Genomic DNA, 69,956 nt, shown 5'->3' with positions numbered 1-69,956 from the left:
ACGAGGTGCACTGTTCAGTGCCCTACTACGTGTCTCGGTTTCTCTCCTCTTCCTTTCCCTCGCTGGGGCCGAAGATCCCTACAAGTTCTTCAACTGGAACATCACTTACGGTTACATTTACCCACTCGGCGTTCGCCAACAGGTTTGTGGCTCAGATCTGCTGGATTCTTGGTGGTATTTTGTGATCTTGGTTTGTTTGATTTAATGGACAAATGACACCCAACGCGCGCGCGCCTTGTAGGGAATTCTCATCAATGGACAATTCCCAGGCCCTGATATTCACTCCGTCACCAATGACAACCTCATTATCAACGTGTTCAACAACTTGAACGAATCCTTCCTCCTCTCCTGGTACACACTCTCTCTCTCTCTCTCTCTCTCCCCCCCCCCCCCCCCCCCCGGCGAAAAAAAAACAAAGATCATGTGCAGTGATTAGCGCGCCCTTCGATAAACGACAGATTCGGTGTGTTACATGTTCTTCTTGTACGACACCGCCAATGTTAAGGGCATATTTGTATTTACATTGGTTTGCACCGGACAAGGCCCAACTCTGATCGTACATTTTCTTAGATTATGGTCAAGAGAATGTCTAATGTGCCCACAAAAATACATAAAAAGGTTGTCTAATGCTTTGGGGTTAGTTTCACATGCATTACCTTTTTTTAACTTTCTCTTTGTTCTTTGGCCCCCATATTTAACGTAAATCCCAAGAGAAAACTTGTGTACTGGACATTGATCTGATTAAGATCTAACTTTGCGGGTCGGACTCAGTAAATACAGTCACGGGTATAGAGAGCAGAGATTTAAAACATAAGAAGAGAGTAGACCGTGAGGAGTTCAGTTCGTTATTGGAATTCATAAATGCAGTCACTGTTATGATTCATTCATTTCATTGCATTAGAATTGGAGTAATTTCCCCTTATAAACAGAAAGCGACTCTTCTATGATTCAGTGACAGTCACAGAAATAGATGGGCGGGGCGGATTAGTGGGAAACTTTTTAAATATTTCTTAACTTATTTTCTTTTAGAGATTTAGCTGTCTTCCACTCTCTTTCAGGGATTGGTCAAACCGAGGATGGTGACCTTTGTCTATGGTTCAAACTAAACATCTGCACAATTTTATCATCAAAATATGTTTACAGTTTAAAGAAAGAACAGTAATGTTAAATATAGTATTATGATGTGAAAGTCTAGGGCAATTATTTTGAAAAAAAAGTTTTTTTAATATGGGTTTCAAATTTACTTACTTTTTTCTAAAACTAAAAGAGTGAGCGGAATTTGGCACCATGTACAAAAAGAAAAATAGGTATAATATGTAGGTTTTATTATAATCAATATTGAAATTTATATTTATATCGTCTCTGGGCAGCATATAATTCTTCGGAGTTCGCATGTAATATTAGTGACTGCAAGCTGCTAACAATTAGGCAGCTGAGATCGCAATCTCATTCATTATCATGCCCTCGGAAACTCAGTGCTTATTGAACATGGGCATGTGCAAAACTTACAATACATTATAGATGGTCTGTAAATGTAAGCAATGAATAAAAGATGTTAATTCTGTTTTCGTTTCTGGTATCTATAGGAATGGAATTCAGAACAGGAGGAATTCGTTTGAGGATGGTGTATACGGAACAACATGCCCAATACCCCCGGGGAAGAACTTCACCTATATTCTCCAAGTCAAGGATCAGATTGGGAGTTATTACTACTTCCCTTCCCTCGCATTCCACAAGGCTGCCGGTGGGTTTGGAGGGATCAGAATCCTTAGCAGGCCACGAATCCCTGTCCCCTTCCCTGACCCCGCCGGCGATTACACTGTTCTTATCGGAGATTGGTACAAGTCCAATTACACGGTAATTTCACTTTTTCTCTTTCAGCATTCGCTGGTAATGGAATCATCTTCAACTCGAGGATTTTAATGTTTTGATTCTCTGGGATTGTCACCTTGCGTTTGTGTCGGTGGCACATGGGGGTTCTTTGCTGTGAATATTAAAACATTTAACTTTTTAATGATGCTTCCTGTCTTCCGCCAGTTGTTTTCCTGACTACCTTTGTTGTTGGAACTTGGAGGAAGAGCACATTCTAAAACAATCCTACTACTGATTTTTTTGGTTCATAAATACCACAATTTTTACAGGGAGACTAGTTGAAAAACGCCAACATGCTTCTTTTTTCTTTTCTTTTTAATTATTTATTTATTTCTGTCCTTTTATACTGGTTGTCCCTTGTTCTGGATGCATCTTGTTAAACTTTGTCAGCAAATCTACCTGTTTCTTTGGCCCTTTTGGCACCTGCTGACTATGCAGATGATCATATTTTAGAACACAATTAATGCATGTTACTTTCCATAAATGTCTAGCACATGGTGACATGGATTGTTTCAGATCACAGACCATGTCCTGGTTTGTAGGTCGCACATGTTTTCCCTAGTTTCATCCTCGATAATTCGGATCGGTGAATCCCAGTGGATAAATGGTGTTCAACTTATTCGCAGTGATGGAGTATGACTTTGTTTCTGGGCATAAAAATTCTTCAAATAAACAAGTAAAAATATAAATTGATATTATACTTATTATTTTAATAATTTTTAAAAAAAATAATTCAATTTTAATTTATGTGAAAAAAATTCCGTTTATTTAAATTTTAGAAAAAATATTATCATTTATGTGACAGGCCACCACCTACTGTCCACATTCAGGACCATAACATGTTGGTTTTAAAGTTCATGAATGCAGTTTTCAAGCTTGTACATGGTGTGTAATGAATTTATGTATGTCTGTGCAGGCCTTGAAGGCTATTCTGGATCGCGGTAAGAAGCTGCCTTTTCCTGATGGAATCCTTATCAACGGTCGCGGACCCGGTGGTGTTTCTTTCAATGTAGAACAAGGTACGATCTCCTTCAAAATCTGCCAAGATTTTCTCGTATATAGTTAATTCTCCTTGGTAATGCTATCTTTGTCATGAACTTTTGGATGGGGAAGTAAAAAAAACTCATGGAAGCCCCCATTTTTGCGACATGCTAGTTAGACTCTTTACACTGGGAAGGTGTGAGGATCAGATAATAAATTGGATCAATATCTTTTTAATTTTTAATTTAAAATTGAATGCTTCAAACGAAACGAAAGATAGATACATGAAAATGAGTCCTACAACATTAATTAAGCATTTAATGCCGGTCAAAAAATTTACTCGGTCAAAACTAAAGGTTATAGAGTATATTTCATGCATATATCTGTATCCCACTTGAAATGTTTTAAGTTCAAAAACTATCTTTTCCTCAGAATCTCCCTTGATGGCATTGTGTTTTCATTGTTTTAAAGTCCATTAGAAGCCAATTGTATATATGGATTATTCTATATGTAATGTTGAAGAACTTTATGAGCACCTCATTATATCCATATGTTAATGTGAGAATTAACCATAATTATTTTGCTGTCGATTCCCATTCGTGGCCTAACATTGTAGTCTGTCATTATTAATTTACAGGAAAAACCTATAGGCTTAGAATATCAAATGTTGGGTTGCAAAACTCCCTCAACTTCCGCATTCAGGGCCACAAGATGAAGTTGGTGGAAGTAGAAGGAACTCACACTCTTCAAGTTACCTACTCCTCGCTTGATGTTCATGTTGGTCAATCTTACTCTGTTCTAGTCACAGCGGATCAGCCCGCACAAGACTATTACATTGTGGTTTCCTCTCGGTTCACCTCTACTGTCCTCACAACCACCGGGATTCTTCGTTACAGCAACTCCGCCGGCAAAGTCTCAGGTCCGCCCCCTGGTGGACCTACCATTCAAATTGACTGGTCTCTGAACCAGGCCCGCACTATCAGGTACATAAGACCCATGTCATTCCTCTCTTTTTAATCCAGGCCTGTACTTTGTACAATAACACTTTTGCCTTGTTAGTTTTTATTTGTGTCAATCATGTCAGAAAAATATTATTCCAAACTCACTTTGATATTCATACATATGGAACTAATCATCATGTCCATTACAGGACTAATCTGACTGCAAGCGGACCAAGGCCAAACCCACAAGGCTCGTATCACTATGGTCTAATTAACACAACCAAGACCATCAGGCTACAAAGCTCCGCTGCTCAAGTCAACGGCAAACAAAGATATGCAGTAAACAGTGTATCATTTGTCCCAGCAGACACTCCCTTGAAGCTTGCTGATTACTTCCAACTTGGAGTTTTCCGGGTTGGGAGTATATCCAGCAACCCTACAGGCGGTGGAATGTACCTTGACACATCAGTGATGGGTGTTGACTACAGAGCATTTATCGAGATTATATTTGAAAACACTGAGGATATAATTCAGAGCTGGCACCTTAATGGCTATTCTTTCTGGGTGGTTGGGTAAGTCACCATATTAACATTGCATAATATGTGGAATCCATGCCCGAGTTTGTTTCTGAACCATTTCTTGCCTTTTTTTCCTTTTTGGGGTCTGGTTTTTCTTGCTCTGACTAATATCTAAAAACTCTGCAATTAACGCAGTATGGATGGAGGGCAGTGGACTCCAGCTAGTAGAAACCAATACAATCTCCGAGATGCAGTTGCACGTTGCACCACTCAGGTGAGTTTCAACACTATTTCGTTTTCTCCAACTCAGAAATTCAAGCAAAATAGCATTAACATGATGGTTTGTTATTCTTGGTGAGAGTGCAGGTATATCCCAAGTCATGGACTGCTATATATGTGGCGCTTGATAATGTAGGAATGTGGAACTTGAGATCCGAGTTCTGGGCACGACAATATCTCGGACAACAGCTTTATTTGCGGGTTTATACTCCATCAACTTCACTCAGAGATGAATTCCCCATTCCAAAGAATGCACTTCTTTGTGGAAAAGCCGCAGGCCGACACACGCGGCCTCTCTAAGAATCCGCAGTTGGGTAGGGGGAAAGCCTGTCTAGCTTAGAGGGATTTTGTGTTGCTTCTTGATATTAGTATTGAGTGATTTAATGTGAGAAATGCTAATGTATCAATAGGACTCTAAATGACCTTAGCTCGAGGTCGCATTCTTTTCTAGAAAGACTCTATCCCCCTTTGTTATTCTTAAAAGTTTTCATACCTGTATTAGAACTATATATATATATATATATATATATATATATATATGAATTAAGGTGATGTTCTTCATTATCAATTCTTGTTGGGTTTCTTATACTGAGATACCCATTTTATTTGATGATTTTTTTAAACCATAATTATTGTGTTCGAGCTTAAAAATATGAATATTTAGTAATTATTCGATATTTTTAAAGTACGAGCACATGATAATCTTGTTTTATCACAGGATTTCATATCGTTATAGATTTTTTTTTTTTTATTTATTTATCATATGAGTAATTTTCATGTAATTTTTATGATAATTAACGTTGGAATGTAATGTCATTGACAATTCAAGTACTTTGTAATTTTATTTGCATAATATTTTTAAATTAAAATATTTATAATCTTGATATTTATTTTTTAAATCAATGTTCCAATTAACAATAACATGTATACCTCATGCCAATTAAAATAAAGGACTTTACCCTTCAATTATATAGCATGTACTTAGTGTAAGACTGTAAGTGTTTTTTCAAGGATATATATCTATAGTGCAAAATTAAGAGAAGTGATATGGATATAAATGGATTATACAAAAGTTACAAATTGATGTATTTTCATGTGATCTGTTAGATCTACTTTACAATAAAAACTTTACTTAAAATGAAAAGTAGTTATGTAATATTAAAATTATTTTGTAATGAAATGGCACAATTATATTTATCAAAGGAGTGCACTATGCTTGCATGTCTTAAAATTATATATTACATTACTCAATTTAAAACAAGTTATAACATAATTGTAAAGATAAGTGTATTATTATCAATTTAACTTTTATATGATATTTTTGTTGTTAAAATATTTATCTAAAATTAAGCGGGACTTTAATCTGAATAGATTAAAAAATAAAAAATAAATGCAGCAACGCGCACTCATTTCATCAAGTGTCTGTAGCATTTAAGTACAGGTATAACCGATTTGGTTTTGGACAAATTTTAGAAACTAACTGATATATACTGATTTTGCATTTTCAAGAATCAATATTATACTAATTAGCTTCCTAAGCCAATAGTTCCGATTTTACTGATCCGGTTCGGTCCAATTTTGTTCAATTTTTTTTTTTTTTGATCAAAACGCATATTGCATTCATTTAAATTGGGCATTACAAACTGGACTTATAATTCTCATTACAAGCCAACTTAAACCTCTGAAAGATCCCCAGTACACAAATGTAACTGACATGGCCTAGCCCTTGCTGCATCCTCACCAAACAATACTATTGTTTGTGAGACGAACAACACACTGTTTTGGACAGTGTGTAAGCAGCCTCTACCCGTTCAACAAACAAGTAGAATAACCACCCTAGACTAACAGTCCAAGGAAAATCAACTCTTCAGACCTAATGTCCAAGAGACTTGTAATTTTATTATACTAAGAAACATTAACCAAACAGAGATTAAAAAAACTAAAACCAAAATCGGATCCAAAGCACCGACAGGGGCTGTAAAAAGAGCGTGCACTCCACGCGCTGCCATCGGAGCATGAGACGACAGTCAGCTCCTAAGAAAACAGACGCCCCGGTCCTAGATAAGCCGCGCGTGGCGGCAGAAAAGTATCATAGGCAGTGGCGTTTGAACTTCAATCACCCCACTACGGACCGCGCGTGCTATCCACTCGCCGCTGCGTTCGGCGAACTTCCTCTTCCTTCCGACAGATTAGCACCTTTGAAGGTCCGCTGTGATGCGCGTGGAAGCCGTCGAACACCGGAGGCCAACATATCGAAACATCTCCACCAAAAAACGCCGGAATCAAAACGAAAAGAAAACGGAAGAAAAAACTCAAGAAAAACAAAGAGAAAAAGGATGAAGAGGAATAGAGGGGAAGAGGGAAAGGAAATGGAAGGGAGGAGCCAAGCTCCTCCCCCCTAGATCGGCAACACTAGGGTTTGGAAAACTTTTTTAATTTTGTTCAATTTTAAGTAAGTGTCAATGTGTCATAAAAAATGATTTATACATTTATTTAAATATAGACTTAAAGTTGATTACTAATAATATTAATATTAAGTCATAGAATATAATTAATATACTAATATATATTAGTATACAAATGTATACTAAATAATTAAAATGAAATGTAATTAATATACTAATATATATTAGTATTGCTAATGTATTATATATTTATCAAAATAAATATATTAAGAAATATATTAAGAATTTTGTAGAAATATATATAATTAATATATATTTTATATTAATAAGATCAAACAAATGTTTATATTTAAGATTAAAATTTTATATTATAAATTATAATATAAAATTATTTCATATATAATTTTTATATAATATTAAAAATTAATTATATATATAAACAGGTTAGGTCCGGTCCGGTTTAGTCTGTTTTGGTGTCAAAAAAATTAAAATATGTTATAAAATTATGAAAATAGATAGAGAAATTCAAAGATAGATAGAGAGCTCAGAGAGGTTGAGAGAGAATGAGAGATGTTCTCTTATTTATCTGTATATCAAACTTATGAATTTCTTAAAGAATTCAACGAAATATATAGGCGTACAAAGGGGACTATGCTAGCTCACTATGCTAGCACTATGCATTATGCATTTGACGACTAGATAAATATGGTCATACAATTCAAGATAGTTTATAACACTTTCCCTTTGGATGACCATATTTAAAGAATATGCCTCGTTAAAATCTTGCCAAGGAAAAACCCTGTGGGAAAAAAAACCAATGGCGAAGGAAAAAGAGTACAGTATTCATATGTATCGCCGAGTGCTTTAGGATTGCCTCATTAAAACCTTGCAAAGGAAAATCTAGTGGAATAAAACCTTAGCGAAGGAAAAAGAGTACAATCAGCACAAGTCTTCAAGACATTACTTCCCCTGAAAAGTGCATGATAACAGGTCTTCAAATCTCCACATTCCAATGTTCTGCATAATCTTCTTAAATGTTGCAGTTGGTAATGCTTTAGTGAATAAATCTGCCAGATTTTTACTTGACCGTACTTTCTTGATATCAATTTCAACTTTCTTCTCATGAATTGCAATGATCTTCTTGTGTGTATCTGAAAGATAACTCGCATTTGTACATCCAACTAACTGTGGACTTGATCCATGTTGATAAAATAATCACAACTGGATCTTTCTGTTGATCACTACTCTTCTGGAGTTGTACTCTTCTGGAGTTCTTGTAAATAACACAGTTAGTGGAGAATTCATCAACATTAAACTGCTAACCTCATTTTTAATAAAAACGGTGGCCAGCCTTTTAAGATCAGACAAGCACCGCAGATTTTCAACTCCTCTGTAGGTGTCAGTCGTGCTGTCAGGTGCTGCAACTGTCAGGCGTGCTGTTAGGTGCTGCAGCTGTCAGGCGCCGCTGAGCTATGAAGCTATATTTCGTCTCTTTTCTCTTGCTTCACGAGAGATGTTGTATCATAATTTTCTCTATAAAAGAGATATTCAGCGCATCTCATCTTCTTCACTTTTCTGTAATCATACTTCATTTTACTCTGCAATCTCTTTCTGCATTTTTACTCTGCAATGGCTCAGCGATCTTCTCATCAGCTGTTCCTGTTTCTACCACAGGTGCTATCATGCAATGTAATGATCTGACTCATAGGTCAGATAATGAAGCTATCTATGAGCTTGTGAGTCTCGGTACCCGATACTCATCATCCATTGTCGCATTTTCTCAGCGACTGCAATCCAGAACTTGTGGAGTTGACAATCTCCACGAGAATATTGCTATACTTCAGCGACTTTTTCTGGAGTCCAACATGAAGATAGAATCAATAAAGCAAGAGAATAGGAATTTAAAATCCTTGCTTAAATCTTCTTTTCGATTGCCCATCGCTTTAGATAGGGATGCCATGCAGATTCTTGAAGAACAAGAGCATTTGAAGAATGAGGCAAAGTGCCTTAAATTTCTGTAATTCTTGTTTCAAGATAATAAAATAATATTTCACAAATATTCATATTTGTGTTTCTATCTTTTGGTAGATATTCTGTGTGCTCCCTTTTCTTCTTTCATATCAAACCCATAATATGAATCTGAAATATTAATTGTATTAAAAGATGGTATTTTATGACTAATAACATCATCCATCTTCCCCTTGAAGCCGCAAGGGTTTCAGATTTATATTTCAAATATGTGCAGTTTTCATGAACTATTCTGGAGCCTCAATGACATTTAAATCATATATATAAATTGTAATAATAGCTTGTTTTCATTTGCGTTTGGATTGCTTTAGATCATATAAGGATCTTTGAAACTTGATATAATACATATTTACAGATGTATTCATATTAGAAGTTTCAGACATTTTCTATCCTTCAGGGATTTTCATATATATATCATGATCCAATGATCCATATAAATATGCAGTTAATCATGCATATCCAAATTTTCGGTAACTTTCAAGCTAAAAATCTCAATATCAACCACTTTAAAATCATATCAATATTGTTTCTTCGAGAAACTAACTTGTGATTTCTATATCACATTTTCATATTAAAAGCTTCAGACTTTTTATATCATGTATATAAATATCCACAAAAATCACCTCTTTAGGTGTTTGGATTTCAGGTCCATATTTATCACATTTTACTTAGTGATATCAATTCTGCAGGAATTGAGAAACTGACTCGTGATTTATATATCACATTTTTATTTCCTTTTTATAAATACCCACTGACATTCAACAAGCATCACCTCTTTAGGTATTTGGACTATAAGTCCCGATGTATCATATTTTACTAGTGAATCAATTCTGCAGGAATTGTTTCTTTCAAATATTGGCCAATATTTTACGTCGGTATTCTTTGACGGTTCTTGATTCACTTGCTACATTAGTTCTGGTAATGTCAATTGCCATCTCATATGAAAATACGTTGTCGACAACGATTTTATTTCTATCCATAATTTCTCCATTATTCATGAAATGTAACGAGATCTCGTTATTTTCAGATACCTGTCCCTCTTCAAGGGAAGACATTTTCATGAAATTCAAAGATCATGAAAATAGATAGAGAAATTCAAAGATAGATAGAGCTCAGAGAGGTTGAGAGAGAATGAGAGATGTTCTCTTATTTATTTGTATATCAAACTTATGAATTTTTTAAAAAATTCAACGAAATATATAGGCGTACAAAGGGGACTATGCTAGCTCACTATGCTAGCACTATGCACTATGCATTTGACGACTAGATAAATATGGTCATACAATTCAAGATAGTTTATAATAAAATACTGATTTTAACCGAATAGAAAAATCGGTTTCAGACCGAATCGGTTCAGAACAGGACCAACCGGTACGGTTCGGTCCCGTCCTCCATATTAAATTTTCAGCTCCGTTACATCAAGTGAGAAAAAAAGCCAAACCTTGTGTGTCGCCTTTACGCTCGTTTCGGCGGGATCCAGTGTCTCAAAATCTCCATCCAACCTCTCCGTCTTCACGATTCTTCGAGACCGGGTAATGGAGTAACTATACTTTAGGGTTTCGTTGTGTTTTCTTGAATTTTTGGGGTTTTATTCCACTTTTATGCTTTCTTTTGCAGTATAGAGAACAAGCTCACAGTTCTATCTCACTCTTGAATCTTTAATATAGTATGTTATGCGTAGTATTTTCTTTGTTCCTTGCTTGTTCGTTTGGTTTTTGAGAAAATGATTAAGGGGAGGAAAATGCTGTAAATATCACCTATATTTGTCTCATAAAATTTAGGGTGATTTACGAAGGGTTTAAGTTTCGGTTTCTTGTGTTAATACTGTTTCAGATAAATAACCTGAGCATCTTGGTTTCAGCTAGCCTCACTTCATCACTTTTCATGGCGGTATGTTAGATGCTGTTAATTTGTTGTTTTGTTTTGTTTCTTTAATAATTCCTTCAATATATTTTCTCTTGCTTGAGAATGTTTGTAGGTCGATAGAATTTTTAAAGATGAAGCTAATGAAGAAAAGGGGGAGCGTGCAAGAATGGTGAGTCTTATGTCAAGTGACCGATATACATATTTTTTATGCTATAATATTGATGTAGTAAGTTACCGATAAAAAAATATTGATGTACCAAGTTATAAAATTCATTAATGAAAATCAAATTAGTTGCTTAAACTTTTTTTGATAGGTATTAGTTAGTTGCTTAAATTGGGGTGTTGGCACTTATAATAAAGGGTATTGGTACTGCTGACTGGCTTCATGATTCTAAATTTATAATATTTTGAACTTGGTGCATCTTTCATATATTTTATGTTCAATATGAGCAGAATGGCTAAATCGCTTTTTTTTTTTCTTTTATTAGGCATCGTTTATTGGTGCAATGGCAATTGCTGACCTGGTCAAGACAACCTTGGGGCCAAAGGGGATGGTAAATTTCTTAATAATCGAGGGTGTTGTCAAATGTGATGATGCCGTTCTTTTAGGCCATTGGCCTCCATTGTGAACATAATTTATGGCCTGACTGTTGATTTGTATTTATCAGGATAAAATTTTACAGTCGACAGGTAGGGGACGTGCAGTCACGGTCACAAACGATGGTGCCACCATCTTAAAGTCCCTTCATATTGATAATCCAGCTGCTAAAGTTCTTGTTGGTATCCTTGCAATTTTTCTTTGCTTGATGATCATGGTTTTGAGATTTTTTTTTTTCAATTGATTAGTAGTGTTTTTTGTGGTTGACAAAGATATTTCTTTTAGCAAATGGCTTGGTTCATGCAAGTATATGTCAATGGAACTTATGCTAGTGTAAGTTTTTTTTTTTTTTTTTAATAAGTAACTTATGCTAGTGTAAGTTACCAAGCCAGTATTGAACACTGTGACCACTAGGAATTTATTGAATAAAATATCATATCATTTATCATCCTTAATTCAAGCATCAGACATTTCAAAAGTTCAAGATGATGAAGTTGGTGACGGGACAACTTCTGTTGTTGTCTTGGCTGGGGAACTTCTAAGGGAGGCAGAAAAGCTTGTTGCAGCAAAGATACACCCAATGACCATTATATCAGGTCTGGATGCTTAAGAATTATATGTGATCTTCCATTATTTTGCTTTCTTTATGAAGCATTATTTTTATATAGGTTTCTTAATTGCTAAACTAGTAGCGGGATATCGTGAGTTTTATTTATTCTTATCGTATGCATAATGTCCACGGAGGATGATTATCGTTTCAGTCAACTGATTGCTTCTTGAAATACTTTAGAAACTTATTCCTACAAAGGATGAAATTCGTTTCCTTTGCTTTGGTAGTGTGTGTGTGAGTCGGCGTGCATGTATTCATTTGTTTGGCATATGTGAAATACTTTGCAATTGTTTATTAGTTATAAAGACAATAAGTTTGCCATTTGTGGTTACCTTCTCTGGCATGTGCAGTACCAGGTTTTCTAATGGATTATTTGGTTGTTTAGGTTATCGAATGGCAGCAGAATGTGCACGAAATGCTTTGTTGCATAAAGTCATGGATAATAAAGAGGACGCTGGTATTGTTTAGTGTTCTATATTAACTTTATCATCCTTTGTTTTTTGCTTCAGTGCTTTCTTGATTGTGGGAACTGCTGCTTTATTTCTTCTTGAAAGATTTTGTTTTCATTGAGATCGTTTTGATGTGATAATGGTGATTACTTATGGAATAAGCTGATGTACAAGTGTGGTGCTTTAAACAGGGTTGGCGACTTCTAATTTGTGTGACCAGGCTTTGAGTTTCTTTAGCCTTCCTTTATAATTTTATGTTTAATGCATATCATCATTGTATTATGCAGAGAAATTCAAGTCAGACTTGATGAAGATTGCGATGACTACTTTGAGTTCCAAGATACTCTCACAGGATAAAGAACATTTTGCAGAACTGGCTGTGGATGCTGTTTTAAGGCTCAAGGTAATTGTGGGACCTTTTTTCCAGGAAATTTTTTCAGCAATAAAACCCTAGTAGTTGGGTTTGAACCCTCAACTGGGGACGCATGGTCCTTTCGGCCTGAAGGCCATTGGCAATCTTGTGGCTCATGTAGTAGAGAAAATATCTGATTTGCCATGCAAGGCATCTGTTTTATTGAACTTTTAGCCATGTAGTTGATGCCAGTTGTGTGGATTAAGGTCAGTTGACTGAAGTCGTGTTTTTAGCCATCCTTCATGCTCGTTTTAAGAATTTATTCTTAATGCTGGGATTATGTTTTACATAGTTCTTTTGACTATCTTGTCACATCATGGCTTTTGTATTTATAATTTTTTTCATTGATAATGCTGTTGGAAATGGCAGGGAAGCACGAACTTAGAGTCTATACAAATCATTAAGAAGCCCGGCGGATCTCTAAAGGACTCCTTTTTAGATGAAGGGTGGGGCCTCTAAACTTGCGAGCTCCTTATTAGCTACTTCTCTGTACCTTTCTTCATGATGACATTTTGTATGTTTTCCGTGAGATGCTTGTTCTTATGGGAGTTGCATTCTTGTTCAGATTTATTCTTGACAAGAAAATTGGTATTGGACAACCAAAACGCATAGAAAATGCGAAGATTTTGGTGGCAAACACCGCGATGGACACAGATAAAGTGAAGATATATGGGGCACGAGTCCGTGTTGATTCAATGTCCAGGGTTGCTGAGATTGAAACAGCTGAGAAGGAAAAGATGAAAGAAAAAGTGCAAAAGATCATAGCTCATGGCGTCAACTGCTTTGTCAACAGACAGTTAATTTACAATTTTCCTGAAGAACTCTTTGCTGATGCGGGCATACTCGCGATTGAGCATGCAGATTTTGATGGGATTGAGCGCCTTGCTCTAGTTACCGGTGGTGAAATTGCATCAACATTTGACAATCCAGAATCAGTTAAGCTTGGACACTGCAAGCTCATTGAGGAAATCATGATTGGCGAGGACAAGTTGATCCACTTTTCTGGTGTCGAACTGGGTCAGGCTTGCACAATTGTACTGAGAGGTGCAAGGTGTGTAGCCTGAATTTTCTTTCTTAATTTTTCTCTCCTGTAAATAAGGTAGTCTGCATTCAAATCATACGGTTATGTTTTCCAAAGTGGTTTCAGTGTATGTGCACGTGTCCGTGATAAGACACATAATAGGGAATGCAATACTGGGTCATTGGTTTGCATTATTGCTCCAATCTTGAGGCATTGTCCACCTATCTTGTTCTTGAAGTCTGGGACTTTTGTTATCAAAGTTCAAACCATAAAAGTTATAACATACCTTCATTAAAATTGTCTGTAGTAAATTCAATTTTGGCAGAGAAACTGGGAAATGGGTCTTCTATTGGGGTGATTTAATCTGCAACATTTTCACTGAAGGGATGGATATGTTTTCCCACAACTTCATGAAGCTAATAGAATACATGCCTATTGTTTATTCATTTTACTGGTTTTGGGAATATAAAAGTTGCTTTTCTACGGAGAATTTTTCCTTTATCCTGGCCAGTTACTAGACTTGGTATAGATAGTCTAACTGTCACATGTTTGTTTTCTCCTACTTCTTGATTATGTTTGCTTTGGGGTATTATAGATTAGCTTTTCTGTAGCATTGTTGCTTTGATTGCCGGTCATTTGATTTATTTCTGAGGAACGTATCTTGTTTTGTTGTAAACTCTTTACAGCCACCATGTGCTTGACGAGGCTGAAAGGTCTCTGCATGATGCCTTGTGCGTGCTGTCGCAGACTGTCAATGACAGTAGGGTTTTGCTTGGAGGTGGGTGGCCTGAGATGGTGATGGCAAAGGATGTGGATGAGCTGGCACGGAAGACTCCTGGGAAGAAGTCTCATGCTATTGAAGCTTTTTCACGGGCACTTGTGGCCATTCCAACAATCATCGCTGACAATGCTGGTTTGGACAGTGCTGAGTTGGTTGCTCAGCTCCGTGCTGAGCACCAGAAGGAGGGATGCACTGCAGGGATTGATGTCATCTCTGGATCTGTGAGTATATGAAAGGAATATTTACATTGCGATTACACGTGTGCATCAATTTTGATATGGTCAATATTGATTCACTGGTCTACCTTTGGAATTAACAGATCCAGTATTTATTAATTTTGAGATGAACATCAATTTTGATTGGCCTGATTCATTTTCTCATATGATTAGTACACCCTAGTTCCGGCCAATGTTTTTTGTTTCTATCTGGTTGGTAAGAGCCTTTGATAAGTGTGTTCGCTTAGAGCGTTATGGATTGTTGGTTGCTTGTATGAACTCACATCTTAAATTTCAAGTCTTGATGGAACCTAATGTCGTGGCAGGTAGGAGATGTGGCACAGCTGGGAATCTCAGAATCATTCAAAGTAAAGCAGGCCGTATTGCTCTCTGCCACAGAGGCTGCCGAGATGATTCTCCGAGTTGACGAAATCATCACATGTGCTCCACGGAAGAGAGAGAATAGAATGTGAAGATGCATTTTAGATCATTGGCTAATTGAGGACCTCTTTTTGTCATCGAGTCATATTGTATTGCCGTGTTGGATGGGAAACATGGCAATTACTAACGTGAGATTTTGAAGCAATTATTTTTCCCATTTTGAGAAGAGCTGTTGTTGAGACGGGGCTTCTGAGAAGTCCTGTGAATGTGAATCCGTCATCTCTTAAATGCATTTTAGCAGTCTTTTGAGTAAATGAGCACCAACTTTCGCTGTTCAGATACGCTTATAACGAGCTGAGTCTCTATTCAATGCCTTTCCTACTCATTTCCACTTGAACTAATGGTCCAGGTTACGGGGATTCAATATTGGTATCTAAGAAGTTCAATGTGAAGGAAACTTGCCGGGCGTCATTCTAATAAGAGTAATAATACAAGAATAATGTTATATACAGTCGTGAAGTGAGTAAACGTCATTTAGAAAAAAAGTGTAATCTATTATTAAAAAATTAAATTTCTATTATTATATTTATTCACATTTTATAAAATAATTATATGATATTTGTACACTTACAACTATAAATATCATATTTCTTCTAATAAATCAGGGGTTCCACTTTTGCAGTTTAAGAAGTTCAACTCATTCGAAATTTTTCAGTTTTGTGGAGAGACGTCCGGATCTTCTATCCAAATCCGATTACACGGCCCGGGGCTAAAATACTGAGTTCGGCCTTTGGTTCATAACCATTGATCAGGTCAAGTAGTACTTGTGGCCCATCAAATTGAAAGAGCAAAAATATAAGAAGAAAGAAAATGATTTGTAGAAGAGAATTATTAAAATTATACAAAAGATATTATAAAAGTAAATTTACATAATAATGTAGTTTGTTGTACTAATTAATAATTTTACATATCATATTGAAATATGTCAATTTATAAAAAATAATATTAAATTCAATTATTAGTATGTGCAAATCTTATATATTTACTTTTAAAATAAGATCTATTTTTATGTAGATTTTAAATTTATCTATTGAGAATATCATGTCGCTTCCATATCTTAAGACAACGAATATATTTATAGTAAAATATTTTCCTATACAGAAAATCCGACTTAAAAGTTTTCATGTAATGCTTTTATTTATCAAAAAAGAAAAAAGTTTTCAAGTAATGTTTTTCAAAAAATTTATATAGAACATGGACACCGTATATTTATATTTAATATAATTATATACCGATTGGGAGGAAGATTTTAGTACATATCGTAGTATTGTTGGTCTTTAAAACAAAAAAATTGAGAAAATATCTAATAGATCTAGTGTCATTTCCTTCGTTCTGTTATATTTTATTGTCTCTTACAATCTTTTTTTTTTACTTTAATAATTTATCTTGGAAGAAAAGAAAAATAAATTATAATTATAATTGTGAGTGTATAAATATTATGTAATTATTTTAAAAAATAAATAAATATAAAATTTATAAAAATTAACTTTTTAATAATAAATTTTAATATTTTTTAAAAGGATTCAGATTATTTATTTAAATATAAAAAAAATTAAAATTAATTTCTGATTCAATAATAGAGTACACCTCGATAGTCGTTCCGTTCACCGATGTTAGAATTTTTTTCTTTCTTTCTCCTACTCGTCGACTCCAAAACGATGAAATTGTGAGTGCTTCCTTCTTTTGTATGGGGAAATACAAAACCGGATAATCAAGCTATTTGCTATTTATATCCTCTCCCTTCCCTTCCGGAGTCTCAAATCTTGAGCTTTAGTTACTGATTAAGCAGCGATGGCGGACTCTTCAGAGTTTGATCCTCAATCTATTCTTTCTCACAAATACCCTGATGTACCCTTTCTCTTTCTCAATCCCTTTTCAAATTGGTTTCGTTCTCTTCGAGATTTACAATTTCTTTGTTTTGATATTTCTTTCTTTTTTTTGAATTTTGGTTCATGTGTGGAACGGGCTTCAGACCACATACAACTATACCGAAAGGTGAGTTTTTATTTATTTATTTATCTGGTTACTGCAATTGGTTGTGGCCAGTGGCGGAGCCACGTTGGGGCAGGGGGTGCCATGGCACCCTACAAATTTGAAAAAAAAAAATATATATGTTAATTTTTTGATTTAATAAAATAATATTAATTTATCATGTATTGGCGTTCCTCTAAAATTATTTTGACTTCTCCATAAAATTTAATCTGATATAAAAATGAAATAAATAAAACACATCTCCTATAAAATAAAATACATAATTTTTATTATAAATAAAAAAATTTTAACTATAACTAGTAGTATTTCTAATATCTTTTTATTGTCTATATTGAAAGATAAATAATTGAGAATTTTGATTTAGATCAATACTTGATGATTTTGTTTGTTTAAAAGAATGCAAGTTATAATTTTAGATACTCCGTATTTTTTTTATTTAATATATTTATATGAATGTCTTTATATTATCTAAATGATATATTGTTCTTGATATATCAAATATTTTTTTAATACATAAGTTGTATTAAACATATTTTATTTTTATTATAAATATTCCTATCAGATTATTATATATCGTAAAATTTTTTTTATAAAAGTAGAACAAAAAGCATTTTATGTATATTATTTTAGTTTTATTTGACCCCTGGAATAAATTCCTGGCTCCGCCACTGGTTGCGGCCTAGTTGCTTCAACCTAACAATTGAATAATCACTCTCCTTGTGAACAGAGATGTTGTGCTCTATGCGTTGGGCGTCGGAGCTTGCGGACAGGATGCCGTGGATGGGGACGAACTTAAATATATTTACCATGAAAATGGGCAACAATTTGTCCAGGTACTGTTAATTTATCGGTGGAGCGATTGTTGAAGTAAGCGAGTGCTTTCTGTTCATTTGTGTATTCAATTCGTTAACTATTAGTTTTTTACCCTTTGTTTGTTCTTAGAAAATGGTGATAATCACAATCTCTATAATTAACTGATTTGGTTGGTAAGTTAATTTTGGTTTGCTTGTGCATATAGAGTTATGATATGTATTCGTCTCTGAAATTGCAGGTCTTGCCAACATTTGCTGCTCTATTTTCGCTTGCATCCGCGCTAAATGGTTTCAATCTGCCTGGGTTGCAGTAAGAACTTGATCTGATGGGTTTTATTTATGCGTTTCTTATCTGACTGCTCTTTTGAATGATTCATCATTCTAGAATCCATTCTGTTTCACTGGGTCATAAGCTCTTCTTATATTGTGTTTAGCGCTTTCGGTGCATGGAAGAAAAACTAATGGACTTCTGTGGTTTTCGCTGCTACCAGATATGACCCACGTCTTCTGCTGCACGGACAACAATACATAGAATTATACAGGCCGTTTCCATCAAGTGGTTGTGTACGATTTCTGACTCTAAGCTTTTGATAATGCTTCATAATATGCCTGAATGCGTAATACTTTTGGCTTCCTTCTGCCGGGTTTTATTTGATCCAAGTCTCGAATTTCTTTTGAGAAAAAATCAAACTCCTTCATTCGGATTTGGTCCAAATAGTGTAGACAATGTTGATGAACGTGCTAAGTTTATTGTTTCTCGTCTTCTTTTGGTACCATTTCTACTATAAGATCATCTTTAGTTTATTTTCCGTAATATTTGTTTTCTAGTTGTTTCCAAAAGATTACACTAACCAAATGTCCTATGTTACTGTATTGTTGATTCAGATACACAATAAAGTCAGTCTTGCAGGATTGCATGATAAAGGTTTGTATTTGTTGCCAAAAAGGAAATATGCTCTCATTTTGTTAATCGAATGTAAGACTGTCTTATGAGTCAAAACACTGCCTCTCTTTGATGGGTAGATATTGCTTTTGAAGTTCACATCTTTTACATGAAGTGAGAAATAAAGGCATGCTTGAGGGAATAGCTGATGCTTTTCATAACTTCCTAGTTTTGTTAGCAGCCTCCTGAGAAGCGCTGTGGCATGATAAGTGCTTATTGAGATACTTCTTCATTATTTTGATTTTATCTTCAGGCAAAGCAGCTATCATTGAGATCGAGACAAAAAGCTATGAGAAAGATTCTGGTGAATTATTATGCATAAACCGGTAAGTTCTCTTTAAACATCTGATTAATCCTTGTTTGCAAGTGACTCAGCTATAATATTACTTTGCAGAATGACAGGCTTTCTGCGGGGTGCTGGTGGCTTCTCAAAATCATCTCAGCCATATTCCTACTCAAGCTATTCATCCAACAAGGTTTCGAGTTTGAAAATCCCAAAAAGTCAACCATTTGCAGTGTTTGAGGATTGTACCCAACCATCTCAGGTATGTATTATTTATTTCATTCTTACTGGGACTGGAGCTACATAATGGGTGACTGTTGATAGCACCATATATTTAGTTTTTATGCTATAAATTTTGTAAATATTTATCTATCAAAAAAATAAATTTTGTAAATATAGTATTTTGAACTCTCATAACATGGAATGAAAAAGATTCTGATAGTAATACTGTTTTAGTGTTGTTCTGCAGGCATTGCTATATAGGCTCTCTGGTGATTATAATCCTTTGCATTCAGATCCTATGGTTGCAAAAGTTGCAGGGTTTGTACTCCCCAATTCCACTTGGTTGTATAACTGCTATTCTACCATACTGAACTTTTTCTTTTAAATCGGAACTCATTTATGTGTTCACTGTAATGCTATTTGCCTTTGATTTTCTTTTCTGTGTTTGGACATTGAAGGAAACAAATTAAAAAGAAAATATCAGTTACGCAGCCTTCTGGGCTTGAATCTTCGTGTCATGATCAAACATTTGAAGTAGATCTCAACCATTCTGTATACCATATTTCACTCCCACCTATACTTATAAGTGAAAACAGAATAGGTGTATCCCGTAGGATCTATGTTCATTCTTTGCTTGTTCTCAATTTCGATTGATTTTCTTCATGTACATCAAAGCATGATTGGCGAAATGTTTATATAGTATTTAAATCAAACTTACATGATTATTCAATCTTAAATAAGTCCATTTCTGTCGTGCGCTTGGTGTTTTTCTTGGGACGCATGAATTGACTTGCTATAAAGGTTCCCTTTGATATAGAGTTGACTTTATCATAGTGGGAAATCTGAATGCAACCTAAAGTTGTGTTTATCTAACTATTTTCACTCTCTTAACAATTTGTCAAGATTCTCGCGACCAATATTGCATGGGTTGTGCACACTTGGGTTTTCAGTTCGGGCAATCATTAAGTGTATCTGCCGAGGAGATCCAAACTTGGTCAGAAGCATATCAGCACGGTTCCTTTTACATGTGTACCCCGGTGAAACTTTGATCACTGAAATGTGGCTCGAAGGCTTAAGGTAGAACCTTTTTTGTGCCATTCATGAGATCATGAAAATTTCCCCCCTCTTTTGGTACCCATAGCATATGCTCAATCTTAAGTTCAACATTAACTTCTAGCGTTGTTCCATCTAAATGCTTGGGGCATTAAGATCTTTGTTGAAACGTGCAGGGTTATATATCAGGCGAAGGTGAAAGAACGAAACCGGACAGTGCTATCTGGCTATGTGGATATCCATCGTTTAAGTTCATCTTTATGAATTAATTGGGTGCAGAATAAACATATAGCATTCTGGTTGTAGTTTAGTGTGTTATCTTCTTAGTTTGCTCTTGGAGAGAGCGTATTCAATAAGAGGCTTTTAAAAGCCTAATGTTGCTCTTCATGATAACATAAGAAAAGAGAGCCTTTAGTGATCTGTGGGCACTCATTTGACGCAGGTTTGTCCTCCTATTAAAATGAGTTATTCTATTCTCAAATTAGTGTTTAGATCATATCATCTATATCACTTAAATGGTAAAATCTTATTTGGAATATTCAAATTTTAAAATTTTCATTTCAAATCAAATTATATCGTATAAGCATTTTGTTAGATGTATTTGTTCAACCGACTTATAAATAAAATTTTTCTATTAAAATTACCTTATACAATTAAATTCTGACATATTTTAATATTGTTTTTTTATTGGTTGGGGATGCTTCAAGCCTTCAAACCATCTCCGACAAGTTCTGTTATATATAATTACTTTTACAAGCCAAATCATAGCAAAAATGACAACATATATAAAGTTTTTATAATCAAATCATGCATATCTGTAAATCCACATACACCAGCCTTAATGCCTTATGGCCATCATTGGGTGCCTTTTTCTTCCTCTTCGGCCGAATCATACTAGTCGTTAGCGGGTAGCTAACACAGAAGTGGCCATAGACTATCTGGAAATGGGTGATCGAACCGTTCTTTATAGGGGGACAGTCAGTCACCCTGTTCTTTTTTGTTTTTTAAGGGAATTCAATCAGTATTGGTGTGTATTCTGGAACGCCAGAACAGCTCCTGCAAACCCTGTTGCCTCAGATCCTCGGATGAGTTGCAGAGTAGCATGAAAGTAGTTCTTTTTTCCAAGTAATTGACTAAATTAGCGGTGCGAGTACACACATTGCTTTCACATGTGAAGCATTAACATGAGCCAGCCTCCTTCATTCTACGTGTTCTAATTAATGGACCGTCTAATTGCAATGACAGTGTGTTTATCGAAAATCATTTTATATCACTCTGTCACTTACCATCTAATCAATAATATTTGTAGTTTATATTATGTACTCGATATTAAATAATTAAGAACTGGAAAGAACTTCTGATAATCATGGCCAAAAGCAAGTACAGACAGCTGCTGATAATCATAATTGGAACTTTCAAACAAGATGGGAGGGAGTGTATTTTTCTTTGTTCAGGTTGTAATTCTTTCAAAAAAAGGGGGGGAAAATATGTTTTTTATCCAACCTCCCATTAAATCATCCAAATGCATGATGCATTCGGTCAACAATCCATACATTCACCTAGTCAATCCAAGTAGCATCCAACATCTTGGCCATAAAACCATACTGATCAGCAGCTTCATCGATCTGAGTAAGAGAGCCAATGGCCAATAAACAATCAGAGAATAAAATAGAACTATTTTAGAAAAGAGAATATATATATGTATGTATGTATGTATATAGTTAAAAAAAATGATTACCAATTTCTGTGTAGGACGTCCAGCTCCATGCCCTGCCTTGCACTCAATGCGACCAATAATAGGATTGGTCTGGGGGCTGTTCTCCAAGCTCGTGCAAAGAACGTATTGCATGGTCTGATAATGAACAGAAAGGACTTTCTAAAGTGGAAAAGAAGGAAATACAGGGTGCGCATATGCAATGACTAATAACTTCAATGAGTGCTAAAGATAAAAAGACTAACCGCCAATAACTTCAATGAGTGCAATGGCACGACCCTATCATCATGATCAGCAGTCAATAACATTGTGGATGGGTACTGGCAGGGTTGATCTGGATGCTCTTCCCAATGTCTCCTCACATTATGCAGTGGAGAATACCTAAAAACAATAAAATCACCTGTGAGCAACGTGCAAAGAATCCCATAAAAAAACTCTTTAGCAGGGAAAAAAAAGGTCAAATACACCCCCCCCCCAAAAAAAATAAATAAATAAATAAATAATTGAAACGAAAAATCCCTTATCCCTTGCTCCCTTATAAACTTGCCCGCCCACCCCCTCAAAAAAAAGTTAAAATAACCACCTCAATAACTCAAAAACTTGTAATACCCATATTTTTAAATATAAAAATCAAAATGATTACATTTAGCTTCATGTTAAAGTTCATAACCTAACCCCAAATCTTAATAAATAAATAAATAAATGAAATTTTCTTAAAAACTAAAAAGTTTGGCTTAAAGAGCTCTCTTTTTTTCTTGATAAGTAGCCCAAAAAATTATGTAGAGGCCAAATATTACACACGCAGGCGTGAACACACCCTCAAAAATAGGATTCAATGCATGTAATATTTGTATACTCTCCTTTATTTCTCCTTCAATCTCTTCTTTATTCTCTTCTACTTTATCTTTTATAAGCAAGACTTTTCTTCATTTTCCTTGGAATTTTCTTTAACATTTTTCCTTGTTAAGGTTCAATACATTATTTTAATTTTTAAACAGTGAGTATTCTTATCTCTAACTAGTTACCATTTTTTACATACACCATGTATGCTTAAATTGGTACTTGGGCTATGTCTTCTACTATCAAAAAAGTTCTACTTTTACTTATCAAAAAAATATTATCTGAGCTTCAGCGAACATAAATATTCATGGCAAATAAAATCTGAACAAGGTAAATCAGATATCGGGCCATTGAATTGGGAAAGAAAAATCAATACGGATAATGCTAGAACTATGAGGTTAAAACAAGCAAAAATATCACAAATACAAAATAGGATGAATAAATAAATCTCAAGTCCAAACCACAATATAGAGAAAATTCAAAAGTTTTTTAGTTTCTTAGAATCTTATGTAATGTAGCATAAATTACAAATGAAAGATGAGAAGATTGGTATCAGATACTTGATATAAGATAAACTTTACTCACTTGAGTAGCCAATGGAACTCTTCCTCCTTGTCTGAACAACCATAATCAGAAGTCCATGTGTGGCCTAGAAAGCAATCTAATTCAATACATTGACTCAAAAATTTTAATTAGTGGATGCACGAATTTAGACCAACCTATGGTAAACTTATGGAATCGCAGCATGTCCATAACACCAACATGAGCCAAAGCACAACCAAAAAGATCCGGTCTCTGCCAAAACCCACAAAAGTAATTATTCTAAGCACTCAAAACGATTATAATGGAGATAGAACCTAGAATACAATCAAGAAAATGGCCCTCTAATACAGCAATACCTGATTTATGGAAGCCCCAATAAGAAGTCCACCATTGCTTCGACCTTCAATACACAACTTCTTGGGCTGGGTATAACCAGCAGATGTAAGGTATTCGGCAGCAGAAATGAAATCATCAAAGCAATTCTGCTTTCTTGCAAGTGCGCCTGCTTTATGCCATTCCTCTCCATATTCTCCACCACCACGAATGTTTGCTATGCAAAAAACAACTCCTAGATGCCTTAAGAGCATAATTCGTCCAACATTGAATAATGGTGTGAGACTAATGTTAAATCCACCATAACCATATAACAAACATGGGTGTGATCCATCCAAAAGAATATTCTCTCTTGCCACAATGAACATCGGTATCTTGGTACCATCCTTACTGGGCACAAAAACCTGGATATGAGAAAACCCAATCATGTAAGATGAACATCCAAATGGGGCCCAAACACACCCCCCCAGGGAATTGAGAGACAGAGAAACAGCTACCCCTAATGATCCAAGCAAATACAGCTTGGCCAGGTGGAAAAAGAAGCAGCAAATTAGAGTATCTAGCATATCAACAAGGTAACAAGATACCTGATTAACATGGAACTCTGAGCCATCAAACCCAGGAACAACAATTTCACGAAATATCTTCTTCTCAGGAACCTCAGTTCCTAGATTATACTGATAAATAATACCAGGTGTAAGAAAGCTAGTGAACCAAATAAAAACAATATTGTCTTCACGCCTCGCAGAAATTCCTAAAACTGTCCCAATATCAATGGATAATTGATGTAGCAAGGAACCTGATTTCAAGTCCCTTATCTGCAGAACATACTTGACATCACTTAGGTAACTCACAATCATCTGGTTACCATTAACAGCACGAGCTGATTTAAGTACATCATTTTTGGCCTCTTGGATAACATCAGTCCAAACAGTTGGTTCCTTAAGATCAACTCGGACTAACTTATACTTTGGAGCATCTTTATTTGTATGAAAGGTAAATAAAGTGTCATCATTGGCAATGGCAATATACTGTGCATCGAATTCATCAATAAGCTTAATAAATGGGAGTAGATCATTTTTCCCCTTCATCCCAGCAAGCCCATTAGGAAGTGCAGACAAGTCACAGTAATAAAACTTGTTGACAGGGTCACAACCCTCCCCAATGTTCAAAAGAACATACTGCACAATAACATCAAAGTGGAGTCAGTTAGATGGAAACCCATTTTTAAACAAAACAAAACAAAAAAAAACAAAAAAAACAAAAAATCATTTTCATTCTTATCTAAACAATATTGTTCAGGAAAAATTCTACTCTACATCCCTACACCACACATCTGCTTTTATTTTTTATCTTTTTATTTTTTTCCCTCAACAGGTATGTAGTGTAGGGCTGCTAAGTAGAATAGCTCATCGTTTAGGTACTCAAGCTCGTGAATGCACACAACACCATATAAGCATAATATACATGGATCTTAATTTTACTCATCTGAAGAGAATGTTTTAAGTAGAAAGATTATAAAGAATAAAATCATTGAAAACAAGCTGGATTCATTAAAAAAGAGCGTTAAGAATCATGCACTTAGATTAACAACAGCACAAGACAGTGGCCACTAATGTGGTATAACTAAAAATAACATGAAAAGAGAGATGAATCACCTTCCCATCATCTGTAACATCAGCTCCAAACGAATATTTAGGGTTTTCAGAATCTCTCCAGCATAAAATATCTTCAGATTGATCCGTACCCAAGAAATGATAGTATAGCTCATGGTAAAGGTTAGAATTGGTCTCCGTTCCAGCATCTATACCTTCTCCCTCTCTACAGAGAAACACTACTTATTTTGGATTAAACATAACAAGCTATGAGATCACAAAAATAATGTACTAAATCCAATTAGTCCTTCCCAAACTTATTTTGCAATACCATAATTGTTTTTATACGTATTCTATACAATAATTCTGGTTCAGAAATGATAATATTCTATTTATTGCTTCTTTTGTGCGCGAAAATTCTGGTAAAACTGGATTTTTAGCAGTTTCAATATCCACTTTAACTTCCCCAAGTATTTCTCTCCAGATTCTTGCCAAATTCTTTTATTCCCTAAGAATCAGTGCATGCAATTTTTAACACCCACGATCATCCGAGGGGCACATTTGATACTTTGCTGAAACGTAAGAATCCGATGATGATCGCTTACTTGGGAGCAGGATATCGACTGTAGAAAAACCCTTTACTGTCATGAGTCCAACTAATAGACGAAAACTTAACCTGGATTACAACATATATAACGTCTTTCATCAGTCTTACTAAAAAATGCATTTTCTGCACCTTTTTTCTTTCTTTTTTTTTTTTGTTGATGAATAAGATACAATAAGATACTCACCCATGATAAAGTATCAGCTTCAACCTTTTTATCCTCCACCCGCGTTACTTTGATCGTCACCCAATCGCTACCACTAGTGCTAAGCCCGAAAGCCAAGTACTTGGCGTCTTCACTGACTGAAAGCGTGTTCAAAGAGACAGTACCATCTTCACTAAGCGTATTTGGATCCAGCAAAACCTCAGGTTTTCCATCCAAGCTATCCTGAATAGGACGAGAGGGGGAGGGGGGGGATTGTCAATATTCATAGACAAAACCAAGCGAATAGAGTTCTCATAATTCAAATTACAGGTCACGAACCTGCACGTAGAGGACGTTTTGGGCTTGAAGCCCGGTGTTGTGGAAGTAAAAGTATTTGTCCCCTCGCCTGAAAGGCGCTTCGTAACGCGGGTGATCGAAGAGCTTCGTGATGCTCTCTCGGAGCTTCTCTCTCGCCTCGCATTTCTCAAGCAGCGACTCAGTCAATTTCACCTGCTTCTGCACAAATTCTTTCACTTCCTCGGCGTCCGGATCCTCAAGCCTAAAGATTGAAATTTTAAAATAAAATTAAAAATATATATATTAAAAAAAATAATAATGAAAAATAAACAACAACTTCTCGTCAAATTTCCTTTTGAATAGTTCGTCGACTAAACCGGAATCGAGAAGCGAAAACTTGTTACTCATGAACGGTATTCCAGTGAGAACCCGTTTTGTTTAATTACCATCTATAGGGGTCGGAGACCTTAACGCCGTGGTAGTCGTCGACAACGGACTGGTCTCTGCGAGCAATCGGGTACTGCAAATGCTCTTCTAGAGCACCAATCGAACCCATTGTGGGGCTTGAGCACAAAGAAGAGGAAGGAGAAGATTGGATTATAGTTTATACTTGGTCTCTCGTCTTTGCGTGGAATAATTAGAGAGTGACTAAGCAGTTAGGAACGCTAAAATATGTAGAATATGTGTTGTGACTGTTGTCTAATGAGAGTGGCAATTCGAGGAGCCACAGCCTCCACACTTCACTTGTAAATCTAGATAAACTTCTGAGGATTTTTCATTACTGAAGATGTGCAAATAAATACATAAAAAAAATGCTAGTACTACCGAGATATGGCCCCCGATTGGATTCTCGTGCCGTGCACGGCTCAATACATAAACATAAACTGACAAACAGGGACGATCTGCTAATGGCCCACACCTGGCCCAATCGCCCTTAAATTTCCACGCGTTCTGATGTACAGACTGGCCCACGACCTAACAAAAGTTAAAGACTCGGACTACTTTAGCAACTGTGACTGTGACTAAGCAATATAGCCAAGGGCCAGAACATCCAAAATAAGACATGGCCCACGTAGCTTTTTTCCGTACATACATATAACCAATAATTTGCAATATTTCCTATTCTTGTTATGTTTTTCCTTTCTGTAAAGAAAAGTAAACATATATACAGGCTAAAGGACGTCCTTGTTAAAAAGTTTAACTTTTAATAGGATCAAAATCTTCAAAAGATACTAGGAAGAGTGCTGAGATTTCTCTGAAAATGAGTGCAGTTGTCGTGTAGGGAACCAAACCGTGCATGTGATGCTCTCCAGTCTCCTCCACTCAAAAGCTGGATGCATTGCATTAATAGAAAACGTACAACCCTTTTGACTGCAGGTAACTAAACAGAGAATGCTCACCTGGGGACTCTCATCCCCATGAACATACAACATCTGCAAATAACAATTCATCATAAAATGTATTCCTCCGACATTTGACCTCTTCCATTATACGTAATTTGTCTTTTATCTTTTATTTGTTACGATGATAGAAATGCGAGAGCCATCAATTATTAATTCAGAAAGTCGCAGAGCAGTATAAAGATGTTGGCCATGTTTGCCAACCTTGTTAATGCGTAAATTTGTACAAGGAGTCGGAATGGAGGAAATAATTATCCCCGACCCACGAGGTACGGATGTTGATATCAAGCGCTTTGAGTTTATTTATAAAATAAATAATAAATAAATAAATAAAAATAAATAAAAAAGAGATACATAAATTTACGTAATGTGACATAAAAGCTTACATCTATAGATTATTTGGAGGTAAAATCTATTATGATTAGTGATTTTATAATATCTCATGACCTCACATGTCACTCAATACAATAGAGAAATTTAGATCATTGGCTAATTGAGGACCTCTTTTTATCATCATGTCATATTATATTGCCGTGTTGGATGGGAAACATGGCAATTACTAACGTGAGATTTTGAAGCAATTATTTTTCCCATTTTGACGAGCTGTTGTTGAGACGGGGCGTCTGGGAAGTCCTGTGAATGTGAATCCGTCATCTCCTAAATGCATTTTAGCAGTCTTTTGAGTAAATGAGCACCAACTTTCGCTGTTCAGATATGCTTATAACGAGCTGAGTCTCTGTTCAATGCCTTTCCTACTCATTCCCACTTGAACTAGTGGCCCAGGTTAGGGGGATTCAATATTAGTATCTAAGAAGTTCAATGTGAAGGAAACTTGCCGGGCGTCATTCTAATAAGAGTAATAATACAAGAGTAATGTTATATACAGTCGTAAAGTGAGTAAACGTCGTTTAGAAAAAAAGTATAGTCTATTATTAAAAAATTAAATTTCTACTATTATATTTATTCACATTTTATAAAATAATTACGTAATATTTATACACTTACTACTATAAGTATCATATTTCTTCTTCTAATAAATCAGGGGTTCCCTTTAGCAGTTTATGAAGTTCAACTCATTCCGAAATTTTTCAGTTGAGAGACGTCCGGATCTTCTATCCAAATCCGATTACACGGCCCGGGGCTAAAATACTGAGTTCGGCCTTTGGTTCATAACCATTGATCAGGTCAAGTAGTACTTGTGGCCCATCAAATTGAAAGAGCAAAAATGTAAGAAGAAAGAAAATGATTTGTAGAAGAGAATTATTAAAATTATACAAAAGATATTATAAAATTAAATTTACATAATAATGTAATTTGTTGTACTAATTTATAATTTTACATATCACATTAAAATATATCAATTTATAAAAAATAATGTTAAATTCAATTATTAGTATATGCAAATCCTGCATATCTATTTTTAAAAATAAGATTTATTATTAAAAAAATTATTATTTTTTTATATAAATCTTAAATTTATCTATTGAGAATACGTATGGCTTCTATATCTTAACGCAACGAATATCTTTATAGTGAAATATTTTCCTATACAGAAAATCGGACTTAAAAGTTTTCATGTGATGTTTTTCAAAAAATTTATATAGAACATGGACACCGTAAATTTATATTTAATATAATTATATACCGATTGGAAGGAATATTTTAGTATATATCGTAGTATTGTTGGGTCTTTTAAAATAAAAAATAAAAAATTTAAGAAAATATCTAATAGATCAAGTTCTATTTCCTCCGTTTTGTTATAATTTATCGTATTTCTTGTGTTCTTTTCTCATTTTAATAATTTATGTTGGAAGTAAAGAAAAATAAATTATAATTATAATTGTGAGTATATAAGTATTATGTAATTATTTTTTTAAAAATAAATCAATATAAAATTTATAAAAATTAATTTTTTAATAATAAATTTTAATATTTTTTAAAAGGATTCAGATTATTTATTTAAATATAAAAAAATTAAAATTAAAATTAATTTCTGATTCAATAATACAGTACACCTCGATGGTCGTTCAGTTCGATGCTACAATTTTCTTCTTTCACCTACTCGTCGACTCCATACCGATGAAATTATGAGTGCTTCCTTCTTTTGTATCGGGAAATACAAAACCAGATAATCAAGCTATTTGCTATTTATATCCTCTCCCTTCCCTTCCGGAGTCTCAAAGCTTGAGCTTTTGTTACTGACTAAGCAGCGATGGCCGACTCTTCAGCGTTTGATCCTCAATCTATTCTTTCTCACAAATACCCTGATGTACCGTTTCTCTTTCTCAATCCCTTTCAAATTGGTTTCGTTCTCTTCGAGATTTACAATTTCTTTGTTTTGATATTTCTTTCTATTTTTTGAATTTTGGTTCATGTGTGGAACGGGCCTCAGACCACATACAACTATACCGAAAGGTGAGTTTTTCTTCTTCTTTTTTTAATCTGGTTACTGCAATTGGTTGTGGCCAGTGGCGGAGCCACGTCGGGGCAGGGGGCATGCCCTCCCTACGAATTTGAAAAAATATATATATGTTAATTTTTTTTATTTAATAAAATAATATTAATTTATCTAAAATTATTTTGACTAAAATTTAATCTGATATAAAAATGAAATAAATAAAATATATATCATATTAAATAAAATACATAATTTTTATTATAAATAAAAAAATTATAACTATAACTAATAGTATTTCTAATCTTTTTCTATTGTCTATATTGAAAGATAAATAATAAATAATTTTAATTTAGATTCAATACTTGATGATTTTGTTTGTTTAAAAGAATGTAAGTTATAATTTTAGATATTCTGTATTTTTTTTTGTGTAATATATTTATATGAATGTCTTTATAGTATTTAAATGATATATTGTTCTTAACTTATCAAATATTTTTTTAATACAAAAGTTGTATTAAACGTATTTTATTTTTATTGTAAATATTTCTATCAGATTATTATATATCCTAAAAAAATTATATAAAAATACAACAAAAAAACATTTTACGTATATTATTTTAATTTTATTTGGCCCCTGGAATAAATTCCTGGCTTGTGGCCTGGTTGCTTCAACATAACAATTGAATAATCACTCTCCTTGTGAGCAGAGATGTTGTGCTCTATGCGTTGGGCGTCGGAGCTTGCGGACGGGACGCCGTGGATGGGGACGAACTTAAATATATTTACCATGAAAATGGGCAACAATTTGTCCAGGTACTGTTAATTTATCGGTGGAGCGATTGTTGAAGTAAGCTAGTGCGTTCTGTTCATTTGCCTATTCAATTCGTTAACTATTAGTTTTTTACCCTTTGTTTGTTCTTAGAAAATGGTGATAATCACAATCTCTATCATTAACTGATTTGGTTGTTAAGTTAATTTTTGGTTTGCTTGTGCATATAGAGTTATGATATGTATTCGTCTCTGAAATTGCAGGTCTTGCCAACATTTGCTGCTCTATTTTCGCTTGCATCCGCGCCAAATGGTTTCAATCTGCCTGGGTTGCAGTAAGTACTTGATCTGATGGGTTTTATTTACGCGTTTCTTATCTGACTGCTCTTTTGAATGATTCATCATCCTAGAATCCATTCTGTTTCACTGGGTCATAAGCTCTCCTTATATTGTCTTTAGCGCTTTCGGTGCATGGAAGAAAAACTAATGGACTTCTCTGGTTTTCGTTGCTACCAGATACGACCCACGTCTTCTATTGCACGGACAACAATACATAGAATTATACAGGCCGTTTCCATCAAGTGGTTGTGTACGATTTCTGACTCTAAACTTTTGATAAAGCTTCATAATATGCCTGAATGCGTAATACTTTTGGCTTCGTTCTGCCGGGTTTCATTTGATCCAAGTCTCGAATTTCTTTTGAGAAAAAATCAAAATCCTTCATTCGGATTTGGTCCAAATAGTGTAGACAATGCTGATGAACGTGCTAAGTTTATTGTTTCTCGTCTTCTTTTGGTACCATTTCTACTATAAGATCATCTTTAGTTTATTTTCCGTAATATTTGTTTCCTAAAGATTACACTAACCAAATGTCCTATGTTACTGTATTGTTGATTCAGATACACAATAAAGTCAGTCTTGCAGGATTGCATGATAAAGGTTTGTATTTGTTGCCAAAAAGGAAATATGCTCTCATTTTGTTAATTGAATTTAAGACTGTCTTATGAGTCAAAACACTGCTTCTCTTTGATGGGTAGATATTGCTTTTGAAGTTCACATCTTTTATATGAAGTGAGAAATAAAGGCATGCTTGAGGGAATAGCTGATGCTTTTCATAACTTCCTAATTTTGTTAGCAGCCTCCTGAGAAGCACGGTGGCATGATAAGCACTTATTGAGATACTTCTTCATTATTTTGATTTTATCTTCAGGCAAGCAGCTATTATTGAGATCGAGACAAAAAGCTATGAGAAAGATTCTGGTGAATTATTATGCATAAACCGGTAAGTTCTCTTTAAACATCTGATTAATCCTTGTTTGCAAGTGACTCAGCTATAATATTACTTTGCAGAATGACAGGCTTTCTGCGGGGTGCTGGTGGCTTCTCAAAATCATCTCAGCCATATTCCTACTCAAGCTATTCATCCAACAAGGTTTCGAGTGTGAAAATCCCAAAAAGTCAACCATTTGCAGTGTTTGAGGATTGTACCCAACCATCTCAGGTATGTATTATTTATTTCATTCTTGCTGGGACTGGAGCTACATAATGGGTGACTGTTGATAGCACCATATTTTAGTTTTTATGCTATAAATTTTGTAAATATAGTATTTTGAACTCTCATAACATGGAATGAAAAAGATTCTGATAGTAATACTGTTTTAGTGTTGTTCTGCAGGCATTGCTATATAGGCTCTCTGGTGATTATAATCCTTTGCATTCAGATCCTGTGGTTGCAAAAGTTGCAGGGTTTGTACTCCCCAATTCCGCTTGGTTGCATAACTGCTATTCTACCATACTGAACTTTTTCTTTCAAATTGGAACTCATTTATGTGTTCACTGTAATGCTATTTGCCTGTGATTTTCTCTTCTGTGTTTGGACATTGAAGGAAACAAATTAAAAAGAAAATATCAGTTACGCAGCCTTCTGGGCTTGAATCTACGTGTCATGATCAAACATTTGAAGTAGATCTCAACCATTCTGTATACCATATTTCACTCCCACCTATACTTATAAGTGAAAACAGAATAGGTGTATCCCGTTGGATCTATGTTCATTCTTTGCTCGTTCTCAATTTCGATTGATTTTCTTCATGTACATCAAAGCATGATTGGCGAAATGTTTATATGGTATTTAAATCAAACTTACATGATTATTCAATCTTAAATAAGTCCATTTCTGTTGTGCGCTTGGGGTTTTTCTTGGGACGGATGAATTGACTTGCTATAAAGGTTCCCTTTGATATAGAGTTGACTTTATTATAGTGGGAAATCTGAATGCAACCTAAAGTTGTGTTTATCTAACTATTTTTACTCTCTTAACAATTTGTCAAGATTCTCGCGACCAATATTGCATGGGTTGTGCACACTTGGGTTTTCAGTTCGGGCAATCATTAAGTGTATCTGCCGAGGAGATCCAAACTTGGTCAAAAGCATATCAGCACGGTTCCTTTTACATGTGTACCCCGGTGAAACTTTGATCACTGAAATGTGGCTCGAAGGCTTAAGGTAGAACCCTTTTTGTGCCATTCATGAGATCATGAAAATTTCCCCCCTCTTTTGGTACCCATAGCATATGCTCAATCTTAAGTTCAACATTAAGTTCTAGCATTGTTCCGTCTAAATGCTTGTGGCATTAAGATCTTTGTTGAAACGTGCAGGGTTATATATCAAGCGAAGGTGAAAGAACGAAACCAGACAGTGCTATCTGGCTATGTGGATATCCATCGTTTAAGTTCACCTTTATGAATTAATTGGGTGCAGAATAAACATATAACATCCTGGTTGTAGTTTAGTGTGTTATCTTCTTAGTTTGCTCTTGGAGAGAGCGTATTCAATAAGAGGCTTTTAAAAGCCTAATGTTGCTCTTCATAATAACATAAGAAAAGAGCCTTTAGTGATCTGTGGGCACGCATTTGACGCAGGTTTGTCCTCCTATTAAAATGAGTTATTCTATTATCAAATTAGTGTTTAGATCATATCATTTATATCACTTAAATGGTAAAATCCTATTTGGAATATTCAAATTTTAAAATTTTCATTTCAAATCAAATTATATCATATAAGCATTTTCTTAGATGTATTTGTTCACACCGATTTATAAATAAAATTTTTAAAATTACCTTGTACAATTAAATTCTAACATATTTTAATATTATTTTTTTATTGGTTGGGGATGCTTCAAACCATCGCCGACAAGTTCTACTACATACAATCACTTTTACATATTTCTTATACATTTCATTGATGTAATTGGTAAAAATATTTATTTTAAATTTTTTTTAAAAGAAGTGATGAAGCCAATCATAGCAAAAATGACTACATATATAAAGTTTTTATAATCAAATCATGCATATCTGTAAATCCATAATCCATATACACTAGCCTTATGCCTTATGGCCATCATTGGGTGCCTTTTTCTTCCTCTTTTGGCCGAATCATGCTAGTCGTTAGCAGGTAGCTAACACAAAAGTGGCCATAGACTATCTGGAAATGGGTGATCAAACCGTTCTTTATAGGGGGACAGTTAGTCACCCTGTTCTTTTTTGTTTTTTAAGAGAATTCATGTTGAGTCAACCCAAGTGTGAATGCAAGTGGCCTATTGCACATGCACCGTTTGGTGCTTTGATTTATTAGGCCACCCACCCTTCAGCAAAGTCAGAAACAGCTGCAAATGGTAGGCTGTTATCTCCTATAAATAGGAGAGAGCTCAGTTGATTCTATAATAGATGCTTCAGTGGACGTAGGCAATTTGCTGAACCACTTAAATATCATCTTGTATAATTTTTAGACCAGCCGAAGGGCACAACAATATCTTACATGATACTATGGAAAGAACTTGGAACTTCAGCAAGCTCTGATACTAATTGTTGCGCCTCCGGCCTGTCCTAAAATCACACAAGACGATATTTAAATGGTTCAGCAAATTGCCTACGGAGTCTGGTTTGAAAGCTGTAAAGGCACTAGACAGATTGTTCGCTCGAATGTGGCTCGAGTAAACCTCAGTTCGCTCAAGGTGTGCATGAGTGTGGATTCATGGACTTGAGCGAAAGAAAAATCCTAGAGAGTTGAGATTGTGTAGTAAAGCACTTGTAGATCTCCTCTGAAAAAAATCCCTTGCAAGCTCCGTGGATGTAGACGATACTAATGCATTTGAAGATGCATTTGGAGAGGCATCTAGACATCCATTTGAAGACGTACCTACAGATGCATTTGATAGCAGAAGTCTTTCCTGTCAAAGAAAGATGTGCATTCATTTGAAGAATGAATCAGTTTGCAAGCAGCCTGGTGTGACACACTTGGGTGGAAGGGGTGATTGTTGAGTCAACTCAAGTGTGAATGCAAGTGGCCTGCTGCACATGCACCGTTTGGTGCTTTGGTTTATTAGGCCACCCACCCTCCAACAGTTTTGTTAGGCCACCCACCCTCCAACAAAGTCAGAAACAGCTGCAAATGGTAGGCTGCTCTCTCCTATAAATAAGAGAGAGCTCAGTTGCAGAATTGGGGCGGCAGTGGCAGCGATGGTGGGGGGAAGAAACAAGAAAAAAAGAAGATACGTTAGTGAGAGAAAGAGAATTTATAGAATTTTTGTAAATCTCGTATAAATTCTATAATAGAGGCTCCAGTGGACGTAGGCAATTGGTGTGATTGTAGAATTATGGAGTCTGGTTTGAAAGCTGTAAAGGCACCAGGCAAATTGTTCGCTCGGATTTGGCTCTAGTGAAGCTCAGTTCGCTCAAGGTGTGCATGAGTGCGGACTCATGGACTCGAGCGAAAGAAGAATCCTAGAGAGTTGAGATTGTGCAGTAAAGCACTTGTAAATCTCCTCTGAACAAAATCCCCTGCAAGTTCCGTGGATGTAGACGATGCTAATGCATTTGAAGATGCATTTGGAGAGGCATCTGGACATCTATTTGAAGACGTACCTGCATATGCATTTGATAGCAGAAGTCTCTCATGTCAAAGAAAGAGGTGCATTCATTTGAAAAATAAATCAGTTTGCAAGCAGCCTGGTGTGGCATACTTGGGTGGATGGGGTGATTGTTGAGTCAACCCAAGTGTGAATGCAAGTGGCCTGTTGCACATGCACCGTTTGGTGCTTTGGTTTATTAGGCCACCCACCCTCCAGCAAAGTCAGAAACAGCTGCAAATGGTAGGCTGCTCTCTCCTATAAATAGGAGAGAGCTCAGTTGCAGAATTGGGGCGGCAGTGGCAGCGACGATGAGGGGGAGAAACAAGAGAGAAAGAGGGTACGTGAGTGAGAGAAAGAGAATTTATAGAATTTTTATAAATCTCGTATAAATTCTATAATAGAGGCTCCAGTAGACGTAGACAATTTGCTGAACCACTTAAACTAAATGGACAAAGGCGATGAATGAAGAGATGCAGTCTCTTCACCAGAACCAGCCTTGGGAGCTTGTGCCGCTTCCAAAAGGAAAGAAGACAATTGGCTGTAAGTGGATCTTCAATCAGAAAGATGATCAAACTGCTAAAAATGAAGTGCGATACAAAACTAGGTTGGTAGCCAAGGGCTACGCTCAGATAGAGGGAATTGACTATAGTGAAGTATTATCTCCTGTTGTGAAGCATTCATTCATTCGGATATTGTTAGATTTGGTTGCACAATATGATCTTGAGTTAGTACAACTTGATGTAAAAACAACATTTTTACATGGTGATCTGGAAGAGGAGATTTATCTGTCTCAACCAGAATTATTCAAAAAAGCTGGCAAAGAAAATTGGGTATGCAGTCTGAAAAAGTCTCTCTATAGCTTGAAGCAGTCACCTCGGCAATGGTATAAGCGGTTTGACCGCTTTATGATGGATCTGAAATACACTCGTTGCCAATACGATCATTGTGTATATTTCAGAAAACTTACAAATGGATCTTTCATTTATTTGCTTTTATATATAGATGATATGTTAATTGCATGTAAAAGCAAAGGGGAGGTAAATCATTTAAAAACTCAGTTAAGTAATGAGTTTGAAATTAAAGATTTGGGAGAAGCACGAAGAATACTGGAGATGGAGATCAGCAGAGATAGGGTGAAAGGTACAGTTCACCTTACTTAGAAGGAGTATCTGAAGAGAATACTGCAACGATTCAACATCGACTCAAAGATGAAGCCAGTGAGTACTCCTATGGTCCCATATTTCAAGCTCAATGCATTGCAATCTCCTAAAACCGATGAAGAACGGGACTACATAAGGAATGTCCCATATGCAAGTGTTGTTGGAAGCTTAATGTATGCCATGGTGTGTACATGACCTGATATCTCCCAGGCCGTTAGCTTAGTTAGTCGCTATATGCATAATCCTGAAAAGGTTCATTGGCATGCGGCTAAGTGGATTCTACGGTATATTTCAGAGACCGTAAATGTTGGTTTGAAGTTCGAGAAGAGTGAAGATAGTCTAGTAACTGGATATGTTGACTCAAACTATGCAGATAATCTTGACAAACGCCGATCGACAACTGGATATGTATTCACTATGACTGGAGGACCAGTTAGTTGGCAATCAGCTTTGCAGTCAACAATTGCACTATCATCAACTGAGACTGAATACATGGCTGTAACAGAAGCCGTGAAAGAAGCTATTTGGTTACAGGGATTGGTAATAGATTTGGGCTTTAAGCAGCAAGAGGTTACCGTTTACTGTAACAATCAGAGTACAATTCATTTGGCCAAGAATCAAGTATATCACTCTCGAACAAAACACATAGATGTCTGATTTCACTTCGTACGTGAAATATTAGAAGAAAATGACATTAAACTTCAGAATATTAGCACTGAAGATAATCCAGTAGATATGTTGACGAAGGTCGTCACAGGGATCAAGTTCCAACACTGTTTGGACTTGATCAATATTGTACACTGCTGAGCAGCCTTCGGGTGCATTAGAGTGTATTCGATAGCAGAAGTCTCTCATGTCAAAGAAAGATGTGCATTCATTTGAAGAATGAATCAATTTGTAAGCAACCTGGTATGGTACACTTGGGTGGAGGGGGTGATTGTTGAAAGCCACCTAAGTGGCCTGCTGCACATGCACCGTTAGGTGCTTTGGTTTATTAGGCCACCCACTCTCCAGCAGCTTTGTTAGGCCACCCACCCTCTCCCAAGTCAGAAACAGCTGCAAATGGTAGGCTACTCTCTCCTATAAATAGGAGAGAGCTCAGTTGCAAAAGATGCAGTGGGAGAAGAGAGAAAGAGGGACGTGTGAGAGACATAGAATTTTGTAGAGTTTTTTTGTAAATCTCGTACAAATTTTATAAAAGAAGTTCAAGTGGACGTAAACAATTTGCTGAATCACTTAAATAAATATCTTTTTGTGTGATTTTTGGACAGGCCAGAGGCATAACAATATTCGCTCGGATGTGGTTCGAGTGAAGCTTAGTTCCCTCAAGGTGTGCATGAGTGCGTAGTCATGGACTCGAGCGAAAGAAGAATCTTAGAGAGTTGAGATTGTGCAGTAAAGCACTTGTAAATCTCCTCTGAAAAAAATCTCTTGCAAGCTCCATGGATGTGGACGATGCTAATGCATTTGAAGATGCATTTGGAGAGGCATCTGGACATCCATTTGAAGACGTACCTACAGATGCATTTGATAGCAGAAGTCTCTCATGTCAAAGAAAGAGATGCATTCATTTGAAGAATGAATCAGTTTGCAAGCAGCCTTGTGTGGCACACTTGGGTGGAGGGGGTGATTGTTGAATCAAACAAGTGTGAATGCAAGTGGCCTGCTGCACATGCACCATTAGGTGCTTTGGTTTATTAGGCCACCCACTTTCCAGCAGCTTTGTTAGGCCACCCACCCTCCAGTGAAGTCAGAAACAGTTGCAAATGGTAGGTTGCTCTCTCCTATAAATAGGAGAGAGCTGAGTTGCTAAATGCAGTGGGAGAAGAGAGAAAGAGGGACGTGTGAAAGAAATAGAATTTTGTAGAGTTTTTTTTTTGTAAATCTCGTACAAATTCTATAAAAGAGGCTCCAATGGGGGGAGATTGTTGCGCCTCAGGCCTGTCCAAAAATCACACAAGACAATATTTAAGTGGTTCAGCAAATTGCCTACGTCCACTGGAGCATCTATTATATAATTTATACGAGATTTATAAATATTCTATAAATTCTCTTTCTCTCACTCATGTACCCTCTTTCTCTTGTTTCTCCCCCCCACCGTCGCTGCCACTGCTGCCCCAATTCTGCAACTAAGCTCTCTCCTATACCAATTCTGCAACTAAGCTCTCTCCTATACCAATTCTGCAACTAAGCTCTCTCCTATACCAATTCTGCAACTAAGCTCTCTCCTATTTATAGGAGAGAGCAGCCTACCATTTGCAGCTGTTTCTGACTTTACTGAAGGGTGGGTGGTCTAACAAAACTGCTGGAGGGTGGGTGGCCTAATAAATCAAAGCACCAAACGATGCATGTGCAACAGGCCACTTGCATTCACACTTGGGTTGACTCAACAATCACCCCCTCTGTTGGGAGCTGTTCTGACACAGAGACGATTCTAAATAAAGGAGGGATGAAATTTAACGTGATTCGACAATTGCCTACGTCCACAGCTGCTGTAATTTCACTATAAAAATAATTTTTACAAAAATCTCTCTCTCACCCACTTTGATGCACTTCTCTGATGCACTCTACCTGCACACACGCAGCACTCTCTGTTTTCTCTCTACTGCACATTCTGTCCGCACCCTTAAGCTCTCCTATTTATAGGAGAGCAGATCACTACGTTGCAGCAATTTGCTGCATGATGCTTGGGGAGGTGCCTAACAATACAAAAGAGCAAACGGTGCAACGGTGCATATTTCACTGTTCACTGTTTTTGTCTCCACCTGCAACAATCTCCCACTTGGAGACAAATGAGTCTACATATCTTCATAGCAACTATCACAGCAACTTCAAGTCATGCCTTTAAGTACGAAGTCTAACTGAAGCTATACACAGTTTCAGTTTGTCAGCAGTAACTACTTTTGTGAACATGTCTGCTGGGTTCTCTGTTCCTCGAATCTTCTCAAGTATCAACTGTCCACTATCGAGAAGAGATCGGATCAAATGGTATCGCAACTGTATGTGTTTTGTTCTGGAATGAAAGGCTGGATTCTTTGCAAGAAAAATAGCACTCTGACTATCACTGTGCAGAATGCCTTTTTCATTCTTCTTTCCCAATTCCTCCAAGAATGACTGCAACCAAACCATTTCCTTCTCTGCTTCAGTTATAGCAACTTATTTCGCTTCTGTAGTTGAGAGAGCAACAATCTTCTGTAACTTAGAAGCCCACGCTACAGCTGTACCACCCAGCGTATACACAAATCCAGTAGTACTTTTCTGCTGTCAACGTCACCTGCTAAATCAGCATCTACATATCCCTGTAGTTTTAAACCTGCTTTTGTAAAGCATAGTGATGTATCTGAAGAGCCTTGTAGATATCTTAAAATCCACTTGACTGCTTCCCAATGCTGCTTTCCTGGATTACTCATGTACCTGCTCACAGCTCCCACTGCTTGTGCAATATCTGGCCTTGTACAAACCATGGTGTACATAAGACTACCAATAGCAGATGCATAGGATATTCTGTTAATGCATTCTTGCTCTTCTTTCGTCTTTGGCGACTGATCCTTAGTTAGTCGAAAGTGACTAGCTAAGGGTGTGCTCACTGGTTTCGCCTTGTCCATGTTAAACCTTCTGAGCACCTTCTTTACATACTCCTCCTGGGAGAGCTTGAGAGTATCATTAGACCTGTCTCTAATAATTCTCATACCAAGGATTTGTTTTGCAGCACTCAAATCCTTCATCTTAAATCGCTTTGACAACTGCTTCTTCAGTTCATTGATTTCCTCGATGCTTGACCCTGCAACGAGTATATCATCCACATACAACAGTAGGATAATATAAGACTTGTCAAAGTTCTTCATATAACAACAATGGTCAGCCTGCAGTCTTGTAAAACCATTACTGCACATAAAGTTGTCAAACTTCCGGTACCATTGTCGTGGAGCTTGTTTTAGGCCATACAAGCTCTTCTTCAGTTTGCAAACTAGATTCTCTTTTCCCTTCACTGAGAATCCTTGTGGCTGGTGCATATAGATGTCTTCCTCCAAATCACCATGAAGGAATGCAGTCTTCACATCTAACTGCTCAAGATGTAGATTCTCAGCAGCCACAATTGCCAACACTAGCCTGATCGTTGTCAATTTTATAACTGGAGAGAAAATGTCTGTGTAGTCGACACCTTCCTTTTGTTGAAACCCCTTCACGACCATTCTGGCTTTGTAGCGCTTGCTACCATTATGCTCTTCCTTAATTCTGTACACCCATTTATTGTGCAAAGCCTTCTTGCCTTTTGGAAGTTTAGTTAGCTCCCATGTCTGATTTGACATTAGTAACTCTATCTCATCTTGCATGGCTTTCTCCCACTTGATCGAATCTTCAATTCGTAGAGCTTCATCATAACTTTCCGGTTCACCATTATCTGTTAGCAAGATGTAGTATAGAGATGGTGAGAACCGCTGTGGTGGCCTAATTGTTCTTGAAGATCTTCGAATAACAGTGAGTGGTGTACGTTGTTCGATATGTGTATCATCATTTTCTTGATCCTCGTTCTGATCAGTGTTGACTCAAGTAACATCAAAGTCAACAACCTCAGATTTCTTTGGCTGCTCTTCAGGTTCAGCTTGTGACTTAGCTTTGTACAGAATCTACTCATTAAATATCACATTTCTACTTCTGATAATTTTGCGATTTTTATCATCCCAAAATCGATAGCCAAATTCTTCATCACCATAACCGATGAAAAAATATTTTCTAGATTTGGCTTCTAACTTGTTACGATCAGTAGAATCTATGTGAACATATGATAAACAGCCAAAAACTTTCAAATGGGAAAGATTTACCTTCTTTCCACTCCAGACTTCCTCTGGTAGATCGAACTTTAAGGGAACTGAAGGTCCCCTATTAATCAAATAGGCTGCAGTGTTAATTGCATCAGCCCAAAAACATTCAGGCAATCCTGAATTCAGCCTCATGCTTCTGGCACGTACGTTGAGAGTTCTGTTTATGCGTTCAGCTACGCCATTCTGCTGCGGTGTCCCAGGAATAGTCTTCTGAAATCTAATCCCATTTGCAGCACAGAATTCTTTGAACCCTCCGTCGATGTACTCTCCTCCATTGTCTGACCTCAGACATTTTAACTTCAAGTGTAACAACCCGCTAGAAATTCAATTGTGGAATTTCTTTTGACCTTAAGAACCTCGTGAAAATTCCGTAAGTTTACACGAATCGACTAATCGCATAGGTTTTAGCCTGTCAACATAGTTAGTGTTATAACTCACTATGGTGCCAGAAATGCGATTTTAATTATTTGAGATGGTTAGAAGTGTCAGAATACATTATAGTCTACACCACTAGGCTTAATTGAATATTTAGGATTTTTCAGTACTAAGTTTATTACGTTTATTTTTGGAGTGAATAGTAATCTCGGTAAACGTACTAAACGCAGTGTTTTCAAAATCATAGTGTGAAATGTCCAAATTAGGTTAGCGAAATTTTATTTGGATACTTGGCAAGATCTTAACCACACATAATGAATAGTATTAGATACTTAGCACAAAGATAAACCATTAGATGGAATTGTGAAGGAAATCAAGGTGTGAGATCATGACACCTAAGCAAAATACACATTTGAAAAATATCTTAAGAACATAGATTTAAAATACACATGGAAAGATTTTAACCACCTTACTCTTCCAATTCTACTCCACATTTAGAAAATATTTTAAGCTAATTTCGTGGATATTATTGGATAAAAATATCTTGAGTTGATTTTTGTAGATATTATTAGGTAAGAGAGTCCTACACTCCACTCTCACTCCGGTAAGAGAGTCCTACACTTAACTCTCACTTCGGGTAAGAGAGTCCTACACTTAACTCTCATTCCAGCCTCATCTCTTCCATATCTTATCCACAAGTATCTCCAGCCACCCCTCCCCACGAAATTATCTTCATTTATGCTTTCCATTGAAAGAATACCAAACACTCTCTCTCGGACAGCTTTTTGGAGTTCTTTTGCACACCCATTTCGAAGCTTTTGTAAGTGTTTTATCATAAAGTCTCCTTCATATAAATTGTTCCTCTTTGAGTCTAGTTTCCGTAGATATATTTTTCGTATCATTCCATGGTCATTTGGTCAGTCAAAAGTATTTTTAACCATGGAAAAGTCATTCTGGGCGTGAATCTGGAGAGTATGTTATAATTTGGAATTTTTGACCAAGCTAATGGATAGATATTGGTCCGAAATTTTTATGGAGTATTGTTAACATGTATATATGACTATTGGTTGAGGATTTTGCATGATTAAAGATTTTGATGAAAGATTTTCTTAGATTTAGAAACTTAGAAACTGGAAGAGGAAAAACAGTTTCTGTTTTGAGAAAGTTTAACTCTTTGGTGGTCTAAACCTATTCTAATGACTTTAATAATTTTATTGGAGGATCCTAAGTATCTTATATACATGTTATATTATTATTTTGAAGATATTTTATGTTAGTTTCAAAGATATGAAATTTTATGCAAAGAGATGTTCAAATAAGCCAAAGTGTGGATATTCTTGGCTAAATTTATGTTTTGGTTAATTTCTAACCATGTGATCTTGAATTAGAAGCTTATATATGTTTTAGGACATCTTTTTAAACCATGTGATGGTTTGGTTTGAAGATCATATAATTATAAGTCATAGATCAAGAGATTTATCAAAACTAGTTGAGGAAAAAGTTTATGTTTTTGGACTAAGTGTAAAACCAAAAACTCCAAATGTTATTTTGTGATTTTGGTGACTTTAGTTCGATGATTTAAAGCATGGTTGATGTTAGGATGATATTATGAATATGTTAGAAGTAAGATTTGATTTTTGAAATTCTTGGAGATGTTTTGATTTAAGGTCAAAACTTGTGATTCAAGTGCTTGAATCTTTTTACAAAAAAATTTGGTGTTAATTATTAGTTTTTTTTAAATGGATGTTTTAAGTATGGTTTTGAACTTAGAATTGGAAGATGTTTGTTGCAAAATTTTGGTTTAAGCATGAGTTTTGAAGTTGGAAGGAATTGCAACAAAAATAAAGGGAAATGGCCTATGGATGTTTCGGCCATAGTGTGTTTTCCATAGTTGTGTTTTGTTTTAAATTTTTCTGAGTTAATATTTAAGTTTAGGACAAAATTTACATGAGGAATGTAAATTTTGGAAACTTTTGGAGTTAGTATGCAAAATCCTTAAGTTATGGGTAAAACGGTCATTTTCCTACATGTAGGAAGTAAAATGGAAATTTTACTCTTTAAGTTAGTATTTTTCCATATTTCAAATTATTAGTGATTTAGTACTAACTTTTAGAATCACTAATTACAGTTCCTCGTGATCGCGCTTGAGGTTTTATAAGAAACGCGGAGATCGAGGTAAGTTAGCTTTTAACTTACTAGCAGTCTACTGTGTATGTGTGCTAAGTAAAAGAACTACAGTGTATGTATGTATGTTATCATATGTGTCATGCCATGTCAAGTTATCATGTAATTGTCTATTATACAGAATTTATTGTCATCAATTTTTATCTGTTACATAATATATTCTGTTATGTATTACTGTACATTACAAGTACGCCATGCTAAGTATGTCATCTATTACATGTAAGTCAAGTCATGTAATATTCACTGTTGCAAATATGTCATTTTAAATATGTTGTCTATTATATGTTATGCCATGTTACGAAATGTTTCTATCTCAAGTTGGTCATGTATTCTAAGTTATGTTCAAGTCACGTTATGTTACGTCAGGACTTCAGTCCTTTCGTATTCCAGTCACATTTCATCTTGAGTACATTATGATGTGTAGAATACATGGGGCCACAACAACTGTGGAGTATGTATTTAACTATAATTGTGATGCGTAAAATACATGGGGCCACAACAACTGTGGAGTATGTATTTTTCATGTTAAGTCAAGTTTGTGTAGAATACATGGGGCCACAACAACTGTGAAGTATGTATTTTTAAATGTTAAGTCAAGTTTGTGTAGAATACATGGGGCCACAACAACTGTGGAGTATGTATTTAACTACAATTGTGATGCGTAAAATACATGGGGCCACAACAACTGTGGAGTATGTATTTTTCATGTTAAGTCAAGTTTGTGTAGAATACATGGGGCCACAACAACTGTGGAGTATGTATTTTTAATGTTAAGTCAAGTTTGTGTAGAATACATGGGGCCACAACAACTGTGGAGTATGTATTTACACGTAGAATACATGGGGCCACAACAACTGTGGAGTATGTATTTTTCATGTTAATTCAAGTTTCAGAGCAAGTTCATGCTAAGTCAAGTTTCAGATCAAGTTCATGTCAAGTCAAGTTCAGTTCATGATTCAATTTAAGCTATGTCAATTATGCTATGTTGTACGCTAAGTTATGCTTTAATTACTTATGAATTTGATTATGCATTTATGCTTTTACTGTCATACATGCATCATTAGTCTGTATGAAAGTTTTTTGTTAACTTGCTGAGATTTGTAATCAAATCTCACTGTGGTAGTCCCAACTACCATTCCCCCCGAATGGTAGATCTTGTTACAGGACCTGAAGGAGGATCAGGAGCTGACCAACTAGACACAGTCGACTGAACGACGGTGCGTCGTTAATGTTAATATAGTAGTTAAATTACTATTTGTACGATGGAGTTGCATCTCCAGTACTTTTGGATCATAACTATTTTGGAATAGTGCTGTGATCTTAGTTATTCAATGGATCTTTATGTATGAAGTATGTTTTAAGTATTGAGATATTTTCAGTTTGGTGCATAGTATTGCTAAAGAAAAAAATTATCCGCTGCGAATATTGCATAATGTTAGATGCATGTTAGGATTATTGCATCTTATATGTCATGAACGGGGGCAGGTAACCTTGTGTTGCATGTCTCGACGCTTCAAATGTCCGTCCAATCCCAAACGGAATTTTGGGGCGTCATATCAAGCCTGTTTCATTTTCAACCATGGCTCTCCACTTCTTGAAAGTATCAAATGTGTCAGATTTATTTTTTAAAAAATAAACCCATACTTTCCTACTTGAGTCATCAATAAAGGAAACATAGTACCGCGATCCTCCAAGAGAAGCGACTGGGGATGGCCCCCACAAATCTGTGTGCACCAACTCCAACTTTGTAGATTTTGGAGTTCTACCATTTTTCAGGAAACTAACCTTTTTCTGTTTTTCAAAAATGCAACCTTCACACATGTCGAAATCAGTTGATTCCAACTTTGGTAACTTCCCCTTGGATAATAGCACTTTCATTCCTTTCTCACTTATGTGACCAAGCCTTTGATGCCATAGGTTGGCATTTGCATCAGCAATTGCAATAGTATCTCTAATGCTTGAAGTCATATATAGAGTACCTGTTTTTGTGCCTCGAGCTATTACCATAGCTCCTTTTGTTATCTTCCACGTGCCACCGGTAAATAGTACCGAATGCCCATCAGCATCAAGTTGTCCTACAGAAATCAGGTTCCTCATGAGCTTGAGAACATGTCGCACCTTCTGTAGCAACCATGCACTTCCATTGGGCAGATTGATTGGTACATCTCCCATGCCTTCGATTTCTAACGCTTCACCATCTGCTAAGTACACCTTCCCGAAATCACCAGTAACATAGTTCTGCATGATTTCTCGGTGTGCTGTAGTGTGGAACGAGGCTCCTGAATCTAACACCCAAGATTCAATTTGGTTGTCAACTGAAAGGAGTAAGACATCTCGAAGCTCTTCTGTTGTGGCATTAACAGAGTCATGCTCATTCTTCTTCTTTGCTTCCATGCAATTATTTTTGAAGTGACCAATCTTGCCACAATTCCAGCACTGTACTTGTTTTCCGGACCTAGATTTACTTCTGCCTCTTCGGGACTTCGATCTGCCCCGATTTGAACTTCTACTAGCTCCTCTACCTCTCGTCTCGAGGTTTAAGGCAGAACTGGAAGTTGATGCTTCTCCTGTATCTCTTCTGCGAACTTCCTCACTAAGAATATGGTCCCGGATATCTTGATACTTCATCTTTGTTTTGCCATAAGAATTGCTAACAGTTGTTCTCATGGCCTCCCAGCTTTTTGGTAATTGAGCTAGAGCAATCAGTGCACGTACTTCATCATCAAATTCAATCCCCACTGAAGCTAATTGATTGATGATGGTGTTGAACTCATTCAGATGCTGAATAACTGGAGTTCCTTCTGCCATTCTCAAGTAGAATAGCTTGTACATCAAATACACTTTGTTATTGGCTGATGGCTGCTCGTACATGTCCGATAGAGCTTTCATCAAATCTGCCGTGGTCTTCTCCTTTCCCACATTGTGTGCAACTGATCTTGACAGTGTTAGTCGAATGACCCGCAACACTTGTCTATCAAGGAAATTACAATCTTCATTGCTCATGTCATCTGGCTTTCTTCCTAGAAGTGGAAGATGTAGTTTCTTCCCATAGAGATAATCCTCTATCTGCATTCTCCAGTAGGCAAAGTCTGTACCGTCAAATTTCTCGATACCAACACCTTTAGCTTCTTCTCCAGCCATAACTTTACAAATGAGTTCAAATTCAAACAAACAAAGATCACTGTTGCGTCTGAAACACTCAAATTAGCTGGAAACGAGTCCGGAATGATCCAAATAATTTGTCAGCACTATTTGATCGTCGCGATGGAACTCCAACTGGCGTGATCTAGCCCAAAATGATCTGCAACACGTGGATGGTTCAGATCCAATGTACTGATGCCGAATCTCAAAATTTCGATCGTACGGATGAGTCCGGAATGATCCAAATAGTTGGAAAGCACTATTTGATCGTCGAAATCGAACTCCGAATGACTTATATCTAGCCAAAAACAGATCTGAAAAACGGACGGTTCTGATCTGTCTGGCGCGTGAGATACACGCGCTGCACAGTGCGCGTGTAATACAAGCGCTACAGTACTGTGTGCGCGTGGGGGAGAGTGAGGCGCGTGTGACACGCGCACTAAACCTCTGTAGGGCGCGTGTCCTTCATGCGTCTTCAACCTCTGGAGGGCGCGTGTGGTGCACGCATCTTCAACCTATGGAGTGCGTGGGGGAGCGTGGGTTGCAGTAGATGCACGCGTCGATCTTCTAGGGGCGCGTGTAGCCTCGTCTGACCTCCGTTTTCGATTCCGTTTGCGGCAACGGATTCGTCTCGACGCGAGGAACACCGTGGAATTGTCAAAAATTGATTTTGAACAACTTGAATTTTCGGACAGCTCGAACCAGTGCTCTGATACCAGTTGTTGGGAGCTGTTCTGACACAGAGACGATTCTAAATAAAGGAGGGACGAAATTTAACGTGGTTCGGCAATTGCCTACGTCCACAGTTGCTGTAATTTCACTATAAAAATAATTTTTACAGAAATCTCTCTCTCACCCACTTTGATGCACTCTACCTGCACACACGCAGCACTCTCTATTTTCTCTCTGCTGCACACTCTGTCCGCACCCTTAAGCTCTCCTATTTATAGGAGAGCAGATCACTACGTTGCAGCAATTTGCTGCATGATGCTTGGGGAGGTGCCTAACAATACAAAAGAGCAAACGGTGCATTCGGTGCATATTTCACTGTTCACTGTTTTTGTCTCCACCTGCAACACCCTCCACCCAAGTGTGCCACACCAGGCTGCTTGCAAACTGATTCATTCTTCAAATGAACGCACCTCTTTCTTTGACATGAGAGACTTCTACTATCAAATGCATCTGCAGGTACGTCTTCCAATGGATGTCCAAATGTCTCTCCAAATGCATCTTCAAATGCATTAGCATCGTCTACATTCACGGAGCTTGCAAGAGATTTTGTTTAGAGGAGATTTACAAGTGCTTTACTGCACAATCTCAACTCTCTAGGATTGTTCTTTCGCTCGAGTCCATGAGTCCGCACTCATGCACACCTTGGGCGAACTGAACTTCACTCGAGCCAAATCCGAGCGAACAATTTGCTTGGTGCCTTTACAGCTTTCAAACCAGACTCCATAATCCTACAATCACACCAATTGCCTACATCCACTGGAGCCTCTATTATAGAATTTATACGAGATTTACAAAAATTCTATAAATTCTCTTTCTCTCATTCACGTACCCTCTTTCTTTCTTGTTTCTCCCCCCCACCGTCGCTGCCACTGCAACCTTAATTCTGCAACTAAGCTCTCTTCTATTTATAGGAGAGAGCAGCCTACCATTTGTAGCTGTTTCTGACTTTGCAGGAGGGTGGATGGCCTAATAAACCAAAGCATCAAACGGTGCATGTGCAACAGGCCACTTGCATTCACACTTGAGTTGACTCAACAATCACCCCCTCCACCCAAGTGTGCCACACAAGGCTGCTTGCAAACTGATTCATTCTTCAAATGAATGCACCTCTTTCTTTGACATGAGAGACTTCTGCTATCAAATGCATCAGCAGGTACGTCTTCAAATGGATGTACAGATGCTTCTCCAAATGCATTAACATCGTCTACATCCACAGATCTTGCAAGGGATTTTCTTCAGAGAAGATTTACAAGTACTTTACTGCACAATCTCAACTCTTTAGGATTCATCTTTCGCTCGAGTCCATGAGTCCGCACTCATGCAAACCTTGAGCGAATTGAGCTTCACTCGAGCCACATCCGAGCAAACAATCTGTCTGATGTCTTTACAACTTTCAAACCAGACTCCATAATCCTATAATCACAACAATTCAATCTAGTATTGGTGTGTATTCTGGAATGCCAGAACAGCTCCTACAAACCCTGGTGCCTCAGATCCTCGGATGAGTTAAAAAGTAGCATGAAAGTAGTTCTTTTTTCCAAGTAATTGACTAAATTAGCGGTGTGAGTACACACATTGCTTTCACATCTGAAGCATTAACATGAGCCAGCCTCCTTCATTAATTAATGGACCGTCTAATTGCAATGAGAGTGTGTTTATCGAAAATCATTTTATATCACTCTGTCGCTTACCATCTAATCAATAATATTTGTAGTTTATATTACGTACTCGATATTAAATAATTAAGAACTGGAAAGAACTTCTGATAATCATGGCCAAAATCAAAGTACAGACAGCTGCTGATAATCATAATTGGAACTTTCAAACAAGATGGGAGGGGGTGTATTTTTCTTTGTTCAGGTTGTAATTCTTTAAAAAAAGGGGGAAAAAAATATGTTTTTTATCCAACCTCCCATTAAATCATCCAAATGCATGATGCATTCGATCAATCCATAAATTCACCTAGTCAATCCATGTAGCATCCAACATCTTAGCCATAAAACCATACCGATCAGCAGCTTCATCGATCTGAGTAAGAGAGCCAATGGCCAATAAACAATCAGAGAATAAAATAGAACTATTTTAGAAAAGAGAATATATATATATATATATATATATATATATATATATATGTATGTATGTATGTATATAGTTAAATAGAAAAAAAAAATGATTACCAATTTCTGTGTAGGACGTCCAGCTCCATGCCCTGCCTTGCACTCAATGCGACCAATAATAGGATTGGTCTGGGGGCTGTTCTCCAAACTCGTGCAAAGAATGTATTGCATAGTCTGATAATGAACAGAAAGGATTTTCTAAAGAGGAAAAGAGAAGGAAATACAGGGTGCGCATATGCAATGACTAATACCTTCAATGAGTGCTAAAGATAAAAAGACTAACCGCTAATAACTTCAATGAGTGCAATGGCACGACCCTATCATCATGATCAGCAGTCAATAACATTGTGGATGGGTACTGGCAGGGTTGATCTGGATGCTCTTCCCAATGTCTCCTCACATTATGCAGTGGAGAATACCTAAAAACGATAAAATCACCTGTGAGCAACACGCAAAGATATCCCATAAAAAAACTCTTTAGCAGGGAAAAAAAAGGTCAAATACACCCCCCCCACCCCCCAAAAAAAATAAATAAATAATTGAAACAAAAAATCCCTTATCCCTTGCTCCCTTATAAACTTGCCCCCCACCCCCTCAAAAAAAAGTTAAAATAACCACCTCAATAACCCAAAAACTTGTAATACCCATATTTTTAAATATAAAAATCAAAATGATTACATTTAGCTTCATGTTAAAGTTCATAACCTAACCCCAAATCTTAATAAATAAATAAATGAAATTTTCTTAAAAACTAAAAAGTTTGGCTTGAAGAGCGCTATTTTTTTCTTGATAAGTAGCCCAAAAAATTATGTAGAGACCAAATATTACACACGCAGGCGCGAACACACCCTCAAAAATAGGATTCAATGCATGTAATATTTGTATACTCTCCTTTATTTCTCCTTCAATCTCTTCTTTATTCTCTTCTACTTTATCTTTTATAAGCAAGACTTTTCTTCATTTTCCTTGGAATTTTCTTTAACATTTTTCCTTGTTAAGGTTCAATATATTATTTTTATTTTTAAACAGTGAGTATTCTTATCTCTAACATTTTTTACTGTAAACATACACCATGTATGCTTAAATTGGTACTTGGGCTATGTCTTCTACTATCAAAAAAGTTCTACTTTTACTTATCAAAAAAATATTATCTGAGCTTCAGCGAACATAAATATTCATGGCAAATAACATCTGAACAAGGTAAATCAGATATCGGGCCATTGAATTGGGAAAGAAAAATCAATACGGATAATGCTAGAACTATGAGGTTAAAACAAGCAAAAATATCACAAATACAAAATAGGATGAATAAATAAATCTCAAGTCCAAACCACAACATAGAGAAAATTCAAAAGTTTTTTAGTTTCTTAGAATCTTATGTAATGTAGCATAAATTACAAATGACAGATGAGAAGATTGGTATCAGATACTTGATTTAAGATAAACTTTACTCACTTGAGTAGCCAATGGAACTCTTCCTCCTTGTCTGAACAGCCATAATCAGAAGTCCATGCATGGCCTAGAAAGCAATCTAATTCAATACATTGACTCAAAACTTTTAATTAGTGGATCCACAAATTTAGACCAACCTATGGTAAACTTATGGAATCGCAGCATGTCCATAACACCAACATGAGCCAAAGCACAACCAAAAAGATCCGGTCTCTGCCAAATCCCACAAAAGTAAATATTCTAAGCACTCAAAACGATTATAATGGAGATAGAACCTAGAATACAATCAAGAAAATGGCCCTCTAATACAGCAATACCTGATTTATGGAAGCCCCAATAAGAAGTCCACCATTGCTTCCACCTTCAATACACAACTTCTTGGGCTGGGTATAACCAGTAGATGTAAGGTATTCGGCAGCAGAAATGAAATCATCAAAGCAATTCTGCTTTCTTGCAAGTGCGCCTGCTTTATGCCATTCCTCTCCATATTCTCCACCACCACGAATGTTTGCTATGCAAAAAACAACTCCTAGATGCCTTATGAGCACAGTTCGTCCAACACTGAATGATGGTGTGAGACTAATGTTAAATCCACCATAACCGTATAACAAACATGGGTGTGATCCATCCAAAAGAATATTCTTTCTTGCCACAATGAACATCGGTATCTTGGTACCATCCTTACTGGGCACAAAAACCTGGATATGAGAAAACCCAATCAGGTAAGATTAACATCCAAATGGGGCCCAAACACACCCCCCCAGGGAATTGAGAGACAGAGAAACAGCTACCCCTAATGATCCAAGCAAATACAGCTTGGCCAGGTGGAAAAAGAAGCAGCAAATTGGAGTATCTAGCATATCAACAAGGTAACAAGATACCTGATTAACATGGAACTCTGAGCGATCAAACCCAGGAACAACAATTTCACGAAATATCTTCATCTCAGGAACCTCAGTTCCTAGATTACACTGATAAATAATACCAGGTGTCAGAAAGCTAGTGAACCCAATAAAAACAATATTGTCTTCACGCCTCGCAGAAATTCCTAAAACTGTCCCAATATCAATGGGTAATTGATGTAGCAAGGAACCTGATTTCAAGTCCCTTATCTGCAGAACATACTTGACATCACTTAGGTAACTCACAATCATCTGGTTACCATTAACAGCACAAGCTGATTCAAGTACATCATTTTTGGCCTCTTGGATAACATCAGTCCAAACAGTTGGTTCCTTAAGATCAACCCGGACTAACTTATACTTTGGCGCATCTTTATTTGTATGAAAGGTAAATAAAGTGTCATCATTGGCAATGGCAATATACTGTGCATCGAATTCATCAATAAGCTTAATAAATGGGAGTAGATCATTTTTCCCCTTCATCCCAGCAAGCCCATTAGGAAGTGCAGACAAGTCACAGTAATAAAACTTGTTGACAGGGTCACAACCCTCCCCAATGTTCAAAAGAACATACTGCACGATAACATCAAAGTGGAGTCAGTTCGATGGAAACCCATTTTTAAACCAAAAAAAAAAAAAAAATCATTTTCATTCTTATCTAAACAATATTGTTCAGGAAAAATTCTACCCTACATCCCTACACCACACATCTGCTTTTATTTTTTATCTTTTTATTTGTTTCCCTCAACAAGTATGTAGTGTAGGGCTGCTAAGTAGAATAGCTCATTGTTTAGGTACTCAAGCTCGTGAATGCACACAACACCATATAAGCATAATATACATGGATCTTAATTTTACTCATCTGAAGAGAATGTTTCAAGTAGAAAGATTATAAAGAATAAAATCATTGAAAACAAGCTGGATTCATTAAAAAAGAGCGTTAAGAATCATGCACTTAGATTAACAACAGCACAAGACAGTGGCCACTAATGTGGCATAACTAAAAATACCATGAAAAGAGAGATGAATCACCTTCCCATCATCTGTAACATCAGCTCCAAACGAATATTTAGGGTTTTCAGAATCTCTCCAGCATAAAATATCTTCAGATTGATCCGTACCCAAGAAATGATAGTATAGCTCATGGTAAAGGTTAGAATTGGTCTCCGTTCCAGCATCTATCCCTTCTCCCTCTCTACAGAGAAACACTACTTATTTTGGATTAAACATAACAAGCTATAAGATCACAAAAATAATGTACTAAATCCAATTAGTCCTTCCCGAACTTATTTTGCAATACCATAATTGTTTTTATACGTATTCTATACCATAATTCTGGTTCAGAAATGATAATTATTCTATTTATTGCTTCTTTTGTGCGCGAAAATTCTGGTAAAACTGGATTTTTAGCAGTTTCAATATCCACTTTAACTTCCCCAAGTATTTCTCTCCAAATTCTTGCCAAATTCTTTTATTCCCTAAGAATCAGTACATGCAATTTTTAACACCCACGATCATCCGAGGGGCAAATTTGATACTTTGCTGAAACGTAAGAATCCAATGATGATCACTTACTTGGGAGCAGGATATCGACTGTAGAAAAACCCTTTACTGTCATGAGTCCAACTAATAGACGAAAACTTAACCTGGATTACAACATATATAACGTCTTTCATCAGTCTTACTTAAAAATGCATTTTCTGCACCTTTGTTTCTTTTTTTTTTTTTGGATGAATAAGATACAATAAGATACTCACCCATGATAAAGTATCAGCTTCAACCTTTTTATCCTCCACCCGCGTTACTTTGATCGTCACCCAATCGCTACCACTAGTACTAAGCCCGAAAGCCAAGTACTTGGCGTCTTCACTGACTGAAAGCGTGTTCAAAGAGACAGTTCCATCTTCACTAAGCGTATTTGGATCCAGCAAAACCTCAGGTTTTCCATCCAAGCTATCCTGAATAGGACCCGGGGGGGGGGGGAGGAGGGGAATGGGGGATAGTGAATATTCAGAGACAAAACCAAGCGAATAGAGTTCTCATAATTCAAATTACAGGTCACGAACCTGCACGTAGAGGACGTTTTGGGCTTGAAGCCCGGTGTTGTGGAAGTAAAAGTATTTGTCCCCTCGCCTGAAAGGCGCTTCGTAACGCGGGTGATCGAAGAGCTTCGTGATGCTCTCTCGGAGCTTCTCTCTCGCCTCGCATTTCTCAAGCAGCGACTCAGTCAATTTCACCTGCTCCTGCACAAATTCTTTCACTTCCTCGGCGTCCGGATCCTCAAGCCTAAAGATTGAAATTTTTTTTAAAAAAAAATAAAAATAATAATAATAAAAAATAAACAACAACGTCTCGTCAAATTTCTTTTTGAATAGTTCGTCGACTAAACCGGAACGAGAAGCGAAAACTTGTTACTCATGAACGGTATTCCAGTGAGAACCCATTTTGTTTAATTACCATCTATAGGGGTCGGAGACCTTAACGCCGTGGTAGTCGTCGACGACGGACTCGTCTCTGCGAGCAATCGGGTACTGCAAATGCTCTTCTAGGGCACCAATCGAACCCATTGTGGGGCTTGAGCACAAAGAAGAGTTCGGAGAAGATTGGATTATAGTTTGTACTTGGGCTCTCGTGTTTGCGTGGAATAATTAGACAGTGAATAAGCTGTTAGGAACGCTAAACTAAGTAGAATATGTGTAGTGTAATGAGAGTGGCAATTCGAGGAGCCACAGCCTCCACACTCGTAAATCTGGATAAACTTCTGTCGATTTTTCATTACTGAAGATGTGCAAATAAATCCATAACAAAAATGCTGGTACTACCGAGATATGGCCCCCGATTGGATCCCAATTTTTTTTTAACTTAACGATTAAGAAAATATTTTTTAGTTATATTATGAATTTTTTTAAAATATTATAAATATTTAAGAATATAAACAAAATTAAAAAACTTTTTACTCTTCTCGAAATGAGTCTCGTGCCGTGCACGGCTCAATACATAAAAACTGGGACTATCTGCTGATGGCCCACACCTGGCCCAATTCCCTTTAACTTTCCACGTTCTAATGGACGGACTGGCCCACGACGTAACAAAAGTTAAGATTCGGACTACTTTAGCAACGGACGCGGTTTAGATGTTGAGAAGTTTTGGGATATATTATAAATAATAGTAAAAAAATATGTAAAAAATAATAATAAAATATTAAATAATAATAAAATAATAAATAATAATAAAATATGTTGAAAAGTGTCATAGCATCAAAACACAAATTGATTTTTCACACACTACACTTTTTTTTTAAATCAATAAGATGTAATTTTGTTACTCATCATTCATATATATCACTTTTTTATTTTAAAAAAAAAATACTTTTAAATTTATTATTATTAAATTAATTAAATTCTTCTATTAATTATAGATGTTACAAGCATTTGGTTAAAAAAAAAAAAAAAGTAGTAATACAGCCATAGGGCCAGAACATCCAAAATAAGACATGGTCCACGTAGCCCCTTTTCCCCTACATTCATACAACCAATAATTAGCAATATTTCCTGTTTTTGTTATGTTTTTCCTTTATGTAAAGAAAATGAGTTTTATTGTCTATAAGTAAAATTACGTATTAATTTATATATTAATATTAATTTTTTTATATTTAAAATTTAAATTAATATTATTTTAATAAAATATAATTTTTAGTTAATCACATTAAATTAATACGTAATTATATTTACAACTAGATTTTTTTAAAAAAAATTAAATATATATACAGGCTAAGGTACGTCCTTGTTAGCTTTAAAAAGTTGAACTTTAATAGGATCAAAATCTTTAAAAGATAATAGGAAGAGTGCTGAGATTTCTCAAAAAATGAGTGTAGTTGTCCTGTAGGGAGCCAAACTCTGCAACAATGCTCTCCAGTCTCCACTCAAAAGCTGGATGCTTCGCAGTAATAAAAAATGTACAACCCTCCGACTGCAGGTAACTAAACAGAGAATGCTCACTTGGGGACCCTCATCATCCTGTACATACAACATCTGTAAATAATACAATTCGTCATAAAATGTACTCCTCCGACATATGACCACTTCCATTATACGTAATTTGTCTTTTACCTTTTATTTGTTACGATGATGGAAATGCGAGAGCCATCAATTATTAATTCAGAAAGTCGAAGAGCAGTATAAAGATGTAGGTCATGTTTGCCCACCTTGTTAATATTGATAGAAAAAACAGAAACACATGTTAGAGAGAAGAATCTTAATAAACAAAAGGATTATAAAATACAGAAATCATACCTGCGAAAGCCATCTGCAAAGAGACCAAATTGAAATCCCACTTGAAAATATTAGTGGCCAACTCTTCCCCTCCTTCTCCTCACAAAATATTAGCTATCAATGGGGCAAGCTAAAACACACATCCGTAGATGGAGAGGAGAGGAGATCTAGCCATATATATAGAAGTCTTATGTGGAGTCCTCCCATTAAAAACTCCAAAACCCAATGAGTATAGAAAAAACAGAATAAGACTCTTTTAACTTCTAGGCCTACATACAATTAACCACAATTTAAATAGGATATAATCCTATTTTACTAAGGTGCAATGAACCCCAAAATGATCACTTAACTTATTGGGTTCAACCAAAGTACCATTATGAGCTATTTATATCTAACACGTTTTTATAAAGCAGCAATCAATAGCAGCCCACATTTAAAATATTCTAACATTCTCTCACTTGGGCAATTTTGATTGCTGTAAAATAAAACTTGTTTTGAAAAAGACTCACGGGTTAGACAACATAGGTGGCCACATAACACAGCTCAAATGATAGCACCTTAGAAAACACGATCCGGTCCAATAAAAATATCAACATCGAACATGGAAGTCGTTACACCACTTAAAAGATGTAAGACCACTCCACAGTTACAAATGCTAATATCCCCATCGACATGGATCCCCATCCTCCGACCAAATGTGGTAGTATGTAGTATGATCTTAGCACCAATGTGATCAAAAGCTGTGCTAATTCATATCAGTCCTCATAATGCTTCAAAATGAAGCCACATGTCTCTAAAAGAGACTCATCTTATGTCTTTATCCATAGTATCTGTGATGACCCGCTTTTGCGTGTATTTTCACTGAAGGGTTGTTTTTAATTTAATTAATATATTAGTTTATTTATTTTAAATTAATGTGTTTTAAATTGGTTTTTAATTTATTTGATGTGGTATTTATTTTATTTAGTCGTTTTACGGTTTTTAAAATCGTTTTCGGCGGATCAATTTTGGTTTCCGGAGTGAGGACTGGACCTCATTTCTTTTCTTTTCTCTTTTTCTTTTCCCTTTTTCCTTTTTATTTTTCTTCTTTTCTTCTTTTCTTCTTTTTCTTTCTCTTTTCCTTTCCGGTTTCCCTCTCCCCGTGCGTCCTCCCTCTTTTTCTCATTCCCGTTGCCTCCACTTTGACCGGCCGGTTCTCCGCCGTCCGGCCACCGTTTGGTGCGCCGTCACCACCATTCTCTTCCCCTTCCACCATAGATCATCCCCACCAATTTTCAGAGCCATCGGACCAGCCGTTAGCTTTCGAGAGCCGCCGAAAGTTGCTGCACCTGCTCTGTTTTCACCCCTGTCGCCGGAATCTTCTTCAGCCCAGACCGCCGCCTTCCGGCCACCGTTTGGCTCGCTGCCGGTCTTGTTCGAACCCCCTCCCTCTGGCGCACCTTCCCACCAAATATCTCCCCCATCCGGCCGGCCGTTTGGCCGGAAAAGCCATTTGAAGCCCCACGGTTTTTGGCTCGATCCGCCGTCGTCGCTCCACCTCCGGCCACCATTTCTTTACCACTTCATCACCGACTCCTTGCCGTCCTAACCCACCTATTTCCGGCCTCCAACGACCACCGGAACAGCTCCTACGAGCTTGCTTTCCGATTTGAGTTTTCCGGCCTATTTCCGGCGTTTTCGCCGCCACCCACGGCCAACCACCACTTCCAATAGCTTCACAATCATCCCTAGACCATTCCCTATCAATCCTAAGCTCTAGTTTGTCCCCGTTCAAAAGTGGGTAATTTATTACCCACGGACACAGTGTAAAATACACTGTTACGTTGCTTTTCTTCCGCCGTTTGCATCGCCGCAAGCTTTCTAAAAATACCATATAGCACTGTAAGTATTTTCCAAACCCTATTTTCAGATTTAAATATATATCGCTCATTCAATTTATTTATTGTTGTTGGTTGTTGATTCCGGACTGAATCCGAGGAGTTTCGGGGGTCGGATGGATGGAGGACGGAGTTGCCTGTTTATTTGTTTTATGTTGTTGGATTATTTTATTATGCATTGTTATGGCATTACATGGTGCATGCACGCGTGTTTGTGGATTTATGTGAAAAGCCTGTGTATTGGCGTAAGTGTATTGCGGGTGCGTGTGTATCACGAGCCCAAGCCGGGATGGGTTATTATCTCGGTGGAGCTCCTCTGGTCACTCGGGAGCGGAATAAACTGAGTGATGTCCCCTGAGTTGTCGAGAGCGATGACGGGAGCGGGGCTAGGGGATGCTTGGCTACGAACGCGCCGGGCGCGGAACCGGGCATCGCCCTACTCACCGACTCCGTGGCCCTTCGCTGGCGAGGGCTAGAGGATGCTTGGCTACGAACGCGCGGGGCGCGGAACTGGGCATCGCTCGTTAGGTGTCACATGCGTAGTGGTACTCTGCGGTGTGGCACTGGAGCCAGGGTGTGCGGATGACCCCTAGGGGAGGTCATGGTGCATACGGTTAAAATTGGATAATGGTTTGTGAGGCCAAATGGGACTTTTGGCATGGGCCAGATGGACTTCTGGCGAGATATTGGGCCAGATGGACTTCTGGCGAGATATTGGGCCAAATGGACTTTTGGCGGCCAAATGTGACTTTTGGCGGCCAAATGTGCTTTTGGCGTGTTTTTCGGAAAGGATATGTTTTTGGGCCAAATGGGATTTTTGGCGTGTGTGGAAAAAATTATGTTTTATGGGCTTTGTGCATTGGGCATGTTTCATGCATATTGTTTGAGTCCTATGTGTTTTTATCTGGTAGCGTTTGGGTTTACTTACCTGCGAAACCATTTGTGGTTCCGTAGCTTTTGGTGCAGGTGATGAGGATGAGGAGGAGGAGGCTGAGCCCGAGGATGCGGCTCCGCCGGGTTGCTGATGATATGTTTTATATTTGTTTAAAACTGTATTTGTGGTTTTTGTAATATTTTATTTATGTATGTTTTAAACAGCCTGTATTATGTTAAGAAAAAAATTCTGGTACTTAGTTATATGACTTTCATTATCCGCTGCGTTTTTCTTGTGCACACTTGTTGCCTTTGCACACACTTGGCACCCGTCGATGGGATGGTGACCCGGGTTGTCACCATCCGGACGTCTCGATTTTCCCGTGTTCGGGCGTGGGGAATTGGGGGCGTCACAGGTGGTATCAGAGCGGTTTGGCTCTGGGTAAAACCACATGTCCCGTAGGCAGTACCAGAATGCTTTTTAAAGTTTGTGTTTTAAAATTATGTTAAGTAAAGTTGTTATTTGATTTGTTTTATTTGTTTATCTGTTTGAGCTTGTTTGCTTGTTTTTATTTATTTGGTTATGTTTTTGCATGCTGGTTTCTTTTGTTTCTTGCTGTGTGATGTTGGTTTTGGTTTTTGGTTTTATGATGGTTTTATTTGTTTTTCTTTAACTTGATTTGATTTTATTTGAATTGCAAGTATGTTGTTTATTTGTTTTGTTTATTTTGTTTTAAGTTGTTTTGTTTTGTTTTGTCCGGAGTTAAAGTGGGATTGAGGATTGTGCTATGGCAGGAGGACGGTACTATTGAGAATGTCGTTGAAAAAAAAAAAAAAAAAAAAAATTCTTAGTGAAGTAGGGTTGAATTTTATAAAGGTGGGTTACTTTCATAATATTGTGGCTAGAAGGGAACGACATGGATTAGGCAATTTCTTGGGAGTAGGAATGTAAGTTGCAACTAAGGAGGGGAGTTAGCTTTAAGTCGCTTAAGATGGTTGAGGTCTTAGGTTTTGTAGAATTTATGTAATGAAGCTATAGAATAGGAGAGTGTAGGTTCAACGAACTTTAAGGATTGGTTTAAGATAATTTTATCTAAGGTTTGAGGCCTTATAGATTTTAGGAAATAAGATTTTGGTAATTAAGGTTTTAGGTTCGACAAGCTTTGGGGGAAATAATTAAATTTCAAGTTTTAAATTTCGCTGATTCGGATGAACATTTTGGTGGCAATTGGGGTTTTAAAATTTACAAGTTTTAAGGTGAATGTTTTGGATTAAAGCTATCAATCTCGAGGATTTCAGAAAATGATTTATTATCCGTTAATGTATTAGATTTTAAAAGTTTTGGGAGCCGATTGTCCTATTATGGGGTGTAAGCTCATTGATCTTAGAAATTTTAGAAATTATTCTTATTTGATTTAAGGTTTTAGAATTACAGAGTTGAAGGACCAATTTATAATAAGAGTTGACTTCTTAATTTTACAGACTTGGGGTGTTAGCTTGATCCACTCCGGAGAGTGATTAGTTTGCAACCATTAAAATGGGGTTGATCAGAGTTTAGTTAATAATATGAAATTTTTCTGGGGTACATTTCTTTGAGAATGGAAGGTAATGATATAGCTCATATACTTCTTTGAGGATTGTAGATATTGACTTAGTTCAGAAAATGACTATTGTTAACTCGAGGTTGTGGTAACCGATTTTAGGAAATGATTTTTGTCGGTTCGGAAGATATGGACCCATTGAGGTTTTGGAAGCAATAGCTTAATTGTTGGTATTGAATTCGATTGAAGTTGAGACCTTATGTTCTAGAGACTTTTGGGAACGGATTATTAGCAGGTTTAAGGTCATTTTCTGTACAAAGTTTTAAGCGTTAACTATTTGCTTATATTAAGGGTATAAGTTAAGCAGATATAGGAATGATTCATGTTGATTTGCGGATATAAGTCCAGATGATAGAAATAGTAGTAATGGATTACTTGTACGTTGGAATGACTATTGGTTTCGGCTAAGGACGTATGAGATTGACACATGATAGTGGTAAATCGATTGGAGCGTTCAGTCGAAGCATGTTACTCAATGGAATGTGGGTTGGCAATAATTGTTATAGCTCGAGGTTATAGTGACAAGTTTTAGGATTGATTCATACCGAGTTGAGGATAATAGATGATGCAGGTTTTGGGAAATGAAATTTTGTTTATTTTGAGGATAAGGTACGGATGTTGGAAATGGAAGTGATGGATCACTTATAAGTTAGAATGATTATTGATCTTAGCTAAGGGTACATGAGATCCATTTATAGTGGTGGTGAGAGTGTATGGATTTCGGAGAGTACAAATCCTAGTCTCTTTTTGGCTTGAGAGAAGTGGCTTTGGTGAGTACTGAAATGGATTAGATGTGATAGTATTAAATTCAATAGATTTTAACTTCGAGTTCTTAGTGAGTTGATCGGAGTGTACAGTTGAAGTGGGTTACCAATTGGAGTGATAGTTGGCATTTATTGTGGAGACTATCTTAGAGAATTAATTGTGACTTGAGGTCACACAGGAATTTAAATTTTGAGGCTATACTTTCTTTTGGAGTTTGAGTGTCCAATTGGGAGAATTATATACATTTTATTTAACTAGAAGAGAGATTGTTGAGTCGCCATGTGTAGTGGTTAATAAAATCTTGAAAGTGGAAGTTTGGGAATCAACGGTGATTAGCCTAAACAGGTACGTAAGGTAATAAGCAGTAGAAGTCAGGAGAGTAGTGCCATAGTTTTGATGGATTAGAGGTTTGAATAGCATGACCTATCTTGAGATTTAATTTTGTATGCAATTGAAGGAAATAGTCGTGCTAATATTAGGGTTATGAGAATAGGAGTAGGTAAGTGAGTTTATAAGAAGGGTTTATTAAGGTTATCGTGAATTTAATCGTGGTTCGTAGTGAATTTAGTTATCTCTAAATTAGACGATATTCAGAATTTAGATGATGATCTTGAAAGTGTAAGTTGTTAGGTAGGAGTTATAGGTGCTTTATTAGTTGGTCGGGACGGATCCGAGCCTTTTGTTCTCAATCTTAGATGAGATTGGCGTATTGGTGATAATGTTGCTTGTTTTTAATTTGGAAGTTGCAATTGATTGATATTGTCTTTTTGTTGATGATCATGGGTGTCATTGCGGAATTTTGATTTGATTAGGGTAGCTAGAGATAATTGAAGGATAGGAGTGAAAATTCATGATTTTGGGAGACTATATTTTCTATCAAAATGTGATAAAGGATTTTCTTGCTTTCAGGTGTTAAGAGTTAGCTTGTATTCAAGGGTGTTAATTTATGAGGATATAGTCTTTTTGCATTTTGGCGGGTTATCAGAGTGCGCACGGAAACGTGATTTTTGGAGATAGTTAGGTATTTAAATTTTGTGCTGAATTTGGGTAATTAGTGACGACTCGAAATTTCGAGCAGGTACTTGTAATTGGAGAGTAATATTTTAGTTGTGCAAATGATAATTATTGATGGTTTATTTTGGAAGTGACTATTAGATTACCAAGATATGGTGATTTCGGTTTACGTGGCCGCTTTAAGAGTTCTAGACGTGATGCATTTCTGGGAGATTAGTGCGAATATGATGGAGTTGCTTATAGGAGTATTTTTGGGAAGTGCATTTTTCATACTTGTGTGGAAATGGTTGATGGTATGATTTTCTCAAGTATAATCGGAGTTGTTTATGGTATCTTTTTGGCGCTGGTAGTTGATCTTGCAAAATTTCGAGGACGAAATTTGTTTTTAAGGAGGGGAGGATGTGATGACCCGCTTTTGCATGTATTTTCACTGAAGGGTTGTTTTTAATTTAATTAATATATTAGTTTATTTATTTTAAATTAATGTGTTTTAAATTGGTTTTTAATTTATCTGATGTGGTGTTTATTTTATTTAGTCGTTTTACGGTTTTTAAAATCGTTTTCGGCGGATCAGTTTTGGTTTCCGGAGTGAGGACTGGACCTCATTTCTTTTCTTTTCTCTTTTTCTTTTCCCTTTTTCCTTTTTCTTTTTCTTCTTTTCTTCTTTTCTTCTTTTTCTTTCTCTTTTCCTTTCCGGTTTCCCTCTCCCCGTGCGTCCTCCCTCTTTTTCTCATTCCCGTTGCCTCCACTTTGACCGGCCGGTTCTCCGCCGTCCGGCCACCGTTTGGTGCGCCGTCACCACCATTCTCTTCCCCTTCCACCATAGATCATCCCCACCAATTTTCAGAGCCATCGGACCAGCCGTTAGCTTTCGAGAGCCGCCGGAAGTTGCTGCACCTGCTCTGTTTTCACCCCTGTCGCCGGAATCTTCTTCAGCCCAGACCGCCGCCGTCCGGCCACCGTTTGGCTCGCTGCCGGTCTTGTTCGAACCCCCTCCCTCTGGCGCACCTTCCCACCAAATATCTCCCCCATCCGGCCGGCCGTTTGGCCGGAAAAGCCATTTGAAGCCCCACGGTTTTTGGCTCGATCCGCCGCTGTCGCTCCACCTCCGGCCACCATTTCTTTACCACTTCATCACCGACTTCTTGTCGTCCTAACCCACCTATTTCCGGCCTCCAACGACCACCGGAACAGCTCCTACGAGCTTGCTTTCCGATTTGAGTTTTCCGGCCTATTTCCGGCGTTTTCGCCGCCACCCACGGCCAACCACCACTTCCAATAGCTTCACAATCATCCCTAGACCATTCCCTATCAATCCTAAGCTCTAGTTTGTCCCCGTTCAAAAGTGGGTAATTTATTACCCACGGACACAGTGTAAAATACACTGTTACGTTGCTTTTCTTCCGCCGTTTGTATCGCCGCAAGCTTTCTAAAAATACCATATAGCACTGTAAGTATTTTCCAAACCCTATTTTCAGATTTAAATATATATCGCTCATGCAATTTATTTATTGTTGTTGGTTGTTGATTCCGGACTGAATCCGAGGAGTTTCGGGGGTCGGATGGATGGAGGACGGAGTTGCCTGTTTATTTGTTTTATGTTGTTGGATTATTTTATTATGCATTGTTATGGCATTACATGGTGCATGCACGCGTGTTTGTGGATTTATGTGAAAAGCCTGTGTATTGGCGTAAGTGTATTGCGGGTGCGTGTGTATCACGAGCCCAAGCCGGGATGGGTTATTATCTCGGTGGAGCTCCTCTGGTCACTCGGGAGCGGAATAAACTGAGTGATGTCCCCTGAGTTGTCGAGAGCGATGACGGGAGCGGGGCTAGGGGATGCTTGGCTACGAACGCGCCGGGCGCGGAACCGGGCATCGCCCTACTCACCGACTCCGTGGCCCTTCGCTGGCGAGGGCTAGAGGATGCTTGGCTACGAACGCGCGGGGCGCGGAACTGGGCATCGCTCGTTAGGTGTCACATGCGTAGTGGTACTCTGCGGTGTGGCACTGGAGCCAGGGTGTGCGGATGACCCCTAGGGGAGGTCATGGTGCATACGGTTAAAATTGGATAATGGTTTGTGAGGCCAAATGGGACTTTTGGCATGGGCCAGATGGACTTCTGGCGAGATATTGGGCCAGATGGACTTCTGGCGAGATATTGGGCCAAATGGACTTTTGGCAGCCAAATGTGACTTTTGGCGGCCAAATGTGACTTTTGGCGTGTTTTTCGGAAAGGATATGTTTTTGGGCCAAATGGGATTTTTGGCGTGTGTGGAAAAAATTATGTTTTATGGGTTTTGTGCATTGGGCATGTTTCATGCATATTGTTTGAGTCCTATGTGTTTTTATCTGGTAGCGTTTGGGTTTACTTACCTGCGAAACCATTTGTGGTTCCGTAGCTTTTGGTGCAGGTGATGAGGATGAGGAGGAGGAGGCTGAGCCCGAGGATGCGGCTCCGCCGGGTTGCTGATGATATGTTTTATATTTGTTTAAAACTGTATTTGTGGTTTTTGTAATATTTTATTTATGTATGTTTTAAACAGCCTGTATTATGTTAAGAAAAAAATTCTGGTACTTAGTTATATGACTTTCATTATCCGCTGCGTTTTTCTTGTGCACACTTGTTGCCTTTGCACACACTTGGCACCCGTCGATGGGATGGTGACCCGGGTTGTCACCATCCGGACGTCTCGATTTTCCCGTGTTCGGGCGTGGGGAATTGGGGGCGTCACAGGTGGTATCAGAGCGGTTTGGCTCTGGGTAAAACCACATGTCCCGTAGGCAGTACCAGAATGCTTTTTAAAGTTTGTGTTTTAAAATTATGTTAAGTAAAGTTGTTATTTGATTTGTTTTATTTGTTTATCTGTTTGAGCTTGTTTGCTTGTTTTTATTTATTTGGTTATGTTTTTGCATGCTGGTTTCTTTTGTTTCTTGCTGTGTGATGTTGGTTTTGGTTTTTGGTTTTATGATGGTTTTATTTGTTTTTCTTTAACTTGATTTGATTTTATTTGAATTGCAAGTATGTTGTTTATTTGTTTTGTTTATTTTGTTTTAAGTTGTTTTGTTTTGTTTTGTCCGGAGTTAAAGTGGGATTGAGGATTGTGCTATGGCAGGAGGACGGTACTATTGAGAATGTCGTTGAAAAAAAAAAAAAAAAAAAAAAAAATTCTTAGTGAAGTAGGGTTGAATTTTATAAAGGTGGGTTACTTTCATAATATTGTGGCTAGAAGGGAACGACATGGATTAGGCAATTTCTTGGGAGTAGGAATGTAAGTTGCAACTAAGGAGGGGAGTTAGCTTTAAGTCGCTTAAGATGGTTGAGGTCTTAGGTTTTGTAGAATTTATGTAATGAAGCTATAGAATAGGAGAGTGTAGGTTCAACGAACTTTAAGGATTGGTTTAAGATAATTTTATCTAAGGTTTGAGGCCTTATAGATTTTAGGAAATAAGATTTTGGTAATTAAGGTTTTAGGTTCGACAAGCTTTGGGGGAAATAATTAAATTTCAAGTTTTAAATTTCGCTGATTCGGATGAACATTTTGGTGGCAATTGGGGTTTTAAAATTTACAAGTTTTAAGGTGAATGTTTTGGATTAAAGCTATCAATCTCGAGGATTTCAGAAAATGATTTATTATCCGTTAATGTATTAGATTTTAAAAGTTTTGGGAGCCGATTGTCCTATTATGGGGTGTAAGCTCATTGATCTTAGAAATTTTAGAAATTATTCTTATTTGATTTAAGGTTTTAGAATTACAGAGTTGAAGGACCAATTTATAATAAGAGTTGACTTCTTAATTTTACAGACTTGGGGTGTTAGCTTGATCCACTCCGGAGAGTGATTAGTTTGCAACCATTAAAATGGGGTTGATCAGAGTTTAGTTAATAATATGAAATTTTTCTGGGGTACATTTCTTTGAGAATGGAAGGTAATGATATAGCTCATATACTTCTTTGAGGATTGTAGATATTGACTTAGTTCAGAAAATGACTATTGTTAACTCGAGGTTGTGGTAACCGATTTTAGGAAATGATTTTTGTCGGTTCGGAAGATATGGACCCATTGAGGTTTTGGAAGCAATAGCTTAATTGTTGGTATTGAATTCGATTGAAGTTGAGACCTTATGTTCTAGAGACTTTTGGGAACGGATTATTAGCAGGTTTAAGGTCATTTTCTGTACAAAGTTTTAAGCGTTAACTATTTGCTTATATTAAGGGTATAAGTTAAGCAGATATAGGAATGATTCATGTTGATTTGCGGATATAAGTCCAGATGATAGAAATAGTAGTAATGGATTACTTGTACGTTGGAATGACTATTGGTTTCGGCTAAGGACGTATGAGATTGACACATGATAGTGGTAAATCGATTGGAGCGTTCAGTCGAAGCATGTTACTCAATGGAATGTGGGTTGGCAATAATTGTTATAGCTCGAGGTTATAGTGACAAGTTTTAGGATTGATTCATACCGAGTTGAGGATAATAGATGATGCAGGTTTTGGGAAATGAAATTTTGTTTATTTTGAGGATAAGGTACGGATGTTGGAAATGGAAGTGATGGATCACTTATAAGTTAGAATGATTATTGATCTTAGCTAAGGGTACATGAGATCCATTTATAGTGGTGGTGAGAGTGTATGGATTTCGGAGAGTACAAATCCTAGTCTCTTTTTGGCTTGAGAGAAGTGGCTTTGGTGAGTACTGAAATGGATTAGATGTGATAGTATTAAATTCAATAGATTTTAACTTCGAGTTCTTAGTGAGTTGATCGGAGTGTACAGTTGAAGTGGGTTACCAATTGGAGTGATAGTTGGCATTTATTGTGGAGACTATCTTAGAGAATTAATTGTGACTTGAGGTCACACAGGAATTTAAATTTTGAGGCTATACTTTCTTTTGGAGTTTGAGTGTCCAATTGGGAGAATTATATACATTTTATTTAACTAGAAGAGAGATTGTTGAGTCGCCATGTGTAGTGGTTAATAAAATCTTGAAAGTGGAAGTTTGGGAATCAACGGTGATTAGCCTAAACAGGTACGTAAGGTAATAAGCAGTAGAAGTCAGGAGAGTAGTGCCATAGTTTTGATGGATTAGAGGTTTGAATAGCATGACCTATCTTGAGATTTAATTTTGTATGCAATTGAAGGAAATAGTCGTGCTAATATTAGGGTTATGAGAATAGGAGTAGGTAAGTGAGTTTATAAGAAGGGTTTATTAAGGTTATCGTGAATTTAATCGTGGTTCGTAGTGAATTTAGTTATCTCTAAATTAGACGATATTCAGAATTTAGATGATGATCTTGAAAGTGTAAGTTGTTAGGTAGGAGTTATAGGTGCTTTATTAGTTGGTCGGGACGGATCCGAGCCTTTTGTTCTCAATCTTAGATGAGATTGGCGTATTGGTGATAATGTTGCTTGTTTTTAATTTGGAAGTTGCAATTGATTGATATTGTCTTTTTGTTGATGATCATGGGTGTCATTGCGGAATTTTGATTTGATTAGGGTAGCTAGAGATAATTGAAGGATAGGAGTGAAAATTCATGATTTTGGGAGACTATATTTTCTATCAAAATGTGATAAAGGATTTTCTTGCTTTCAGGTGTTAAGAGTTAGCTTGTATTCAAGGGTGTTAATTTATGAGGATATAGTCTTTTTGCATTTTGGCGGGTTATCAGAGTGCGCACGGAAACGTGATTTTTGGAGATAGTTAGGTATTTAAATTTTGTGCTGAATTTGGGTAATTAGTGACGACTCGAAATTTCGAGCAGGTACTTGTAATTGGAGAGTAATATTTTAGTTGTGCAAATGATAATTATTGATGGTTTATTTTGGAAGTGACTATTAGATTACCAAGATATGGTGATTTCGGTTTACGTGGCCGCTTTAAGAGTTCTAGACGTGATGCATTTCTGGGAGATTAGTGCGAATATGATGGAGTTGCTTATAGGAGTATTTTTGGGAAGTGCATTTTTCATACTTGTGTGGAAATGGTTGATGGTATGATTTTCTCAAGTATAATCGGAGTTGTTTATGGTATCTTTTTGGCGCTGGTAGTTGATCTTGCAAAATTTCGAGGACGAAATTTGTTTTTAAGGAGGGGAGGATGTGATGACCCGCTTTTGCATGTATTTTCACTGAAGGGTTGTTTTTAATTTAATTAATATATTAGTTTATTTATTTTAAATTAATGTGTTTTAAATTGGTTTTTAATTTATCTGATGTGGTGTTTATTTTATTTAGTCGTTTTACGGTTTTTAAAATCGTTTTCGGCGGATCAGTTTTGGTTTCCGGAGTGAGGACTGGACCTCATTTCTTTTCTTTTCTCTTTTTCTTTTCCCTTTTTCCTTTTTCTTTTTCTTCTTTTCTTCTTTTCTTCTTTTTCTTTCTCTTTTCCTTTCCGGT

At 36.8% G+C, this 69,956-nt stretch overlaps 6 protein-coding genes across 10 annotated transcripts in view; 4 read left to right on the top strand and 2 right to left on the bottom strand.

Annotated features, from left to right (window-relative positions):
* The window catches only part of LOC122319315 (L-ascorbate oxidase homolog), a 5,431-nt gene extending 310 nt beyond the window's left edge, over positions 1-5,121 (top strand). The window contains exons 1-8 of the mRNA XM_043137330.1: positions 1-142; positions 242-351; positions 1,587-1,857; positions 2,789-2,891; positions 3,491-3,836; positions 4,004-4,366; positions 4,508-4,586; positions 4,679-5,121. The exon at positions 1-142 is cut by the window's left edge and continues 310 nt beyond it. Coding sequence (XP_042993264.1) covers positions 1-142; positions 242-351; positions 1,587-1,857; positions 2,789-2,891; positions 3,491-3,836; positions 4,004-4,366; positions 4,508-4,586; positions 4,679-4,891 — 1,627 coding nt within the window. The 3' untranslated portion in view covers positions 4,892-5,121. The remainder of the gene's footprint in view (positions 143-241; positions 352-1,586; positions 1,858-2,788; positions 2,892-3,490; positions 3,837-4,003; positions 4,367-4,507; positions 4,587-4,678) is intronic.
* Positions 5,122-10,405: 5,284 nt separating this feature from the next.
* On the top strand, positions 10,406-15,694 carry LOC122319418 (T-complex protein 1 subunit beta). Of its 2 annotated transcripts, XM_043137481.1 has the most exons (13): positions 10,463-10,556; positions 10,642-10,690; positions 10,858-10,914; positions 11,003-11,059; positions 11,379-11,444; positions 11,559-11,670; positions 11,956-12,084; positions 12,484-12,555; positions 12,835-12,950; positions 13,329-13,405; positions 13,525-14,010; positions 14,667-14,982; positions 15,303-15,694. In XM_043137481.1, exons 3-13 carry the CDS (start codon positions 10,909-10,911, stop codon positions 15,447-15,449), a joined length of 1,584 nt encoding a protein of 527 aa, XP_042993415.1. In that variant the 5' UTR covers positions 10,463-10,556; positions 10,642-10,690; positions 10,858-10,908; the 3' UTR covers positions 15,450-15,694. The 2 variants fall into 2 exon arrangements, with proteins under 2 accessions (XP_042993414.1, XP_042993415.1); XM_043137480.1 differs by lacking the exon at positions 10,642-10,690 and having other exon boundaries at positions 10,406-10,556.
* Positions 15,695-17,002: 1,308 nt separating this feature from the next.
* Positions 17,003-21,203, top strand: LOC122317940 (enoyl-CoA hydratase 2, peroxisomal-like). The gene is made up of 11 exons (XM_043135026.1): positions 17,003-17,265; positions 17,390-17,412; positions 18,137-18,242; positions 18,461-18,531; positions 18,713-18,785; positions 19,107-19,146; positions 19,418-19,490; positions 19,559-19,709; positions 19,917-19,987; positions 20,573-20,746; positions 20,899-21,203. The coding sequence occupies exons 1-11, from the start codon at positions 17,209-17,211 to the stop codon at positions 20,984-20,986; spliced, it is 927 nt and encodes a 308-aa protein (XP_042990960.1). The 5' UTR covers positions 17,003-17,208; the 3' UTR covers positions 20,987-21,203.
* An 853-nt stretch (positions 21,204-22,056) lies between these two features.
* On the bottom strand, positions 22,057-27,584 carry LOC122317939 (prolyl endopeptidase-like). Of its 3 annotated transcripts, XM_043135024.1 has the most exons (12): positions 27,240-27,580; positions 26,836-27,055; positions 26,539-26,739; positions 26,353-26,423; positions 25,811-25,973; positions 24,740-25,333; positions 24,176-24,556; positions 23,996-24,071; positions 23,862-23,925; positions 22,682-22,817; positions 22,461-22,574; positions 22,057-22,347 (listed from the first exon to the last, which is right to left on the bottom strand). In XM_043135024.1, exons 1-12 carry the CDS (start codon positions 27,347-27,349, stop codon positions 22,282-22,284), a joined length of 2,196 nt encoding a protein of 731 aa, XP_042990958.1. In that variant the 5' UTR covers positions 27,350-27,580; the 3' UTR covers positions 22,057-22,281. The 3 variants fall into 3 exon arrangements, 1 of the variants encoding a protein (XP_042990958.1); XR_006244684.1 differs by lacking the exons at positions 22,057-22,347; positions 23,862-23,925 and having other exon boundaries at positions 22,537-22,574; positions 27,240-27,584; XR_006244685.1 differs by lacking the exons at positions 22,057-22,347; positions 23,862-23,925; positions 23,996-24,071 and having other exon boundaries at positions 22,537-22,574; positions 27,240-27,584.
* Positions 27,585-30,205: 2,621 nt separating this feature from the next.
* LOC122317941 (enoyl-CoA hydratase 2, peroxisomal-like) lies at positions 30,206-34,319 on the top strand. Its single transcript, XM_043135027.1, has 11 exons — positions 30,206-30,462; positions 30,586-30,608; positions 31,299-31,404; positions 31,624-31,694; positions 31,876-31,948; positions 32,259-32,302; positions 32,570-32,641; positions 32,710-32,860; positions 33,035-33,105; positions 33,691-33,864; positions 34,017-34,319. The coding sequence occupies exons 1-11, from the start codon at positions 30,406-30,408 to the stop codon at positions 34,102-34,104; spliced, it is 930 nt and encodes a 309-aa protein (XP_042990961.1). The 5' UTR covers positions 30,206-30,405; the 3' UTR covers positions 34,105-34,319.
* Positions 34,320-50,422: 16,103 nt separating this feature from the next.
* Positions 50,423-55,952, bottom strand: LOC122318953 (prolyl endopeptidase-like). Of its 2 annotated transcripts, XM_043136732.1 has the most exons (12): positions 55,612-55,950; positions 55,221-55,440; positions 54,912-55,112; positions 54,730-54,800; positions 54,187-54,349; positions 53,134-53,727; positions 52,570-52,950; positions 52,390-52,465; positions 52,256-52,319; positions 51,084-51,219; positions 50,861-50,974; positions 50,423-50,711 (listed from the first exon to the last, which is right to left on the bottom strand). In XM_043136732.1, the coding sequence occupies exons 1-12, from the start codon at positions 55,719-55,721 to the stop codon at positions 50,646-50,648; spliced, it is 2,196 nt and encodes a 731-aa protein (XP_042992666.1). In that variant the 5' UTR covers positions 55,722-55,950; the 3' UTR covers positions 50,423-50,645. The 2 variants fall into 2 exon arrangements, 1 of the variants encoding a protein (XP_042992666.1); XR_006244956.1 differs by lacking the exons at positions 50,423-50,711; positions 52,256-52,319 and having other exon boundaries at positions 50,937-50,974; positions 55,612-55,952.
* Between the last annotated feature and the right edge of the window lie 14,004 nt (positions 55,953-69,956).

The sequence above is a fragment of the Carya illinoinensis genome, chromosome 8 (assembly GCF_018687715.1).
Source record: "Carya illinoinensis cultivar Pawnee chromosome 8, C.illinoinensisPawnee_v1, whole genome shotgun sequence".
In the NCBI taxonomy this organism is placed as follows: domain Eukaryota; kingdom Viridiplantae; phylum Streptophyta; class Magnoliopsida; order Fagales; family Juglandaceae; genus Carya; species Carya illinoinensis.
This window is presented reverse-complemented; position numbering and strand designations above follow the sequence as displayed.

Excerpts from the sequence above, each read along its gene's own strand:
- LOC122319418 (XM_043137480.1), top strand. Across the intron at positions 11,060-11,378 it reads AGGGGGAGCGTGCAAGAATG|GCATCGTTTATTGGTGCAAT; the intron begins GTGAGTCTTATG and ends TTCTTTTATTAG. Across the intron at positions 12,085-12,483 it reads CCCAATGACCATTATATCAG|GTTATCGAATGGCAGCAGAA; the intron begins GTCTGGATGCTT and ends TTGGTTGTTTAG.
- LOC122317940 (XM_043135026.1), top strand. The coding sequence starts at position 17,209 with ATGGCGGACTCTTCAGAGTTTGATCCTCAATCTATTCTTTCTCACAAA. Across the intron at positions 19,147-19,417 it reads TGCAGGATTGCATGATAAAG|GCAAAGCAGCTATCATTGAG; the intron begins GTTTGTATTTGT and ends TTTTATCTTCAG. Across the intron at positions 20,747-20,898 it reads ATGTGGCTCGAAGGCTTAAG|GGTTATATATCAGGCGAAGG; the intron begins GTAGAACCTTTT and ends TGAAACGTGCAG.
- LOC122317939 (XM_043135024.1), bottom strand. The coding sequence starts at position 27,349 with ATGGGTTCGATTGGTGCTCTAGAAGAGCATTTGCAGTACCCGATTGCT. Across the intron at positions 25,334-25,810 it reads ATGTTACAGATGATGGGAAG|TATGTTCTTTTGAACATTGG; the intron begins GTGATTCATCTC and ends GTTATTGTGCAG. Across the intron at positions 22,348-22,460 it reads GACGTCCTACACAGAAATTG|ATCGATGAAGCTGCTGATCA; the intron begins GTAATCATTTTT and ends TCTCTTACTCAG.
- LOC122317941 (XM_043135027.1), top strand. The coding sequence starts at position 30,406 with ATGGCCGACTCTTCAGCGTTTGATCCTCAATCTATTCTTTCTCACAAA. Across the intron at positions 32,642-32,709 it reads GAATTATTATGCATAAACCG|AATGACAGGCTTTCTGCGGG; the intron begins GTAAGTTCTCTT and ends ATTACTTTGCAG. Across the intron at positions 32,861-33,034 it reads ATTGTACCCAACCATCTCAG|GCATTGCTATATAGGCTCTC; the intron begins GTATGTATTATT and ends GTTGTTCTGCAG.
- LOC122318953 (XM_043136732.1), bottom strand. The coding sequence starts at position 55,721 with ATGGGTTCGATTGGTGCCCTAGAAGAGCATTTGCAGTACCCGATTGCT. Across the intron at positions 53,728-54,186 it reads ATGTTACAGATGATGGGAAG|TATGTTCTTTTGAACATTGG; the intron begins GTGATTCATCTC and ends GTTATCGTGCAG. Across the intron at positions 50,975-51,083 it reads ACTCATTGAAGTTATTAGCG|ACTATGCAATACATTCTTTG; the intron begins GTTAGTCTTTTT and ends GTTCATTATCAG.